Raw genomic sequence first — 72,089 nt, 5'->3', positions numbered from 1 at the left:
TAAATCTAGATTAATCTATAAACGTAATGAGGTACTTACAGCTGCGATTTGACCCTCTCCAACTCATGGTAACATCCTGTGAAAAAAAAAAAAATGTTAATTGCTATCATGACAACATTACAAAGAAAAAGTAATACCACTAAAAAATAGTATTTATTTGCGGCATTTCTTAAATAGTATTTCTTTTTTTGTCGGAGTTTTTTTTAACTAACTTAAGGCAAATTCGGTATTGACATCTAGCTAGACGCTGTAGATATTTATCTTTGTCTTTTCATCTGTTGCTATTAGAAAAAGACAAAACGCACCCAGAGCTAGGTACATGTTAATACCGAATCTGTTTTTAATTTTGCCTACTTTGAAATCTCATAATGTGAAGTATACACGGTTGGTCATCCTGGCAATGTGTATTGGGATCTCGGAAACTATAAGAAATAATAAAAAGGTTAAATAGGAAAAGATTTACAGATTTACTGCGAACAATATTACTGGACTACCAAGTACACGGGGCAAAAGGTGGACGAATTAGAAATATTTTACAAATTTCCCGAAAAATCGTTTGATTGTTTATTACAAATGCATCCAAACTTTTGAAATTGAACAACGAACTTAACATTTTGTACAGAGACGAACGATTTCGTAAAATAGAAGTTCAAAAAAATTAAGTAAAAAAAATATTTTAAAACTAAGCTTTTATTAAAAGGCACTAAAAAGGAAAAAATAAACCAAGAGTTCAAAAAACCCATAATTTTGTGTAAACCCCAAACCCACAAAAGGGTTGAATATGGTTGCTTTATAGAAGTATCATCATATAATCAGTATGTTCATGTTCTTATGCGATTTAAAAGTTTGACGCGAGGTTTATTCCTAATTAGAATTTTTATTTTAATTACAGCGTAAGTTAAGGAAATTATTATTTTTTTTAAGATGTAAAGCTTGTTGAAGTTGTGCTTTGTGATGGAAAATGAGCGTGATCCCACAAAATCCAAGGCATTACGTCCGTTTTTAGGAGTAAAATTCTAATATTTCATATTAGGGATTTTTTGAGAAAAAATATATATCCGCCACTGGATTTACGACCCCCCAAAACGGGCCATTACCTAATTTTAACAAAAATTTTTAAATAATAACGATTTTGTAGCCAAATCAAAAATTCAAAAGTAAGTTGGAGTAGTGTACAGTATATTAATAAAGTTTTCAATGAAACAAAAAATTGTGTTTCAAAAAATTTACTTAAAACTAGACATAACGGCCGTTGTAGAATTTTGGGAAATAATAACCAAATTTTACAATATGTATTTTTATAATAATCCCTGGATTAGTATTAGAGTGGCTAGTTTAAATCTAAATATCCCTATAGAAAGTTTCAGAAGGTGGCTGGCAAAAAATAAAATAAAAGCTATTATACCAGAATTTGTCCATACTTTGGAATTGGGTGTAGTTTTGTTATTTATTGACTACAGGGAGAATATTTAAATAATCCTAAATTTGTAAGTGAAATTTTATTTAGTGATGAGGCTACATTTACTGCAAAAGTAATTATGAACGTACGTAAAAGAATTAAGAAGCGCATAGAAGTAAATGATAGAAGTGAAAAAAATATAATTATTTAACTTTTGTTGGTTTTAGTTTCATTTTTTTTATATTTAAATTTACCGAAACTAAGATTATTAATAATTATTATAATACCACATTACTTGAGTTTAATTAATTTAATATTTGTTTGTTTTTCTTTTGCTTCATGAACAACTTGATATCAACAATAAATTAATGAAAAAAAAGTAGACTTGTGAATTTTTGATTTGGCTACAAAATCGTTATGTTTAAAAAATTTTGATAAAATTTGGTATTGGCCCATTTTGGGGGGCGTGAATCCAGTGACTGAAATATATTTTTTCTCAAAAAATCCCTTGCTTTGGATTTTGTGGGATCACGCTCATTTTCCTTCACAAAGCACTCTTCATCAAGCTCTATATTAAAAAAAAATCGCAATCGCAAAGATTTTAGGTTGCTTAAAAACAACTGTATATACCTACTTTGTTCTTTAAATAAATAGAGAGGTTTTTTTTACACATATAGCTTTGTATATATTTTTTATTTTTCTTTTTACACAGTGCAAAATTACATGCTTAATGTAACTTTACTTATATAGGGTGATTCACAAATGGTGACCAAAAATGAAACAGCGTATTTTTTGGTGTATTTTAAGGGGTCTTTCCTATAAAGTTTTTATTTACGACGCTTCTTTAAAAAGATACAGGGTTTTAAACTCCAAAAAATATTTTTAATTTTGTTAAATAATTTAAAAACTAGTACTTAAGTGAAATAATTTGAAATTGAGCACATGTATTTATGTAAACATTGTTCAACTTCTGAGGGCTTTTCCTAAAATTTGCATGCTCCAGTGGCGGAGATACAGGGTATCGATGGCATATTTTTCTAAATAAAATTGTATGCCACTGCTGTATGGTGACAACCATGATATTTTCGGATTCGTCTTTCAATTTTCTACAAATGATTACTCTTATGTTTTTCTAAAAAAGCCTGATTTTCGAGTAAAACTGAAAACACTTCGATATTCGAATATAATGCTTTTTAAAATTACATAGTGGGCTGCGATAGCAACTTTGACATTCTGAGCAGTTAGAAGAAAGAATAAATAATGCTTTTCATCAGATTCAAGCAACAATAAATTTCGAATAAATTACATTTTGTTACTAAAAAGATGTGTTCGTGGAAATTGAGGTATTTTTGATCATTTACTCAAATAAAATCATTAAAATGATGAGTAATGTTATTAATTTCTATATTCGAATAAATAACCGAATGATTAATGCTCGTCATGTCACTTAAGTAGGTAAAAGTGTTTTCAGTTGGTTTTTTAAGTTTTACTCGAAAATCAGTCTTTTTTCGAAAAACATAAAAGAGTAGTAATTTGTAGAAAATTGAAAGATGAATCCGAAATTATCATGGTAGTTACCGTAAAACAGTGGCGTACTATTTTATTTAGAAAAATATGCCACCGATACCCTATATCTCCGCCACTGGAGTATGTAAATTTTAGGAAAAGCCCTCAGATTTTGGACAATGTATACATAAATACATGTGCCCAATTTTAAATTATTTCACTCACTAGTTTTTGAATTACTTAAAAAATTTAAAATATTTTTTAAAGCTTAACACCCTGAATCTTTTTAACGAAGCGTCCTAGATAAAAACTTTATAGGAAAGACTCCCCTTAAAGTTCACCAAAGAATACGAGGTTTAATTTTTTATTATCATTTGTGAATCACTCTGTATGATGTAATTTTACCCACTGTCAAAATAACCATTGATTTAGTCTAGTGTGTAATTTTACATATAATTTTTATGATTGAACATTAATTACGTGGATATCTGGCAAAAACGGGGCACTCCACCGCATTACATAACAGCGCCGCTAATAACCCATTAAGGTTAATTGGACGTATTGTTAAAAAAAATGAAGAGTAGGTAGGCAGAAAATGTTATTAAATTGTTGACCTCGCGTGGCCGACTATCCCGCGCGAGTCGGCTTACAATGCGGCCTATTACAAAACGGCGATTTTTGTTATGTGCTACTCTATTTATTCCGATAACGCAAAATCTGGGTCCGAGTGAATGGATCTCGCGGCGGCAAAAGGTTTCTTTGTGATATCCGTGCCGGTAGAAAGTCGACGCGCGCCGTTAACTAGTTTATGAAAATTAGAAAAAAATAAGCTAGGCGCTCGCTAAAAGGTCGCGGAAATGTTACTAGCCCAGTCGGGTTGTCATTTGACCGGAAAAAAATTAGGGACCACAATTTTATTATTCTAACCTGTAGGGGGGGTCAATAGTAGTGTAAATTCAGAATGGCGACTGAATTCCAGCCCTGCGTCAGCCGTCATCTTGAATTTAAGAAAAAATCGTTTTTGCTCAATATCTCGGCCATTTTCAACTTTACAACAAAAATGGTATGGACTTAAGTTGTTGCAAATGCGATTTTCTACAACTTCGTTCGTTACAAATTTTATCGTGCGATCGATATTTTTCAAGTTAAGGGGGAAAATAGTGACAAAGTATAATTATTGAATTATCTCGTTTGTTATTGACTTTACGACATAAATGTACATAAACAAAGTTGGAAAGAATTATATTTTCTACAATTTTGATCTCTTTGATTTTTTCGCTATAACCAATATTTAAGGTCCTACGCTTGCGGTAAAAACGCGAGCGTAGGACCTTGCGGGAGTTGGTTTCAAAGGAATTGTTTTTGCTCAATATCTCGTCCATTTTCAACTTTACAACAAAAATGGTAAGGACTTAAGTTGTTGCAAAATCGATTTTCTACAACTTCTTTTATTACAAATTTTATCGTGCGATCGATATTTTTCAAGTTAGGGGGGAAAATAGTGACAAAGTATAATTATTGAATTTTCTCGTTTGTTACTGACTTTACGACATAAATGTACATAAACAAAGTTGGAAAGAATTATATTTTCTACAATTTTGATCTCTTTGATTTTTTCGCTACTACCAACATTTAAGGTCCTACGCCTATGGCAAGCCTAACTAAACTTAAGGGATCAACATTCCATAGGCCTGACGTCTCCGCAAGCGTAGGATCTTAAATGTTGGTAGTAGCGAAAAAATCGAAGGGATCAAAATTGTAGAAAATATAATTCTTTCCAACTTTGTTTATGTATATTTATGTCGTAAAGTCAATAACAAACGAGATAATTCAATAATTATACTTTGTCACTATTTTCCCCCTTAACGTAAAAAATATATCGATCGCACGATAAAATTTGTAAAAAAAGAAGTTATAGAAAATCGATTTTGCAACAACTAAAGTCCTTACCATTTTTGTTGTAAAGTTGAAAATGAACGAGATATTGAGCAAAAACAATTCCTTTGAAACCAACTCCCGCAAGGTCCTACGCTCGCGTCTTTACCGCAAGCGTAGGACCTTAAATATTGGTTATAGCGAAAAAATCAGAGATCAAAATTGTAGAAAATATAATTCTTTCCAACTTTGTTTATGTACATTTACGTCGTTAAGTCAATAACAAACGAGATAATTCAATAATTATACTTTGTCACTATTTTCCCCCTTAACTTGAAAAATATCGATCGCACGATAAAATTTGTAAGGAACGAAGTTGTAGAAAATCGCATTTGCAACAACTTAAGTCCATACCATTTTTGTTGTAAAGTTGAAAATGGCCGAGATATTGAGCAAAAATGATTTTTCCTTAAATTCAAGATGGCGGTTGACGCAGGGATGGAATTCAGTTGCGATTCTGAATTTTCACTACTATTGACCCCCCCCCCCCTAAAGGTTAGAACAATAAAATTGTGGTCCCTAATTTTTTCGCGGTTAAGCCCTTTTTTTGTCTAACCCGACTGAAGTATACGGGGTTCTTGTTGGCCGATGAAAGTGGGCGAGATTCGGTGGCACCGGGACTGAATCCGGCCGGGAAAAAGCCAACTCACGAGGGTAGAGACAGATCTCGAAAATGTAATCACGTTTTATGTAGGATTTCGTCTGTGTCTCGGAAAGTAAATGAGATGAGGAAAAAACCGAGATCATTAGCGACTTTTTGTACTCGACTTACTACTTTTTATGGATGAGACTACGGGGTGGGGGAGGGGGGTGGTGGTAAATAATGACACTTTGTCATACAAACTTATTTCGAAATATTAACCGTTTTCGAGATACAGGGTGTTAATAATTAAAAAAAAACATTGACTGTAAATATTTTCTGAAATAATAGAGGTATTTGAACTAAATTTGGTATACGTTATATTGGGTTAAGTTTCCTTAAAATACTGTAATATCAAGATTTTTGCGCAACCAGCAACTGATACAGGAAACTCATTCGGCTATTTCTTAAAAAAAAAATAGTACGGTCCTGTGCAAAATAATAATTGATAATATTTTCTGAAAAAGCATGCCAATGGGAACCAAAAACACCTCTTACATTTTGACGATATCTGTCTCTGTCTTACTGGACCAGGCGGGATCCGTTTCAAAATACCNAATAAAAGTTTGTAGTTACTTACGTAAAAAACTAAAGGTTATTTTTAATAATAATTTAATTACATTCAGGTGGCTACATTAAATTTTTATAATTAAAAAAATATTCCCTCATTTTTAATTTTTTTCGTTATTTAACATTTCTTGATGAAAAAGATTAGATTTTTACGAAAAAAAAACATTTTCAATTTAAAACAATCAGTAAAACACAACATTTATCATGTAATCAATTAGCAGAAGTGACCACTTCAGTAGTTCAGTAGTTTTAATAAATTATGTATTTTATTTTATTGCATCCAATAGAAAAACAAGAAATAAATCGAAAACGGTTAAATTTATCGACATAAAACAAGTATCCCTTATTTGTGAAAAATAGATAGGAGAACAATATTTTTCTTTTTAAACTTTCGTACACACACTGATAAAAAAGTTATAACCAGTTTTTATCAACCAAGAGTACATTTCGTAGCGCCCTCTAGCGTCTACAGCAAAATTAAGTACGGATTCGTTTTTCTCGTCCCAGAAAACCCTCTAATCCAAATTTTCAAAAGAATCCTTTGAAAACTTTCTAAGAATTTTAAGAATTTCGAATTGAAAATTTCAACTTTAACGCCCTGTAACTTTTTATTAGCCACAAATGGACCAAGGTAAGTTTGCCTTAATCGCATTATTTTGATGTAAGGAATCTACTCTTGCTCTGTGTCCCATTAATTTCGGGACACCCTGTATAGTATCGCTAATTTTTGCTTTAATGGCTCCAAAATGTAATAACAAAATATAATTTCACTATGCGCGCGCTTTAAAACGTATGCTAAACTTATTATTAAACAAATAGTGAAAAAATTGGAAAAATTTCAATTTTTTTTCTTCTTTTTTCAACACAGTTCAAAAATTATTCATTTTAGAGAAAAATTGAGGAGGAAAAAAAGATTCATAATTAAATTTTACACATGATATAAGTACCTATTTTCAAATTAAAAAATACAACATAATTATTGCAAATATAGCAAAAACAACAAAAAAAAAAGTTAAAAAAATACAATTTGCCATTTTTTAAAAATACATACATACTTATATTATAGGTAGGATCTTCATACTTGGCCAAAAAAATCTTTTTGATATAATAAAACATCACACCAGTATTCGTTAAAATGGATCCGATGGTTTTCGAGTAATAATTTTGCAATCCAGATTTTTGAAAAAAAATTGAAATTTTTGCAAATTTAACTGAGCCTAAATTAACACTTCTAGATACTTGAAAATTTTATCATTTAAAAAAGGGCACTAAAACTTTAAAATGCATCTAGAAAAATTGAAATCGGTTAATTAGGAGAGCCGTGGTAATTGTTTAAATATATGCGTAATTATTACTCGAAAACCATCGGACCGATTTTAACGAAAACTGGTGTGATGTTTTATTATATCAAAAATATTTTTTTGGCCAAGTATGAAGATCCTACTCACAATATAAGTACTTTTAAAAATATTGTAATTTTTTTCACATTTTTTGTTGTTTTTGCTATATTTGGAATAATTATGTTGTATTTATTTTTTTATTTGAAAATAGATATGTATATCATGATTAAAATTTAATTACGAATCTTTTTTTCCTCTTCAATTTTTCTCTAAAGTGAATAGTTTTTGAACTGTGTTGAAAAAAATAGAAAAAAAAAATGGAATTTCTTCCAATTTTTTCACTATTTGTTTAATAATAAGTTTAGCACACGTTTTGAAGCGCGCATAGTGAAATTATGTTTTGTTATATCATTTTGGAGTATTTTGGAAATCTTTTATTTTCAAGTCTTTCGAACTCTCTAAGCATTTTTGTAAGTATCCATATTTAAATATCTTCAAGATCTACCGGGTCAAATAATAACACACGCAATTTTGTAACTTGAAGAGGAAAATCGCTTGACCTATCGGCGACTGATAACAGTCGAACAGAAAATTTATTATTAAAACAAATATTGTATTTCCTCCGTTGCCATTGTCTCCTAGGTTACGTACTTGAACTAACGCTATTGTTGTACGAGCCATTATTTTTATTATAGATAAATGCATGATGCATGTCCTTACTGATACTTAACATTTAACCGCATCGTAGAATTTCGTTCAATTTATGAATAATTTAAAAAATATATCACTTTTTCTCAGATACGTTTGTCATAAACAATACGTTTTCATAAAAATGTGAGGTAGTGGATTAAAAATTGACACAACTGGCTAAAATCCTTGTGTTCTAAAGATATTTACATATGCAACTGCAAAGAATTGCAAAAAAACAGCAGAACCTAAATCAAATATGTAGATAGTCAGTAGGCAGGCCACCATAAACAATTTTATATCTAGATGGTTTTGAAAAACAAAGAAATTATCAAATTTCAAGGCAATCGCGTTATTTAAATTTTATGAAGCTCGGACCGCTGCTACAGCACAAAAATAGTAAGCGACTCGCCAGTGAAAAAAATTATTTTTCAGCAAACAGTGAAGGGACGTATGACATAGACATGCTATTCAAAAAAACACACAATTATAACAAGAATTTGAATAATGTTAACGGATAAGTTAAACAATACTCCTGAAAATTATGGTGCAGATAAAAATCGAAGACGCCTACATCGCCCAATGCCAAAATAATTATATCACAACTAACTATAAATTCTCAATTATAAAAGTCTGAAAACCTTGAAATAAAATTGTAGAGAAGTATTTTTATATTCCTGCGAAGGATTGTTTCACTTTTTAATAGCGTTCTGTGCTTCGTGCTGTGGCATCATTGGTGCAATTTAAACACAAAGAGATTTTTTACTGCAGTATTAGTAAACATTAAATTATTCAAATTTGTATTAATATGTATTAGACGTACCTTGGTATATTAGGAAACTGTAGGAAGATTGGATCATAACTCAAATAAAAATATAAAATGTTTTTAATTGACAGCCACCAATGCTATTTTATTATCTAATAAAAAAAGTAATTAACAATAACAAAGTTGGCCAAATCGAGCGTCGTGCATTTCCATAGCCGCCTATGCGGATTCAACCGATTATGATAATACCAATAATATTTCCAGGTAATGTTTCAGTTATTTATTACCTGTTTAATTCTATCATTATCATTGACGCCTGTCACATTCAAAAGTAATTATACCACACAAAAATTATCACTCTGCGAGAGGTGCAAACATCGCATGATAAATGAGTGTATTTACTGGGATAAAGGCGACAAAATCGAGTGGCGAATTTGATACCCCGCAATTTAAACACCCACTTTGAATTCGACTACGTCGATGTAGCAGTCTCGGTAAAATTTGACATTGTCAATGTTAAAGCGACCATTTCTCATTAATTTTTGCTTGTTTTGACGCCAACGGCAAAGACATGAGTAAGATCAACACCACAAAAATGAGAAACGAACGAAAATGATTGCAGGTATTACGGAAATGAGGAAATTAAAGCAGAATGCAAATTATCCATGCGTTCGCAATAATATTTACATTTTTTTAAATGTATGAGGGAAAGGTCGTGGTTTAAAGCGTACGAGAAAAAGCGACGAGCAATTTGAATAATTCAAATCAAATTGGATTCCTGTCACGTCTCATTTAAATTGCATTAGCTAAGAATTAGGAAATCTACATATTTATAAAAGCTACAAGTTACTTCGGACTACCTACTTATCATTTCTTATAAGGAAACTAGTGCTAAATCGCGGAGAAATCGCATACATTTTAAGGCTTAGATGCTGAAATTATCTGGTAAAGGCGCCCTAAAAATCGCTATCGCAAATTTCACTTTTAATATGGGCCCTAAAGAATTGAGACTTCCAAAAACGTCCTTGCTGAAAAGCATGTCTGCTAAATTGTATGTCAATATAATATGAATTAAGGTAGCCCTTGGCCTGACCCGGATCGCTTGAATTACTTAACGATAAATAAAGCGTATGTTTATAAAATTGTTAATTTGGCATTAATAATCGCCAAGAGAGATCACGCAAACGCCCTCAAATCAAAATATTAATGTGCAAGTATATATATGCCCATATAGCTTCACGGGGAGCAAACCAACTGAGGAGTCCCGAAGATCTGCTAGTTTCTAAACTGGCCAAACTGTCAACCACAATTTAAAAATAACTGGGCAATTAATAGAAGGCAAGGAATATGAACGGGAAATAAAGAGCTATACTATGTAAATCTAATCCAGACTTAACCTTCAAAATAGCAATGTACTCACCAAATATTGCATAAGTCAGCCAGTCCCTGTCATATCAAAGACCACTGTTTAGCACTGCTCGAAAGTTTTTCACTAAATACAACACTAAATTATCAATTAAAAACTATTCAATAACCAATTTTAGCAACTTTTCACTACGGATAATAACATTAACCCGAACTAGAGAACAAAATCTGGGGCCCACACATTCAATGATGTACTCTGTTGTTCACGAAATTCATTTTTATGACACGAGATGGCAGCACTTGCCGAAGAAACAATTTTAAAAAATTCGTGTTCGCACAAATAGCTTCCCTTTTGTACAAACAAGTTAATTCATTTTTTCAAAACTACACTATTTGCAGTGTGAAATAATTATGAGTAGAATTTAGAAATAAACTAAAGTAGACAAATAGATCAGACCCAATTCGCTTACTGGAACAAGAAATAAATAAACTGAACCAGTCATATATTTGTTACGAACGAATGCGCTTATAGAAATGTCATACACTTTTTGACAGTCTAAGGTTATGTGATATATAACTTCAAAATAATATAATAAATTCCTTTATTTTCATTAAAATCCTACTTTTGAATAGTGTTTAAAGAAAATGGGTGGCAAGCATAAAGTCGCGAATAGGACAAAGAATAATGCACGAGTACGTATTCGTCATATTTAATATCTGTAAACAATATGGTTATTTTTAATTTTCTTTCAGCCTTCTAGTAGTGGAAGAAGTGCTGAGCTTCTGGGTTCTTCCATCCCACAATTTGTAGGATTTTCCGGTATTAAAGATGCTGGATTTGGGCTTGCAGGGTTTTCCCTTTCTACGACTGAAGAATTTGACTCGTCTATCGATCCCAACATTCAACTGGTTTTGAAAAAAATATCAAAGAAAGATTCTACAACAAAGTTGAAAGTAAATATATCTAATTATGTTAATGTTGACTGTATCAAATGTATATTTTAGGGTTTGCAAGAATTCGCTGACTTGGTAAAAAATTCCGAAGCCGATTCTATAAAAGCTCTGTTACCAGTGTGGCCTAGATTTTACAATGTTTTATCCACTGATATCGATAACCGTGTCCGCGAAGCAACTCATAATGTTCACCATGAAATTGTATTAAAAGCTAAAAGAAATATTGCTCCATATTTGAAGCAGTTAATGGCGCCTTGGTTCACTTCACAATATGATACATATCCACCAGCTGCCAGTGCTGCTGCACAAGCATTCAAGGTAATACCTAAGTTAATGTAGATTTTAAATAAATTTTAGTTTTTGTTCGTAGGATGCTTTTCCAGTAAATAAATTTCAAGAAGCCGTGGTATATTGTCAAGAAGAGATACTGTCGTACATAAATGACAATTTGTTAGTTCAAACCGCACAGACTCTGAGTAACACCAAAAATACGTCGGCAGAAGACGCAGAAGCTAAATATGAAAGGGTATTAATTTCTTGCTTGCAAGGATATTGTCTGTATTTGGAAAAAGTATCTTCAGATCAAATTCAAAACGTGGTGACTTTGAATAATGATATTGTTTCTAATGGGAAATTTTGGAAGTTGGCTAAACATAAAGTTTCTCCCGTCAGAGCGGCCTGGTTCAAGGCCTTGACCGTTCTCTGCCAGAAAGCCGCCTTTTTACTTGAAGGGAAAGGGGCCCAACTTGTCAGCACTGTGTTCAATAATTTGGAGGAAAATGAGCCTACAGTCTTGCCTTACGTTTGGGAGGCAGCTTTGCTGACCATGGCGAATATAAAGGTAAGAAATTTCAATTAAAGTATACAGGGTGTCTGGTAAATAAGTGCAACGAAAATATGTCTTAATTTTTTCTTTTCCAACCAACTGTTACAAAGTTATAGCAATAAATAAATTTGGATTATGTAAAATAGAAAAACATACAGAATAGCCCAAAGTCAACGCGCATTAGTATTAATTTTTCTATCAGTCTCTGTATTTGTGGCACTTTTTTCAAAATTTTTAGGAATGGTGGACATTTATCAATATCGAGAAACAATTCTTCCCTAAACTGTGGAAGATCCTTAAACAAGGTGGTCAAGGAAATGCTTCTGTCATCTATCCAAACCTGCTTCCGTTAATATCGCACCTTCCGGCTACAGTGGACGAGAACGCACAGCAGTTTTATAATACCTTTTTTGAAAATTTGCGTTTGGGGTAAGTCTCGAGTATTATTAAATGTACAAAATACAGCTTTCTTTTGCTTTATTTATAGACTGAAACAGAAGACTGTGATAGCGAGTAGATCGGAGTCGGTGGCTGTAGCGACAGCCTTCACCGAATGTCTCCAATATGTCGTATTGAAGAAGCAGTTGGAAGTGCCGTTATGTAAAACCCTTATCAAAAACCATCTTTTAAGTACAATCGAATGGTGCCTTATCGAAGACCAAGCCAGTTACAAGTCCGTTTTTAACCAAGTTGCCGCGTTAGTACAATACTGGAGTAGGAACGCTCGGACTGAAGGGTTTGACGATTATTTACACTTTTTCTTTGAGAGCGTATCTGACTTGCTCCGAGACACCTTATTTAACTCGAGAGAGAACAAGAACTGTGATGTTTCCAGCGTATGCCTGAAGGAGATAGAATTTTTACAGTCCCTAAAGCATATTAACAAACCCAAGAAACAGTTCAAAGTTAAATTTAATCAAGATGAAACAGAGATAGGTGAAAGTGTACAGAGTTCCAATATTTCCACCGTAGAGACTAATCAAATATATTTCGAAAAATTAAACTTGTTAGTTTACAAGGTGTGCGAAGATTATGTGGAATATATAGAGGAAACCCAGTCCAAAGTGATACTAGAATACCTCTGCTCTCTTATAGTTGACTTTGACACGAAAAACTTTTTCGTCAATCTGAACGAAAAAATGAAAAAGAAAAATTCCGGCTCTCAACTGATCGATATTTTCAACGACAAACTTTATAAATGGCTAAACTCCGGTGAGTTGTGTTGCAAGCAAGTCGTCGATTTGATATTCTTGCTTTTTTCCTACGTCACTGATGATGACAAACAACTGATATTGCGGAAGTTGTCGGAGGTAAGTATAAAGTAGTTCAAACGTACCACTCGAAAATTTGCCATCGTTTCTGTGCTACAGATTTCAACTGAAGACTGTCTTGGTTGGTGCGTATCTGAAGGACTGTCGCATCCCCATAATAAGGATCCGTTGGTTAAAGACTGGCTTCGCAACACAAAAGTCAGCGAATTTATAGTTTCCATCGCGGAGAAGGAAATAAAGGACGAATCCTCTTCCGAATGTAGCGTTCTCTTTAGACTCGCGCTGACGGAAAATGAGGATGGAGGTAAAGTTAATTTTTTCGCTAGTCTTTTGAAAAATATACCTCCCCTCTCACACACAAATCTGAGGGGTAGGTACTTATATTATTACTTGTTGAAACATTTTTCATTCTTTTAGAGTTACTCATCCACAGTGAAGCTGTATCACAAATTATAAGCAAACTAATCGCCACTCTAGAACACTACAATGATTATACCGTAACCTTAGACACCTGCTCGAGCCTTGCCGCTTACATTTCTGCCATTATATACACCGAAAACTTACTCCTGACCTATGGCAGCAAACTACTATTGTCCCTGTTCAAGTTATCATGTAACTCCAACTTAGATCACGAAGTTATTTCTGCTGAAACGATTTATGAGGTTAACACTGCGTGGCAAGACGCCGTCACGCTCTTAACGAAGAGCTTAAGCCTAGACGCGAGCAAGGACCTGACGGGAAAGTTTGCCGATATTTTGGAAAACGAATTTTTGTGTAACGATATGGGGGAGAGTCATGTTGACCACTTAGCGAGCGTCGCTGTTAGTTTTATAAAAGCAGTGCACAGGAGTAGGCCGCTGGGGGTAAGCGATTTCTTGTGTTTGTTTTTGGAGCGGTCTTTTGTACCGGCTTGGAGGACTGATTTGAATAGCCTTTGCAAAGTAGCCGAGTACGTTAAAGGGAATTTAAGCAGCCCGTTTGACGAGATTCGTAAACCGTCCGAGGATGTTCAGGAGTGGGATATTCTAAGGTATTTCGTTTGGACTTACTTAAAACTTAGGATAGTGGGAATGGAATTGGATGGCGATGAAGAGGAAGAAGAAGAAGAAGAGGAAGACGAGGGAATAAAGCCGGATAAGAAATCTGTTTATATTCTAAATGTTATAGATGAGAGTGAAACGTTTATTTCCGAAATTTTGTACGACTTAAGTTATAGCCAGTCGTATCTGCAGAACTTTAAAAATGTGAGTACAAATCTTAATTTTAAATATTTTATTAAAAGAGAATTTGTTTGCAGACTAAATATTACGAATCTATCTTAAATTATTACGTTCTAACAGAAATGAAACTAAAAACCGTTCTGGAAAATGTCGATCATACATTTAAATTGAAATTAAAAAGTATTTTGAAAGGAAAATCCATAGGCGAGGCTTGGTTTTGGTGTAAAACGGCCTACATCTTATACTCGGATATAACTCCCGAACCTCCGTCAGACATTTACAAGGAATTTGTCGGTGACGTTTCTACCGCAAACAGTTTAGGTGTGCTACACTTAACGCAGGTGTTTGGCAGGCACCTCGACTTCGATTACGTTCAGAATAAATTTGAGGCCGTCGGTAATGTTGTGATTCTCAGAAGTTTGATACTTTGCGATGAAATCGACGTACAGATCGCGGAAGTGTTTGGACAAATCGAAAAAATAAGAAGCGAAAACGTTCCACAATTTTTGTACAACACGTAAGAATGAAATATTTGTATTGAAAAATTTTCACGTCGCTGTTTTTTAGCAGTAACATCGGTTGGGTAAAAGCGCAGGAAATCGTCGAAGTTGTCAGGTTATGTTCCGGGCTGATGAAACACAAATTCAGTTCGTTGAGTCGCAGGCATTGGGACTTTGGGGTGCTTTCGTTGGTATCATGGGCTTCGAACTGTTTAAAATCCAGAGCTTCCTTCGAAAAATACGAGGTAAGTTTAAGTAAGTGCACTTTCCGGGCGTATTTTAACAAATATCGTGTTGTAGTTTCAAGCGCTTTTAATCGCCGTAGCAAATCACTACATCAGCACCGACAACCAGATAAAATTGATGAAAGAACAAGAATTAAAAAGTAGTTACATTGACGAGTGGCGCGACGTCCTCGTCGAAAGTATTCATAGTGACCTCGCACAGCTTTGGTTATACCTAGCAGGTAATTTTAGATAAAATAATTGAAATTAGTAACTAAAACGATTGCTTTTAGAACAAATGGAAGTTAAACAGTTCAACGTCACGTACTTACCGCTGATACAAGAGTTCGGTGCTGTAATAAACAATATAAACTACGACTTTATCTTCAAGTTCAACGACACCTCTCTGCCGAAATGGACCAAGTTCTTGAAACGGGGTTGTTCGTTACTGGTCTGTCCTCAGCCTAACTTACAACTCTGGGGGTACAAAATGTTGCACGTTCTTGTGCCGGGACTTGTGAAGATCGACACGGAAGCCGTTAATACAAACACGCCTCACAGGAAGGGGCTTATATTCGAGCAGTTCAAGGAAAAGCTTGTAGAGACTCACGGTATCGTGAACAGCATGCTCATGGGATTTAAGTGAGTACCCTTTGGTTTTCAATATAATTTTTACTAAAACCACTGCAAATAAATAAGTCAATACGCAATTTTTACTGTTTTGCAATAATTTGTGTTTATCACATGGAAATTTTAATGTTTCATTTGTTTTGCATAGTGTTCCAATATTTTTAACCTGTTTACCAAAAAAGAGATGATCAACGGTACATGGATTCATTACTTGATTTGTCAGTTTCCAACTTAGGTGTTTCCTTTCATGTCATATGCGTGCAAATGAGAAAAACATATGAATGATTTTAGTTAATTCCGATAAGCATAACCTCATAATCATAAGACGGATATAGCAGACCACACATCAATTTTCAGTCTGCCGGTACTCTCCACAATTCACCAGCTGTGTGTAATAGAGACCTATCTAAAACTTTTACAGTTTGGAAATCGTGAAATGAGAAGGTGTACAGCTTCTAAATGAACAAATATTACTTACAGTAGTTTCTATGGATTCTCTAAAAACAGATAAATACTTAATCTATATATTTATGTTTAAAAAAATAATATATAAGATATAATAAAAATGTATTACCGATGTGTACATATTTGCAATACATTTTAAAAATAAAATGTTTCCTAATGACTCGGACAATAAATAGATAATTTCTTAAGTTTATAATTCTTATTACGGCCCTGATCAGTACTTCCCTTCTCAAGGTCACCAAAAGAGCTGAAAAAGATCAAAGTGCTGACAAACTGTACTGACACTGCTAGTATACATTATGCTGTGTTTATAATATAAATAGAGGTGACATGAACTTTATGGAGAGCTTTTTTAATTGTCAGTGTTGCGAGAAACAACTACTCCGAGAGGTATATGCCCCTAGCGGCATTGAATTATACTCGCAATTATACTTTATGGAGAGCTGCCATCTAGTACTTTTGTTCCCAAGTTAAACTATAAATATACAGGCTGTCTCCTAAATAACGCCGCAAGCGTTATTTTTAGTCTGATTTTAAAAAACAAAAAATTATATGAAATGGCTCTAAATACACCATAGAGTGAACCTATTGGGGCATATTTATTATTTCTTTTTTCAAATGGCAATGTATGTTTTTTTTTATTTATTGAATTCTATTCTGAGTTCAACGATGTATAATAAAATATACTTTTGTGAAACATGTAACATGTATTACAGAAATAGCATGAAAATATTAGTCAGTACTGCATTATTAGCGCCCGGTCGCTTAATTGACAACAAACATGTTTCGACTAATCATGTATGCCTGGAAAACAAAAAATAATACAACAAAGCAAGTAAATGTCATTTTAGCGTTTGTGTCCCAGTTTTTTTGCGCGTTATACCCTTTCTGTGCCATTTACAGTGGGTTATTTATTGAAATAAGATCAACAGTGCAAAATATGAGTAATAATCAATTGACAGACATGATTCAGGCACTGCAAATAAATTTATTTGCTATTTATTTGATTCAGGTATATATACACTTCAGTGTAATAAAAGTCGTGGTGCAGGAGTCCGCCTTTACAGAGTACTATTTCCTCACAGAGAAGTTCTAGAACCACGTAGATTTGTAAGACTTGAAGAAAATTTGATAAACTATGGTGCTTTTAAGAAAAAAAAAGCATAAATTCAAGCCATACATTCCTCAAAAAGTACAGGCAATAGAGGACGGCTACAATTTGTTTCTTTAGTTGTTTTGTGTTACGTTGTTCTTCGTTTAATGTGTTTTGTGTTTAATTAATGTTATTTCCTTTTGAACTTTGTATAATGGTTAATGTATTTAATTAAATTATTTTTCTTTCAATTGATATTCATTGTATTGTTTCTTTTCTGTTAACTACAAAATTCTCTTTTGAGTTTTATTTGCTTTGCTGTATTATTTTTTGTTTTCCATGGCACAGATGATTAGTTAAAATACATTTGTCATGAATCAATGGCCAGGTGCCGAATGCGGTATCGACTAATATTTTGTCGTCTTTTCGGTAGTAAATGCTTTAAAAAAGTAAAGTTCATATACATCGTTGGATTCAGAAAATAAATTTGGTAAAAAAAAAGTTGACTGTCGCTTTTCAAAAAAAAAAAATAGTAAATGAGCTCTAATAGGCTCGCTTTATAGTGTATTTAGAGCCATTTCATTTAATTTTTTGTTTTTTAAAATCAGACTATAAATAACGGAGTTATGGCCTGCGGCGTTTTTTAGGAGACAGCCTGTATAAACAGACTTAAAATGAAACATTTTCAGGTTAGGCGAAGATAGCTGTAGGGTGGAACCGTCCACTGATTCGTTCACTTACACGTTTGCTTACCTGCTCCTTTGGGACGTCCTGCTGACGTTATGCGACCAGGCTTCGACCGAATTAAGATACCAGTATGCCGATTGGTTGAGGAACGAGGATCTGTTAAAAAATTTCTTGAACAACCTCTTCCGATTGATGCCCACTGAAGTGCTGCACTTTAACGAGGGCAAGTCTAAGTCTCTTCTTGAGGTATTTTTAGAAAAACCTCCTATGGATGTTCGAGGTAGGATAGGAATTTTATTGTATTTGGTTTCGGTTAATGTTGTACGTTTCAGACACTTGTAATAGCCAGAAAATAGAACGTTTGGTTTGTTGGTTGTATGCTTCGACTTTAGCTCAGCTTCCCGCATTGGTGAGACAGTGGTGGACGAGCCTCGAGACAAAGATAGCGCAAGTAGTAGAAAAAGTCACGTCGGTGTATGTGTCGCCCCATCTTTGCACGCAAGAACTGAACGATGTGATGGCGCATCAAACGAAATTTAAGAACATGACGGTAAGTTGAAAAGAAAAAATACAAATTTAAGCATTTTATGTAATCAAATCTTTTTTATGTATGCAGTATGAGTAATTTAATGTGCTATCTAACATGGAACTTAATGTATTCCAAATTTTCTACCGGGAAGAACCTTTAAAAACCACCCCTTTGGATGAAAATAATATAAAAAAATTTTTTCAACTTGAAACATTTTAATCATGCATTTTTAGCAAATTAAAGTTGATATCTTGATTAAAAAGTCTTTTTTATCGATTGCAACTTTTCAACCTTTGAAAAATACCCCTTCTTTCGAAAATAAAATGAAAAAATATTATTGAAAGAGTAGAAACATTTTAAATGTGCATTCGTATTAAATAAACATTTATTCCCTTCTTATAAACTAATTTTGGATTGATTGCAACTTTTCAACCCTTATTAATTAATACTTTAAATAACTAGATAGATCTCACAGGGTCAAACGACACTTAGAGTGTACGATAATTTAATAAACAAAGAAATCTAAATAAAAAAATTAGATAAATTTGGAACAAATACACTGAAGATGAATTTTTTGAGACAAAACGTCTGAATCTGGTTAGGGCTGAGGCAGTACAGTATTGGGGGTCATGAAGGCTTGCAACAAATGCAATAAAATTTGCAGGGTTGTATTTAAGAAAATGAAGTTGATGATGGTCCTGGAGAGACGAAACGTTACATATAAAAATTGATTATGCCATTCGATAGAGGGCAAAAAGTTGCCACGAGAAAGTGTTCTTCTTTTTTCAATATCACCTCAAACAAAGCTGAAATGAAACAAAAACGGATTTCCAAAATTTCAGAGGCATAATGTTGATCCCCTGATTACGCAACTTTGCCCCCATTTAAGCTAGTTCGTATCTCTTACCGTTTTCGAGATCCCTGTAGTGAGAAGCGAATTTGTAACAGCCTGTATATGTGTGTGTGTAAATGTGTGCGCGTGTGTGTGTAGTATAGTGTGTATTATAATATAGTACTGGTTTATTTGAATATACACATACTAAATACGTATATACCTATATACAAAAAAGATCTAAATGCTTCAAAATTCTTGTTTGACCTAAATTTTCCTAAAATTATCACCTATANTTTTTTGCGCTTTCGACGTGAACGAACGCTTCATCATAATTATAATAATATTAAATTTTTTGTGTTTTCAAATATACTTCTATTCAAATTGAAGTTATATTAAATTACTACGAATATCATGGAGATGTCTAGTCTCCCTGACGAATATAATGACATTTACAAAACAAACTTCAAAATCAAATCAAGTGACTAAACATCAGGGTCGCCAATAATGGCACTGAAATATTGAAGAAAACTCTGCCCGCTGATTGGTCAGTTGCAAATATATCCTCGACATACGGCATAAATTAAATTCTCTAGAGAATTGGATTCCTTCAACGTTCAAAAATAAGTGTTTATGTTTTTAAGAGAAATTTGTCAGGTGAATTTTTTCTCTGGAGAATCAGTTCTCCTGTTTTCAAAAATCAAGCCCCTGATTTGTTTATTAATTTTTTCTTAAAAAAAATGAGACTATCATGTTATTTCGATCATATTTCTGTTAATTTTGATTCTAAACACTTTTAAAATAGCTCATTTTAAAGGTTTTTAAGAGTACACTTTAAAAAAGGTTCAAATAGTTTTTTTCCTAATATTTATGGTTTTGGCGTTGTTTAACGTTAACTGATTCCAATTTATTTTTTAACTAACATATAATAAAGTTTAAAAATCCATAACTCGGTTTATATTGCAATTAGAGAAAAACAAAATAATGCCATTAGATTTGTTTTTTTATTACCTTTCTTTTTGTTCATTACAACTTTTTCGTTAAATCCAATGGTTTCAGAGTTATTTGCAAAAAACTGTTTACTCGGAAAGTATTGGATTATCCAAAAAACTTTATATAACATTTGTTATTTAAAATTTACTCCTCTATCGATTCCTGTGGTTATTTTGGGCGTAAAAATTTCCACCCCCAAGAAGCAGTGAGAACCACCCCCAAGGCAAAAGCACACTTCGTCACTATATAACTTTTGTTCCTTGAGGCATTCCCCACATTCAGTCAAAATTTCACGTCAATCGGTTCAGTTATAAAGAATTCGGAGGTAAAAACCCTGAGTAACTGGACTATATTGTGGGAAACAATTACTCTGCTGACTACGTTTCCTCGCTCTGTGTGACATTAGTTTTACTAGGCTTGCCAACATTGAACTGATGTTGACCCGAAGAAATATCGTTTCGAATAATTTTCGCGTTACCCCGAAACCTGCTTGCTCGCCCTGTAAAGCAGCACTTTCCGAACTTGGCACCTAAATAACTATTTTAGTGAACCTGAATAATTTTGTCGGAACTAGAAGAATAATTGAAAAATCCAAATTCTTCGGGTTAAAATCAGGTCAATCTGGCAGTAGGTACAAAGCAATGCATTGTGTTAGTAGGCATTGAGTAGCAATGACATTTAAGATATGACTTTGTAGGTTATATCTCACCTATACACGTTTTAACGTTTTTTTTTACAGGTTAGAGTCATCCCCACTGTTCGAGAAGTAATCGCGATCTACACCGTCGACGAGGCCCAAATGGAACTGGTGATTACCTTGCCTGCGAATTATCCTCTGGGTGGCTTGGACGTCCAATGCAATCGTCAAATCGGGGGCACGACCCACAAACAGTGGCTGCTGCAATTGAAGAAATGCGTGCTACATCAGGTAATGTTATGTTCAGAGTAAATCGGGTCTTTGTAGTAGTCATTTTGTAGAACGGTCGTATATGGGACGGGTTATCTCTGTGGAATAACAATTTGGACAAGAAATTCGATGGCGTCGAGGAATGTTACATTTGCTTCTCCGTTCTGCATCCCGGAACGTATCAGTTGCCAAAATTGTCCTGCCAGACGTGTAAGAAAAAGTTCCATTCGGCATGTCTGGTAAGTGTACCGTTTTTATCCGTGGTGAAATTTTGAAATACGTTATATTTTTTTTCAGTACAAGTGGTTCAGTACTAGCAACAAGAGTTCGTGTCCAATATGTAGGAATTTGTTTTAAGTTATTTAAAACTTAATAAAATATTATATAGTTAGAAAATATTTAATTGAAATTGATATAAATATATTAATATGTACAAAATTATCGTTTTATTATGAAAATTAGATTTTTTGTTATACCTATTTTTGTTATATGCAAGGAAAATAATAAATTATTATAAACGTGCTTGTACGTTTTCTTTTGAAAGTTTAAAACAAAAATTTAGTTGCGTTTGCAAAAAAACTGATGAATGCCTCGGAAAATTTTTCGGCGATTGCAACGATAAATTACAATTTAGTTCCCAGAAAAATAGCGCGATACACCAACTTTTATAAATTCGATGAGTGGAAGATTATTTTTGGGACAGAAATTATTTTAATTTTTTACTTTTTAACACATTTTCTCATCACTGTCCTGTTTAAGAAATTTTTAAAATTGTCTGTGTGTCCTCTGGAAGCTCACTTGGTAAGGATATATTATGTCCATGATGTTTTCTATCTTAATGGCTACACAGGGTGTATATCATATTTTGACCATAAAATTCCCAAGTTCCAAGATAATTTTGAGAATCTTTTCAGGTTGCATACTTGTAAACAGTATATCAGTTCCTATTTCTAAGTGATGATTTTTTTCTTTTATATCTAAAGATAGCATACAGGGTGCCCATTTATAACTCAAAATAAAAAAAAAAGGGCGAATTCTTAGGAAAATAGTGGAGTTAATTCATATAACGTTTTTCTACCGTAACCTATAAACTCAGTGTTTCGATACATGCATATAACGATTATTTAATCCATTCATTGACTTCGTCCACATCGTCGTTTGTCAAAATCAATCGAAAATACGGCTGTTAATATTTTAAAAATAACTTCCACCTTCCCTTGTTGACAAATGAAACTTTCACTGTGAAACAAATTGCTTGTCTCGTATATTGGTAGATTTTTCATATATTGCGTTCATGCACGGCAGCTTGACTCATCCATCATCAATACAGGGTGTCCCCCCACGAACTCCATCGATGGATATCTGGGAAGCCGCTAGAAGGATTTTTTTGAAATTGTGATGGTGTTATAAGGACCGTGGGGCCCACCAAGTTAAAATATGTTAAAGGTTTTTACACCGGAAATCGATACTAACTTTCTTATTTTAAATGGAACCCCCTGTATATTATTGTATTTTTGGAAAGAGCACCTATTTTTAAGTTGAAAACGTATAGCACACTCCATACTTAGGATTGATCGTTTCCGAGATATTTTGATTTTTAAGCAAAAATTGACAGCTGCAGTCTGTCAGCAAAATTTAGTTTTCCCGGAAACATAGGTTTATTTTTTTGTGCAAATTGGACATTTTGTAGAGGAAGACCTAATTTATCGAATTTGATATGAAAATTTTCCAGTTTTTATACAGGGTGGTCAAAAAAAAAATTGAATATGAAGTTCAGAAAATGTGGAAAATTCGAAAATTTTAAATCGAAACCCCTAATTGTTTTAACATATTCGCATTATGTAAAAAAGTTAAGTGTATCTTTATTAAAGTTTCCCTATATCTAAACCTAGCGGTTTTCATTTTATTTACGAATAAACATTTCCCTTTTCTTAAAATGATGTTTCCATTTGTTTCGCACATTTTAGGTTGGCCGTGACAGGTAAGTAACAATCAACATGACATTTCGAATTTTCCACATTTTCTGAACTTCACATTCGATAATTTTTTTTTGATCACCCTGTATAAAAACTGGAAAATTTTCATGTCAAATTCGATAAATTAGGTCTTCCTCTACAAAATGTCCAATTTTCACAAAAAAATAAACCTATGTTTCCGGGAATATCTCGGAAATGGTCAATTCTAAGTATGGAGTGCGGATATGTTTTCAACTTAAAAATAGATGCTCCTTCCAAAAATGCAATAATATACAGGGGGTTCCATTTAAAATAAGAAAGTTAGTATTGACTTCCGGTATAAACGGAAGTACGATGACCTTGAAAATATTTTAGCTTGGTAGGCCCCACGGTCCGCATTACACCATTACAATTTCAAAAAAATCCTTCTAGCGGCTTCCCAGATATCCATCGATGGAGTTCCTGGTGGGACACCCTATACCGACACTGTTTAAAATTGGATTAAGTTTTGATGGGCAATCGAAGAAAATCCTACAAATTGGTTGTCTTGTGGCTTATTTTATTTCCGCTCAAGATGAAAACATTACCAAAAAAATTGTGAAAAGCTTCTAACGGGAATAACGTTCACACAAGGTCGTTGTAACTGTTATAATTCACAGGTATTATTAGGAGAAGGCATTTAAATAATACTCGTTGTGATTAAAAATAAGTGACTGATTTATTCAGTTAATGGTAAAAGTTACAAACATAGAATTAGCACAGAGAAAAGCAAAAGCAGTAAAAATTTAGGAATGGATTAAATCACATTAACGAAGAGATACAGTATTTTCATAAATTCTCGAACACATAAAAAGGCAGAATATTGCATAAATAGAAAGAGTTTTGGAAGGATTGTGGAGATGACATATTTCGATTTTTATAAATTTAAATAGCGTACACAAAATAAGTCTTCTTCAATCCAGATACAGGTATCGCTAAAAAAATATTGAATGTCTTAAATATCTAATTAAAAATAAAAAGTTAATTTAAAAAAAATCTCCATAAATCTATTATCTTCACAACTAAAAGGGTATACATAATGTTCTGATTTATAGATGTACAAGCCAGTATAATCAGTAAAAAACAATTTTTTTTTTTTGATTGATCCTAAAATGGTGTAATATTTAAAAACTATAACTTTTCCAAAATTAAAGTCTTACACAAATACAATTTTTTTTGGGGGTCAATTGTATTTGCAATTTTTATATCCGAAATCTAATAAGACCACCCATGTATAGGGGGCGTATAATCCAAGAAATGGATATGCACATACGCCTCTATGTGATAATAGGGACGAAGTGGTTGACAAATTGCCTAGCAGTGCAGTGCAGCAATGCAGAATTTGGTGTGATTCAGGTTATTTTAATTTATTATAGGCACCATGTACTAATCATTCATATTACAATTGCGAAAGGGAGAAATAAGAGGGAAATTTTGTTTAATATTATTACAATACGGCATTTTGGGGACCTTTTGAAACGGAACAAAACGAAATAATATTGAATTAGAAGAACCGGTTGTTGATGAAACAGAGTTAGAATTTAAAAATAAGGATTTACATGTTCAATGTCAGCGTTTCATTTTAAATATTTACGATTGTTTAAAAAAGGAAGAAAATGAAGAATCAGCTAATGCAATTATAAAGACAATTCACATATTAACTAAAGTTTCAGCGTCATAATTTTTTATGTTATTAATCACTGCATAAAGAGGAAGCGAAAACAAAAATTTAAAAATATCGTTGACATGGCGAGAGACGTAATTCGGCGGACAATTCATAATTTATATAAAGAAAACTGAGGACACAAATAATTAAAATATATTGTTGGCCAAATGAACATATAATAGAAATTTTCTGCACATTATAATATACAAATTATTTTTTACCTTTAGCAAAAAAAATTTTTAGGGACGCTCATTCAGTTTTATTGCTAGGCGTTTTTATACATATTGAACTGACTTCGGAAAGACTATAACAATGCCTTGAATGTTTTCAATTATTTCATTATTCTTTTTCATTCAATAAATTTTTTTCAGTCATTCGAAAAAAGGCACTTTTCCACAAATGATTTACACTATTTCTTGCAAAATTTTTAATAATTGAAAAAAGAAAGTCACAATAGGCCATTCCAAGAGGTTAAATAACAAAGCGTAATTAGATTTTGGATAAAAAAAATTGCTAAAATATGATTATACAAAAATTCGCCACTAAAAAAAATCGTCTTCATCTTCATTTGTTTTTTACTTAATATGATACTGGCTTGTATATCTACAGGGTGTCCCAGAATGTGCGCATAATCTCTGGGATTTATACAGAGGATGTTAAAATAACATGACAAGTTCCTATAAAAAATTTCCTTACAGAGCCCCCCTACGGAGATACAGGCCCCTAAAGGACGCCCCTGGAGATCGATTTTTTTTTAATAACTTTTAAAATACTTTGTGTAATTTAATTATTTTTAGGAAAAATCAAATGTAAATAAAAACGGCATTTTTTTAGATAGGTAAAAAAGAATGCAAATTTCATCGGTTTATTTCTCTTTGCGGATGTAATAAAAATCATATTTAGTTCAATTCATTTTATCGATATCAANTCGACTTTTATGTAACTTTTAAAATATTTTGTGTAATTTAATTTTTAGGAAAAAATTTTATTAAAAAAAAAAATTTTAGAGGCCTATATCCCTCTAGAGAAAATTTTTATAGGGACTTGCCATTGGGTTATTTTAACGTCCCCTGTATAAATCCGAGCGATTGCCCACATACTCTGGGACACTCTGTATAAATCGAAATCTCTGTAAGAGAAAATAACTCAAAAGTTTTGATAATTGTATCCACGTTTGTTCTCAACATTTCATCCCTGCAACCAAATATTAGTACAAGTCGACAAATTTCGTCCTAACATTTCCGTCCTTACGCCCTTTATTAAAACAAGGTTTTTTACTCGAGCCCAGGGATCTGTCAACCTATACTTCTTGAAAAAATAATGGAAACAACATATTATTGTCAATTTTGAGTATAAGATTATGTATTTATGTACAAATAAACAGAATCTGGCAATGTACACGTTATAGGAAGGTAGAGAGACTTAAATGGAAAATATAGTTAAGCTTAAGTATAGAAAAAATATTTATCGAAGTAAGGGATAACTCAGTTAAATGCTTAGAGGTTCACAGTTACGTCCGAGTTATTTAAAATATGCACTTTTTAATCCGAAATTACGAAGAAAATACACAAAAATACTGAAAAAAAAGGTTTTTTCAAAAAATAAAACACTTAATTCCGTATTTCCGTTATATTTACACGTTGCAAAGTGGTGATGTTATGTACGGGGTGATTCATAAGTAACGTTACAAATCTTTACTGCGGGTAGTAGGAGCCAAGTTAAGTTAATATTTCGCTAAACATGCCTGAAAATAGGCAAAAAGATTCAGGGTGTCAGTCAAAATTTAATTTACCTTTATAATTATTTCAACACAATTACCGTCAGTCAATTACCCTCCAGATATCATGTCAATTCAAAACGTCTAATCAATTTTTAACGGTTGTTCTTAAAATTACACTGACCAACAAAATTTAACTTTTTTTTGGAAGCAGAAACTTGAATATATATTTCTGATTGATTTAGGTGCGCTGAATCCGAATCTGGCAGCAGAATTGCTCTATCACATCAGGTTTTTGAGATATCCTAACCTAAAAGTGCAAAAAACACTGTTTTTGTCATATTTGAGGTTATGTAGTAATGCCATCTATTCTTTTATCCTTAGTAGATTTTCGGAAATTAAGAAAGTGATAAACTTAGAAATTTCAACATGTGATATCTCAACGAAAAAAAAAAAAGATATTTGACCAAACTCAACGGCATTGGGACCCTTGTACTTTTAAATTATATGTATTTTTTATTTTTTAAAAGGATGGCGTTACTACATAACCTCAAATATGACGAAAAACAGTGTTTTTTGCACTTTTAGGTTAGGATATCTCAAAAACCTGACATGATAGGGCAAAGGAAATAAGAAAACTGTGTGTTAAATAATATGATTCTTTTTCAATCTACTCTAAAAAATATAAACTTTCTTTTCTGAGAAATAAATATTTTTATTTTTTAATTGTCAATTTTAATGATTTAACAACATTAAAACAATTTTTTTATACCATTCGATTCATTTTATTTAAAATAGTGAAAAACCGCTTTCGAAATTTTATTTTACTTTATAACCTTAAACTCATTAAAATGTGAAGGGCAATAAAAATTTAATTTTAATTTTTGACCCGCCCTGTATCTTCTCACCATCAACATTTCATTACGACATGATTAGTTAAACATTAAAATTTTTACTACCGTCGACAGACAAATGTTGTACCATCACCCTGTATATCTTTGTTTTTGCTACGAGATGCTTGATACGATTAAATTTGCTGCGAAATTAATAAACTTCGGGAAATGCACGTTCCAAACAACTGGACAAATAGGCCCTTGCTTTGATATTACATCCTTAACAGTACTAACACTGATATGCACGATTTACATAAATATTAAATAATAATTTAACACTTTCAAGGAACGTACATACAGTTATGGCAACAATTTCTTTTTTTATATATATAAAATTGACATTTCACCGCCTCAGCAGTGGGTAAGGGTATTACCTAGATATACACTACGTCACGTGCTCAAAAAGGGGCGAAAATATACATAAATAAAAGCTATATACAAAAATATTTAAAAAACTAGTATGATTAGGTATATACATTGGGTGTCTATAAAATAAAAAGGGTATAGATTCGTAAGACACAAAGGAGGATCGGGAAAAGACGTGATATGCTATTTTGTGCTCGTCTTCAACGATGCGATTGTATTTCTTAAGGAGTTATATCCAATCGGGTTAGTTGGAAAAAAAAATCAATTTTTTTTTGCATATTCTTTGAGTAGATCATAATTTCAGAAGGGTTGTAGTATTCATTCAAAAGTTATAGCTCGAAGGCACCGTCAACTCGATATTTTGGTAATCATAGTGGATGCAAACCCTGTTATCGTCCTGGAATCGATGATTCGATGTAAGTTAAAAAAAAATCCTAAATACAAAATTCAGACTTGAAACTTTAAGGCCGGCATTTTATAGACAAGAAATTGCGCTAGTGGTAAAGATTTCTTTAATCGGTAACTTCATATTCCTACGACATTTGCCTAAAGCGATTTGTAAATGCCACTTTTATTATTACAATTACACAGGCTGACAAAACTGACGATAGTCCAGAACCAGAGACCGGATCTAGTGTACCCGAAGGATTTTGATGGGCGGATTATGAATCCGAGCTCAGAATTGGCCCATCACCCTAGGTTCTCGAGATATTCTAACCTCAAAGTGGAAAAAATTGCGTGTAACGAAATCGCTGAAGTACTAAACTTCAATGTATCATATCTCTATGGAAAAAGATTAAAAAAAAAATCTAAGTGCACTTAGAAGGGCAAGAGTGGTACTTTGAGATAGTCTAACGCGCATTAAGAAAAAAAATTTATTCACGTTGTAATCTGACTCCGGATATAGCAAAAAACCGCCATTTTTGCACTTTTAGGTTAGAATATTTCGAGAACCTAGGGTGATGGGCCAATTCTGAACTGGGATTCATAATCAGCACACGAAAATCCTTCGGGTATACTAGGTCCGGTTTCTGGTTCTGAAAATTGTCGGCCTGTGTTATTAAAAGTTTTCCATAAATATTTATCGACCAAATCGACCAAAAATATTAATGAAGTCAAGTAATTTTTCCATCCCGACTAGGTACAACCCCTTAAGAGTATATAAAAAAAATCATCTACGTTTTGTGCGAAAATGTAAAACTTCGATGATAAATCCATTTTACTTTATAAACACCGAACAAGTGAATTAATACAATAAAATTTAATATGAATTGTACTATTTGTTGCGAAAGTAAGAAATCTAACAGATTTATTTACTATTTCAAGGTACAAAAGGGGGTTTCCTTCACAAAAACTTGAACACTGGGTATGTTCTCGTAGTTTTTCACATAAGGTTTTTAATCGATAAAAAAAGTGTGTGACTTGTTTAGAATTTGGGATATTAAGGATTCATATAGTTGACGTTTTCAAAAGAGTAGTTTTTCTGTTTTCAAAACTGAACTGAAAAAAAAGCAATTCTCAACGTTTCTATCTCATTGCTTTTACTCTATAAATATAACTTTAGATAGATTCAAACCGATGAAATGGTTTTTTTTTTTCAAAAATTGACAACAATAAACGATTCAATAGAAATTTAGAGGTAAACGAGTATTACCAAACAAGTCGTCACAATTTTTATACGAAACATATCTAAATATGACTTTCTATTTTAACGCTACTGTGATTGTTTGACAACAAAGTAAAAAAAATAAATTGATGGTGAAAGTTGACTGAATATGTGGAACACAACAATTTATCAAATAAGAAGTTCATTCCTTGTTCAAATTTAAGAACATTTTCTTCCATAAATGATTACAAGCCACGTGACCAGTAATTTTGTTGGATACAATAATTTTATTTGCTTCGCTTTGGCAATTAAATTGCGGTAAAATTAAAAATTATGGAAACAATAAGATCAAGGTTACGTTGAAATACAACATTCTTTTTCACGGGCAAATGTATTATCTCAAGCGTAGATGCAACAGCTTGCAATTTTTTATTGTAAACGAATCATTAATACTGGTGATTTTTAGTTGACAGTGCCAATAACGCAATGTTGGTTGCCTAAGCTCAGCGGTTATGTGGCTCATAATCATTTATTTGTCTTCCTCCTTTAACACCCTGCGGCTCAAAATTGAGAGCTTCAAGAATAAAAGTAGGACAGTAGAAAGTATTAAATTTAAACGAGGAAAACGTTCCTTTATTTGAGACACGTTATGTTCCGTTCTAATTTTGTAGCAACGTTTTGCCTTCACGTTATTTCATACACATTTAAATTAGATTACTTCAAAAACTTAAATCTTTGGTAGACATTCAGTAGATTATAAAAAAATTTATGCAATTTTTGGACACAATAAAAATAATTTGATATGTATTAGAGGTCTTTTGAAAAAGAAAAAAGTTCAGTATTTTTTTATTTACAAGTAATTTTTTTTATTTTTAAAATTTTTTTTCTTTAATTGCACATCGATATTTTTGCATACATCGCTTTTATGATTTCAGTAATTCTGCAAAATATTTACATTTAATTTTTCTTCAGACCTGATGGCAAATCTTAAAATTGTTATTTCAGATAAATAATAACGACCTTGTAGGTCTGATTTTTTAACTATTTCCTCCTAATTGCCCTTAAAGTTTTTATTAATCTTATTTCTTTGATTATTTTAATGACTCACCAGCGCCAGTTATAGTATAGTTGTTACGATTTCAATTGGAATCTGTGAAACTTAAAGCACAGGACCGTCTGCACTTCTTCTGAATCTTGTATTGGTCCATTAGGTCGTAAATAACTTTTTGTATAGTATGTTGTGGTTTGGTGTCGAGTGGGTTCACTTGGCTTTGCCAGTTCAGTGGGAAAATTCCCAAATAGTCAAACCGGTTTTTGTCGAAAGCATCGAAACAAACTCAGAGTTTAAAAACAAAGATTTACACATACAAAGTCAACGTATTACTTTAAATATATATGAATGTTTGAAAATAGAAAATAGTGAACAACGTGAAAAAGAAATTAGGAAACGTATTACCGAATTAACCAAGATACCAAAAATGACAATTTATCGCGCTAATTAAAGAAAGAGACGTTATTGATCACTGTACAAAGAGGAAACGGGAAAATATAAAAAGAATATTGACGATTTTACCAGAGATGTATAAAGAAAATAAAGTTCCTACTCTTTAGATATTTTACGACATGTTTTATTACAATGCGGTTTTAAACATAAGAAACTTGACAGTCGTATGGTAATTATGGAATCACGACGTATAGTTGCACTTCGGGAAGATTACTTCCAAAAAATTAGAGAATATCGACAACGAAAAAGGAATATAACTTGGAATATAGTATATCTAGACGAGACAAGGCAAAATTTTTCTGGACGCCTATGGATTCCGTAGAATTTATGAGTTAAGTGTTTTTATGCGGTTTCAATTGAAATATCCCATTTCTTGGATGTAAGAGGGAGCAAGCTAATTTTTGCTGGAATACCTTCAGTGCAACTCATATAATAAAAATGTAGATCCCTAGATCTGGGCGAGGTCCAGAATATTTTCAAAATTGCAAAAATGTTTAAAAATTTAAAAAAAAATAACTATTTTATCTAAGTTTTTTACTTATATCTTGGAACCTATGTATTTTGGAAGAATATTGGAGACGAAAAAAGTGTTAAAATTGAATTTTGCATAATATACTGTAAGTTAAAAATGTTTAAATTTATTACCAATGTTGCAAAATAGCAATAATTGATGAAAATGAGGCAAAATCATCAAGTTTTTTTGGATAATTTTTTTTAAATATTTTAATTGCTCCGAGGGCATTCTAATTTTGGTAAAAAAAACTTTAGAGTATAATAAAACAACACCAAATTTCATTAAAATCGGTCTGATAGTTTTCCCAAAATAATTTTTCGAATTTTCAAAATGTTGCACAGCCTCAAATAAAGCATCTAGATACTGGAAAAATTTGTCACATAGAAAAGACCGCTCAACCTTTCAAATGGTTTTTGAAAAATTGAAATCGGTTCATTAGGACGTCCACAGTAAATTTTTAAAGTTAACACTCTTTTTTTGTTTTTAAACAATTAGATTACATTTATCAAATTGCAATTTAGTTTTTTTCAAAAATTATAACAAAACCACTGGATCAAAGATTATTGCTAAATTGTTTATAAATTAACGGTAAATGTCGATAAACTTTGACCGCTTATATCACGAGAACCAATCAGCGGAATTTAACTTTTTTTTAAAAAAGAAGCAAGTACTTTAAAATTATAATTTTTGAAGAAAACTCAATTGCAAATTGATAAATGCAATCTAATTGTTTAAAAACTTTAAAAATTTACTGTGGCCGTCCTAATTAACCGATCTCAATTTTTCAAAAACCATTCGAAAGGTTGAGCGGTCTTTTCTATGTGAAAAATTTTTCAAATATCTAGATGCTTTATTTGAGACTGTACAACATTTTGAAAATTCGAAAATTTTTTTGTGAAAACTATCAAACCGATTTTAATGAAATTTGGTGTATTGTGTTGTTTTATTATATACTAAAGTTTTTTTTACCAAAATTAGAATGCCCTCGGAGTAATCAAAAAAATTATCCAAAAAAATTAGATTATTTTGCCTTTTTTCATCAATTTTGCAACATCGGTAATAAATTTAAACATCTTTAATTTACAGTATATTGTGCAAAATTCAATTCTAAAACTTTTTTCCTCTTCGGTATTCTTCCAGAATGCATAGGTTCCAAGAAAAAACTCATAAAATATGTACTTTTTAAAATTTTTTAAACATTTTTGCAATTTTGAAAATGTTCCGAACCTCGCCCAGGTCTAGGGATCTACACTTTTATTATGTGAGTTGTACTGAAGGTAAGCCAGAAAAAAATTGCTTGCCCCCTCTCACATCCACCTCAAAACAGATCCCCTCTGGCCTAAACACAGAATTTCTTAGTCTGATTTTTAAGTTCTCAAAAAGATGGAAAGCAAAATAAATATGATGTTTAGCATTATAAACAATTATTTTATATTTTGCTTTAAGTGCAAAACAAAACACACGTTATTTATAATTCGTATGGGGTGGACCAAATTCAACAGTTTTGAGAAAAGGTAGAAAAAAAAGTAGTTAGATATCACGAGTGCTATTTTTGAAGTTTTCTTAATTTTATCGACTATTCTTGAAAATCGAGCCCATGACATCTAAACGGAGTATTTTTTTCTATTTTTTCAGGAAACAGTGTCGAATTTGGTCAGCTCAGTACAGCTGCGGACAATAAAAAGTTTCCCAACTATTTACATTGGAAATCTTTTTTGTCCAGAGCTGTACACCACATTTACAACACAAAGTACTCCATTCAAGACAGCATAAAAATTTGATGTTATTCTACTGAGGTCGTCATTTAGCTACATACCGCAGGATAAAGTAATCAACCCATCAATTTATTTTCTTACCGCATACATAGAGACTAATTTACTCGATTGATCAGCAATATTAAATTAAACTTTAACTTGTTTCGCTAACCGCTACACTGAATACGCTACATATAAACTTTTAAACATTTTTGCTTTAAATATATAATATATAATATCCTTGACACAATTTGAAGCCTTTCGTACCTCTGTGTAATTATCACATTTAGAATACCACTTCGCTTAATGAACAATTTCAATAAAACTCCTGTTCTTCTATATCCTCGATAATAAATAATGTGATTAACCTTATGCAACAATATATCAACAACTTTACACACACACGTTACCTGCCGCAGGTGAACCCGTCGTCGTAACCTCTACCCCTTCGAATATCTCTTTATGAAACCAGTATTCGCGCGTTCAACAAACATTATGAGGTTTGCTGGACGCGGGTCAGCGCCTTGTCACGGAACCTCCGCCTCGCCAGCTCTGACATCGCCACGGGTCCTAGGTGGGCCACTTGGGGCGAGGTGGCGATGGCCCTAAAAGTGGCGGCTACCGTTTCCTTCAAGTGAACCCCGGTCGGAGCGGCTTGTGCCTGTTTCTGGTTGATATAGTTGCTGTTGGCTAGGTGCGACGACGGAAAAGCGCGTAACTGGTACAGCGTGTTGGTCTGGGAAACCACCCACGGGTGTTTCACCAGTTGCGCGGCAGTGGGCCTTCTTTGAGGGACGATGTGGAGCATTTCGGTAACCAACATTTTCGCTTCGTTCGACACCTCCGACCAACGTCCTCCCTGCCAAAGGGATGATAATTTTTGCAAATCAAATAATAAAATAGCATTTCCTCCTAATACCAGTAAATTCAAACATTTTTTTAAAGTCAATGATACAGAAAGTCAAATGCGTGAACAATATCGACTCCTACAGCTACCGTACTGGGTATTTTTATTACAGGACCTGGTTTTTACGTTCAGTGTATGTAGTACTCCAAGGTCATGTCATTTAACCATGTTTTTATCCGCATTTTTAAAAAAATGAAACAAGTTTAATATACATTAAAAATTTTTCAAAAAGATTCTTTTGGTTCAAGTCAATAAAATACCGTTAGCAATTTTCAAGGATAAAAAAGAAAAGAAAACAAATACAAACACATAATCAATTTTCTTGTAAATAAGGATCAATTAACCTGATTAGACTTTTTTGTCGTTTGAGGTTATGACAACTTTGGTGGTGATGACGCTGAAAGATACGACGAAAATGCTGTAAGTTTTTGAAAAAGTATCAAAAAGTGTCACAGGAAGTTGTACAGTTGCGGACAATAAAAAGCATCCAACCTAAACTGCGGATAGTGCCTTAAAAACAAGATTTTATTAATTCTAATACTTGCAACATTTTAGGCCGAAAATTTTTTTTCTCCACAGCTCCTACCAATAATTTTGTGAGTAAAATCACCTCAATTTTTTCCAGACACCATGTATTTAAAAAAAATGTCCAACTTTACCTGTAAGTCAAGTTTCCCCGAACTGATTCTCTGCAGGATCCGCTGCGGGCTGTCGTTGGGCGCAGTACTGAAGGGACACCTTCCCGAGAGCATTATGTACAGGATGACCCCCAAGGACCATATATCGCAAGCGGCGTCATAGCCCTGTCTTTTTAAAACCTCCGGCGCCACGTAGTTTGCGGTGTAGCAGGGCGTCATCAGGAGTCCGTTGTCTGCTCTCAACTTAAACATTAAAAAAAAGTTATAAATTAAGAGAGAAGTAGATATTTAATATACAGGGTGGACCATTTTAATCTATGTACCAAAATACCTCCGAACCTAAACGATATACGGAAAAATGGTTCAGACAAAAGTTGTTCAGGACATTGGGAGGTCACCTACCTATGCAACTAGCTTTGACCTTGCGGTTCATTTTCAAGGTCATTTAGGAAGCCCTATTTTTGACACCGGATTCGAAAAGAGCGGGAAAAATTATGTCCAAAATGATATTTTTAAGTTTGTTTTTGTGACCTCGGGAAGGTCAATTCAAGGTCAAATGTCAAGGAGCTTCCTGGTAGCTGTTTATTTGAGTTTTATGGCGGAATTAATGTTGTGAAGGTACCTTTATAGGAAATATCACTCATATGTGACAACGACCTTAATAATGTTGACCTAAAGGTTATTTTTAAGGTCATTTGAATGTCAGTGTTTTTTCTTAATGGAAAACATAGCTTTTGACACAGAATTAAAAGAGTCAGAGTCGATTTTTTAATTGTCGTTCTGACCTTATGAAACCCTAAATGTCCTTTTTAATGACTGAACAACAGACAAAAATAACATTTCTGACGTAAAATTTTCCGCTCTTTTCGATTCCAGTGTCGAAAATATTTGTTCTCATAAAAAAACACCGGGACCCTCAAATGGCCTGGAATATTGACCTTACGGTCAAGGTCATTGTCAAAAATTAGTTTGAACTACCTTTTAAAGGTATCTTCATAATGTTAAATCTGCCAAACAAATTAAATAAACTGTTAGCAAGCAAGTTTCCAACATTTGACCTTTTCCAGGTCAGAACAAGAACAACATTTAAAATATCAATTCTGACGTAAAATTTTTCACTTTTTTGAATCCGGTGTCAAAAACAAAGTTTTCAAAAAAAAACATTCAAATGACCTTGATAATGACCTCAAGGTCAACATTGTTAAGGCCATTGTCACATTTGAGTTCAATATTTCCTATAAACAATTTTTAGTCCGCCATAAAACTAAAAAAAAAAAAAACAGCTACCATGCACCTTTTTGGCATTTGACTTTGTATTGACCTTCTCGAGGTCATGAAAACAAACTTGAAAATATGATTTCGGACGTAAAATTTCCCGCTCTTTTCGATTATGGTACCAAAAATAGGGGTTTCTATTTGAAAAATACTCCAGCATTCAAATGACCCTGAAAATGATCTAAAGGTCAACATTGTTACATTTGAGTTCGATATTTCCTATAAAGGTAGCTTCACAATGTTTATTCCGCCATAAAACTAAAAAAAACCAGTACCATACAGCTCTTTGACATTTGACCTTGATTTGACCTTCTCGAAGTCATGAAAACAAACTTGAAAATGATTTCGGACGTAAAATTTCCGTTATTTTCGATTATGGTATCAAAAATAAGGGTTTCAATTTAAAAAAACACTCCGACATTCAAATGACCTTGAAAATGATCTCAAGGTCAACATTGTTAAGGTCGTTGTCACATTTGAGTTCGATATTTCCTATAAAGGTAGCTTCACAACTTTTATTGTGCCATGAAACTAAAAAAAAATAGCTACCATGCAGCTTTTTGACATTTGACCTTGAATTGACCTTCTCAAGGTCACGAAAACAATATTGTTAATATGATTTGGGCCGTAAAATTTCTGATCTTTTCGAATCCGGTGTCAAAAATAAGGGTTTCTATTTAAAAAAACACTGACTTAAAAATGACCTTGAAAATGAATATCAAGTATTTCGCTTAGGTACTGAGAAATTTGGGTGCATAGATTAAAATGGTTCACTCTGTATGTCACACGTTTTGACATACTTGTTTGGCAAAACCCATATCACAGATTGTTACGCTCTCGGGAGTGCAGTCTTCCGAAGCGAAGAGGATATTGGCCGGTTTTAGGTCCCTGTGCGCCACTCCGTTCTCGTGCAGATATGCCACGGTCGCCGCGACGGTTTTTAATACAGCCGCTGCTTCTTGTTCCGAAAGACTACCCTGCAAAGTAAACTGTGTCATTGTAACATATTACATTTCGAAAAAGTTACCTTTGACATCATGTAATCCAGTAAATCGCCCCCTTTTAGCAACTGTAGAACTAAATAGATTTTGTCAGACTCTTCATATACCGTTTTTAGTGAAACTATGCCCGGGTGCTGTCCATACCGCAACAGGATTTCTACCTCTTCCCTGCAGTCTGAACACAAGGATTTGTTTATTACCTAAAATGAATTTTATAGAGATAAGATTAGCTCTAACGATCGGGATATGAGAAATACCTTCACAGCGTACTGTTGCCCGGTTGCTTTGTGCCTAGCTAACTTGCACACGCTGTAGCTTCCGGCTCCGATAATATCCATCAGAATGTAATCGTCGAAGAAGTTACGTTCACACGTCTTAACAGATTTTATGGGAGTTTCCGTTTTCTTTGGAACGTTGCCGTTTTCTAGCAAGCAGGGAGCGATAAAACTAAACCCTCTGAAGAGTTCGTGGGCGTTTGCGCTGGCAGGTACCCCAGGGGAATCCTTCGGCGTTTTGCTGGTAAACTCGGAATCAAAGTAGGCGTCCTCGGGTCCGCAAACGACCGGCTGAAACGGAGGTCTAATCTTTTTGGCAAGAAGCGCATCGAAATCTATGGTAGCGAAAAACTCGTGCTTTTTCAAATCCTCCACGCCGCCAGGGCCCGCACCTAGTCGGTTGGCCGGGTTTCTCTTGAACAACACCCTGAGTAGGCTCTGAGCTTCCGGGCTTAGGTTCGGAGGCATGCCCAATTTGGCTTTGAGGATTTGAGTCATGGTGTCTTTCCGGTTGGAGCCCTGGAAGGGCAACGCTCCTGTTAGCATCTCAAACATGAGCACGCCGAACGACCACCAGTCCGCGGCGAAGGTGTGGCCCTTCCTGTTGACCACTTCGGGGGCCATATACTCGACCTAAAATTATAAAATCACATAAAAGTGAAAAAATGTTAAATTAAATATTTTTAAAAGATATTTTTCTCTTTCAATGGTTCATCAAATGCAGTAATTGAATTTGGGACAGTTGTTGGAAAAGAAAACTACATTAAAGTTTTCAACATTCAACAATTTCCTTAATGGGGACGTAATTTTCAGTGAATTTATAACAGTTTTTGTCAAGAGTTTTAGAAAATCTAAGCATGTTAGAAACTATACCTCTTCCCTGTACTAGTAACAAAAGTTTTCTACAGGGTATAAAACAGTTTTCAAGCTGACAAAACTTTCGGCATAAGAAAAATTGCATATTTTCACGTCTTATGTTCATCATTACATTTTATGAACTTTACACGTCCATTAGATATACAGATAATCGCATACTGTACTATAAATATAATCACACCCCACAAAATGGTTTCAAGAAACTACTAACCCGTGAATTAATCACAATTATTAAGAACTTTTTGTATAATTCTTAACAAAACAGTAAAATTGCATTTTTCGACGTCAACATGCGTGATCACTTTTTTTGTTATCTTTTAGTACGAAAAATTAAAGGAATCCTTTAATTACAATGGCAGAAAAGGAAATGTTTTTTGCATCGTAAAAATTTTACTCGCGAATTATTGTAAATTTTCGTTAATTTTGTCAATAACAAGTGGAAACTATTGTACGTCCAGTGAGATATTTATTGCTCTTGTTATTTTGTATACCATAAAGTTACCAATTAAAATACTTATCATTTCTATACAGGGTGATTCAAGTTTAATCTGGATAACTTCAGGAATCGATAGAACAAGTTAAAATAATGTTCATTCATATAAATTTATTCAGTAAATCACATCGTTTCGGAGATAGAGAGCGTTGAAGTAGGAATTATTTCCCCTTTTCTTAGCACTAAAAATACTTTTCAAATAATACTTTAAACGACGATATTCACAAACGTCAGTTTATACCAATCATTGAGTTTTGTTTTTCATGGGTTTCTATAACGTTAAATGAAATTTATTCAGCTGGAGCGCTATAATGTCACAGATTTCACTGTATATCTCAGAAACAAGACCAAATATCGAAAAAAAAACAAGAGATGAAAAAGTTTCAAAATTAATGAGACAAAAGCTGTTTTATTGAAATTAAAGAATTTTTTTGAAGTTTTGAAATAATATACGAGGGGGGTAGCTCACAAAATACACTTCTAAGAGGGGTACGTGGTTCAAACTTATGAAGCTTATACATATAAGATCACAAGGAGTGTTTGTGTTTCAAATTTCACCTCAATCAGATAAGTGGTTCAAAACTTATAATGGAAAAGCGGGGAAAAAAAATTCTATTTCAACACCCTCTATCAACTAAATGTTGACATCTTGTTAGTGTTGGGGTTTTGTAAGGGTAATTGTCGATGAAGTGTACAGGAGTACTGAAGATTTCCTGATCGTTTGATTTCATACCGGGACATCTTTGCTAATGTTAAGAGGAGGGTTCGAGAGACTGGATCATTTCTAGTCAGCAACGAAGGAAGATATGTAAATCATGTAGTAAATGCACGAAACGAGGTGCGACTCTTAAGAAGTATTGAAAATGATCCTCATATCAGCACTAGGTGATTATTTAGACAATTTAATATACCACATATCACAGTCCATCGAACGTAATCTGCTTCATCCAAAATATTCAACAATTGTTACCCCAAGACTTAGGCCAAAGACTACTTTTTGTAATTTCATTTTGCGTCAGGATATTAGGTTTCATGAGAAGATTCTTTTTACGGACAAGGCCTGTTTCATTCGAAGAGTGATCACAAATTTGATATAATTTCCATGAATATTAGGATTAAAATGCTCATGCTATAATTCCTCGACATTTTCAAAATTAATTTAAAATAAACGTGTGGGCTGGTATTGTCGGACATTATTTGGTTGGACCAGTTATTCTACCAAATCGGCCGAATGGCGAAAATTATTTATTTTTTTTTAGAAAATACCCTCCCTGGGTTGCTCGAGAATTTACCTTTGCAATTAAGACGTCGAATGTGGTTCATGAACGATGGATAGGACGAGGAAATAATTGTCCAGAAAATTGGCCACCAAGATCACCAGATCTGAATACATGTGATTTCTTTCTCTAGGGGGCTTCCATCGGTTGTATATCAAGCAGATTTATGGAATCATATAAATAATAAATGCAACGCCATAAAAAATGATCCAGTTATTGTGTAGAGTAGACTTTAATTTTCTGCGGAGGGTAAATTTATGGATCAGAGAAAGTGGTGGCCATTTTCAGCGGTTACTGTAGTGCTATTTACGATTTCAGTAGTTCAAGTGGTTAAAATTGAATTTGGTAATGTTTTGTTTGTAAGGTTCTTTTTTTAATATGTTAAAAACAAAATAAAGAATCTAATTTAATGAAATTGCTTTTTCTTGATACTTTTTGTAAACGTCAAAAATGACAGATGAAATCATAGCCTACTAGTCGTCAAACTACATACTTTACTTTCCGATTCAATTAGTAATGACGCTGTTTCACAAAATCCCGATTTCCTCAAAAACCGTTATTTCTTCGAAAAATTTGTAAAAGTAAAAGAATTTTTTAAATTAAATTTCCTGTAATCCTGGCAAAAACTATCTAATTATTGGCATACTGATAAAAAAATTGATTATCATTTTAAAGGTACCTTGTCTTCTTTTGAATTCTGTGTTAATGGATCTCATGTAACATTTGTATTGTTGAACATTATCTCATATTGTTGACATAATATCTTATTATACTCTTATCTTAAGTATTAAAACTGAAATCATTCAGCATAAATATTGTCAATGACAAGTTATTTTATTTTTAAATATTTCATATTTCACCAAACTTTATGAATGGCAGCGAACTATTCATTGAAAAAATTAACATTTTTCTAATTAATTCAATTTTGCAAATACAAATCATTCTAACGACAACGATTAGCCCAAAAGTTAGACTCATGCGAGGGAGGGGGTGGTATATTATTATTAAACATTACTTACTGTGCCACAAAAACTGTATGCCTTTCCTTCCTCCAGAGGCAACTTCGATAGGCCAAAATCGGTCAGAGCTATATGTCCGTCGGCATCCAACAGAACATTCTCTGGTTTTAAATCTCTGTAGATAATACCTAAGGTGTGTAAATGATGTAAAGCTAATGCTAGTTCGGCTAAATAAAACTTAACATCTTCTTCAGTGAACATTACCTAAACAAAAACATCATTTATTGAGAAACGTGCAAAAGTTTTTGCCTACTACACTACAACCAAAAGTACTCTTACCTCTTTGCTTAATCGCGAAAACAAATCTCCTCCCCTCAAAAAATCTAAAATAAGGTACAACTTTCCGGCCGTTTGAAAAGCGTAATGCAATTTAACGATGAAGGAATGTTCCACCTCCACCAAAATGTTTCTTTCCATTTTCGTGCGATGGCGGTCTCTCACTTTGAGGGTGGCTTTTTTCAATACCTTCATGGCGTATAAAGTGCCAGCATCGTTTCCCACCACCTTACGAACAAGGAACACTTTCCCGAATGACCCCTCCCCCAGCACTTTGAGCAGCTCGAACTGAGAGGGATCTGCTTTGTCGTGGCCATTTCTAACAACCTGTGGAAGGTAGAAAGACAAACAATTGAAAGCTTCGGTAATCTGACATAGGCGTTTTAATTGATGTTTGACCGTCACTTACTTCTCCCAGTTCAATTTCATGTTCGCCTTCTGTAGGCCCAGATTCTTCCGAAACCACCTCGTCGGCATCTCCAGACTGCGACTACAAGTATAAAACTGTTATTTCTTTCGTGTCGGGAAAAGTGATAAAAGTTATTCGCACCCTCAACCCGTATTGTTAGGAATGGCAGCAAAATTGAAACAAGGAAAATTATCCACCATAAATATCACTTCTATATTAAGGAAACATTTGAAATTTCTAGATGGCCATGTTGCAGAACAAGTGAACATCACAGTACTCATTGACAGCTGGTAAAAATAAATAGTGCTCTGTAACTTGATGTGCAATTGTTTTAACAACACAAATATAGAGAATTTCCTACAATTTTTTTCTTTATGGTTTTTTCTATTTGAAAGATGAGCGAAAAAGTAGTGAGTGATACTTAAGGCAGAACACCCCATACATAATAAAAATTGAAACAGTTTGTGAATATCTTTTAAATTTTAGATTACATATCCACCACAAAAACTCTTTTTACAAGCGAGGGGTTATGTTCATGAAAAATAATGGAAGGAATTCTGTTCTTCGGTTAACACTGGAAAGATGGATATGCTTCTAAGTTCTACATGGTTAGTAATGTTATCGTAATTCTACAAAAGCAGTGTAAATGTAAATCGTTTAATTTCTGAAACATAGGGTTTTTAAAATGATTAAATGGTAAAGTTAATTTTTAAAAATAAAAATAGTAAGTTTCAGATCCAGAAGGTAGTGAATTTAAAGCTTACAGTTTATATGAGCTTTATAGGAAGATTCTGTTAAAAATATATTAGTCACTTTCAACATACACATAAGCCTTAAAATATAAATGTTTTTATAGAACGGGATTTAAATTATATTTTTTATTAAGCCACTGTCTAAAACAAAATATTTTAAATATTTTTGTGCTTACAAAAAAAGCTATATTTAGTCAGTAGCTTACCAACACACTTGGTCTTTTTTGTTTTATAGAACATCTCGTTTTAATTACTAGTTAATTTTTATATTTAAAATTACTTCCACATCACTCCTCCAAGTCTTTCCTGATTACCAGATTTCAGAAAGTTTGGACGATAGTTAAAGAAATTTTGCAGGGGTAAATTATCAAGGCTCTGTGTTACAATGTCAATTTGAAAAGTGCAAAACGGGAGGTGTTAACTGTCGTGGACGGAGGAAATACAGAAAATCTTGCTAGGTATAATATTAAGAATCAATGTCCATTCAATAAATGTATAAAAAAGTAATTGTTTGAAGAAATAACTATGTAGATACTTTTGAGAGTATAAACACATGCAAACATTTCTGACTGTCTATATTGTAGTTTTTTTTATGTATATAATAAACTATTCAATTTTTATAACATGCTACAAACAGGTAAAACTGAATAATGAATTTTTTAAAGTCAGACGATTTCCCTTTTTTAAAATATGTTTAATTCTTAATTATTACAATAGAATATATTTTTCCTTACTATACTTCTAGTAAAATGGCCCTCAAATACAATGAAATAGTAAATCTAATTTGCTTGTAATTTCAATGTTCTAAATTAATAGATATTCATACAATTCTGGACTGTAAATGGTTTTTACACTCTACACCGTAATTTGGGTTCGCAAGACAAAGGTTACCTCACTGCTTTATTCAGACACAATACGGTCTAAATGAAACGATATTGATTATTCATTTACAATTGATGGTAGGTACTAATATAGTAACCAATGACCATTGAGTTACTAAAGACATATGGAATATAGGACAGAATATAAGTGGTCTATTATTTCTCAAGGGTGAACCCTTTTATGGTAAATTTATGTAAGCATAGTGTAACAGGTGGTAACATTCATTCAAAGCATATTGTACTTAAAAGGCCACATAAATATTAGCGTGGTTATTTATTAGATAATATAGACAGATTCATCTAAAAGTTCATGCAGTATAGATAGAAATTTATAGTGCTTTCGTGCCACGACAGTGAGTTGCTAATAACGTAAACATTTTACGTACAGACACTATTCTTAGGGAACTGGATACTCCAAAAGCTGCAAAATGAATAAACTCGTTATAAATCATAAAAACTTGGCTACGCGTGCTACAAAAATAAGGTGGAAGACAAAAGATTTTTAAAATTAAAATAAAAAACAAGGCGGTTTTAATAAAAATCGTTATTCTTGATAGAAATTTTACCTCTGTATCGGCGTGCTGAATTTGCCATGGTTCTACTGAATTTGCTAAAGGCATAGTAACTTTAGTGACGCCCAATATTTAACATCAGTTTTATAATTGAATCTACATAAACTAATTTTCAATTAAACAATAAATATGGCCGATTATTAACAAATTACCAACAGCTGACAACGAGCCGTCACCGACACAGTTCTGCCAATACGCAGCACGCATCGCAAAACGCAAAACTAAATCTAGGGTTTTCTGGATTTCCCTTTCCCGTCTAGGGATTTTAATTTTGGATTATCTAGCTGCACCTGCGCATAAGTAGAAAAGAGTGGGTATTTCCGGAAAGCATAAAACAGTGTTGCCAGATTTCTGCTAATTCAGAATTAAAACTTTTTTCAAAAAATGACCATGTATAAGTCCAAATATGGAACATAATAGTAAAATCTATAACAATTTGTATACTGATCTATAAACAAATACAAATAAGTATATTTAACTTGCACACACTTTATAATAAAGTTTGTTAGATGCTAAAATTTGAAGATAGTTTACATTTTGGTATGAGAATTTCAAGTCGTTTAGTATGAGAAATGCTTCTGCACCATCTGACAACCCTGGAAACAAATACGTTGTTGATTTCGTGGAAAAAAGTACACAAGTCTGTGCGCGTTTGTGTATCGCATCGTATTCCCATTTCTATTTTCTAGTCATAACAATGTCGGCTACAACTGCTACAGTAACCGTAGAAACAAGTACAGGTAAGTCTGTAAAACTAATTTTTCTGTATTATCCCTTCTGTGTTAGTTTTTTTCGAGTAGAATCTGGAATTTCCTGGGAACGTTTGCTCCAGCACGTATCCAATCACACCCCTTTAAACGCTTGCTTATCTAATAAGCAGTAGATCGTTAACGGGCTTTAATTTGTAAGGTTATAAAGTCGGTGTGCATCTGTCTCTTTAATTACTTATAAATTACTAACTAAAACGCAAACACTAATTTAGATATCTGTATAAACAACCATCAACTATTTTAATTTTGTGCTACAGCTTCTTGGAGAAAGAGATCTCGAGAAGACGACTCGACAACTCAAATGGATTTGAAGAGGCCTCGTTGTTATTATTTTAGATTAGAGAGTGAAAGTTCGAAGGCCTCCGAAGAAGATACCGAAAGTGTTTATAGTTTACAGGATAGAGAAACCGGTAGGCTTCTGCACACTTTGAGATGTGCTGCAGATCAATAATAAATTGTTTTTAGACGTCGTAAGAGATACCTCTGACACGGATTCAAAATCGGGGTGCAGCGATGCAGAGGAATACGAAGTGCATTATGAAGAGTACGATGTCGCCAGCTTGTCGGGAAGTGAAAATGGATTCAGCCAGTCGAATTCTTCCAGTGATTCAGAGGTAAATAAATATTCATTCGTACTTTTATTTTTAGGAAATTTGGGATTGTCCTTTCCATTTTTTTTAACAATTATTTTTGGAGGGAAAATTGTTTCTTATTGCCAGAGTTGGTTTAATTAATAACACAATATATGATGTATATTTAGAATAATATTCTGTTTAGGACATTTTTTGAAACGTGCTGGGCATTTGAAATTGTTATTGATAAGTGTCACACTTATATAAACATGCATGTTTATTGTTAGTAAAAACTGCCAGTCAGATTTTAATATTGGGTCCTTATCCTTTACCTATTCCTATAAGTATATTAAAGTTAAAATTCAGTTGCCAGTCTATTTAATAATTCAGAAATCAAATTTGGTTTTTTCCATTTCTATGTTTTTCAGGATTACCTGAATTTTTGCAAAAAAGTTTTAATTTTACGGATAAAATTTTATTTTATTTTCTGGCCTTGATAAATTCTTAAATAGATGGCCAAAATGCCAGATTTAAACTGCAAACATAGCTTTATTTCGTGTACATTTTTCATACCCTGTACATTTTTTGCATATTTTACTTGGTATTTTGTATATTTTTGTACATAGATACTTTTTTTTTTTTGAATAGACAATGTAGGATGAAAATAGAAACTACTAAAATATGGTCATTAGAAACATATTTTTTTTTATAAAACTAATTTTAAAAACAAACGTTTTAAATGCCAATAACGGAAGTTTTTAAATATTTCTTTTTAAATAAATATTTATTACGTTAATTAATGGTAAACAATACACTGTAATCAAGGAAATGAGTAATTTGCATCGCATTGTTAACCAGAACATTCTACCTTGTACCTTTTTGAGGTGTGCAGATACACAAGTTGGCACAAGTTAAATGCTTGACATAGATATGATGCGTTTTGTGTCATGTGAAAGGCAAATTGAGGTTACTTTTCGATGTTAGACTGGAGTTTGATTTTTATTGGTAACAAAAAATTATGGATTTCAAAAATAATATATGCGGAATGTTCTACATTTAGGCGTAAAGGCAATTAACATAAGTAAAAAAAAATAGTGTTTTTGAAAAAGTACAAAAATATTTTTTTTTCGGCATTCATTAAAAAATTAAAAGAATAAGTACATTTTAAACATTAGCACCAAAAAATATTTGCAGGTGTATAATCTGGAATTTTGAGGATGTTATAGTTTCCAAATATAAGAAAATATTTGCACTTCATTTGTGTTTTTATGTATAATTCATTTAATAATTTCTATGCCTATAAATTGGAATACCCTGTAAAATGACCCAAAATTCTTCAAATATGTATAGATTTCGAAAATTAAGTAATTTTAATTTTAATTTGATACTTGCATTTTATTTTTCATGCTTTTTAAAGATGTTATGGAAAATGAAACTTTTGAGAAACGAGTTAAAAAAATCGTTCCTTAAAAAAAAGCAAGATGTGTCTCACAATGAACACTTTAATTTTCACTGGTAATTACGGTACATAAAGAGCAGGTTAATAGTTTTGACATACTTGTTTAAGCAAGGTCAAAACTTGTAACACTGTATTTTGTTTTCTTAGCAGAAACAAATTTTTTATCTTTAATATCTTATATCTTTAAATTTTGGGAAAAATATGAGGCAAAATTGCACAAATTGAATCAGCAATTAGTTTTATATGGTGATCTCACATGTCCTTGATAATATTTAAAATTTTCCATTCCAAGAAAAATTTAAATGCTAATGCTTCATCTTCAAAATTCCGAGAAAAATCTTTTTTTCTATGTTACTCATAAAATGACTAGTACATACTCGTTCATATTTCTGAAGTGTGCAACACGCATACCACATGATGCAAATACACTGCACATCAAAATTAATGCACCACTAAAAGTAGACCTCAATTTCAAAGTTAATGGTGAATATTTTTTTTAATTGCAAGTTTATTTCTCAGTAAAGACACTTTGATAGAAATTTCATTGAAATTCAGTTTTCTAATATTTAGGATGCAAGAGAAAATAAATTTTTTCCCTGAAATTTAAAACAGACAGGGCGTCAGCTAAAATAGCAATGCCTACTTAAATCAAATTGTCATAACTTTTCTGAACAACCCGTTATTAATTTAGGAACATAGTTGAATTAATGCACATTAGGTTGTTCTAAAAATTTAAAAATAGGCAAAACAATAATAATGTTTGTAAGAAGAAAGAACAACACCAAAAACAAAGAAAATTATTCAATAATTGTAATATATTTTACATCGTTCCTACTGTTATCTTTTTTTATTAATGTTTCATTTTTCATCAAGTTTTCAATCTCGTTAAATCGGCAGTAAGGGTTAATTATTTTATTATTAAGTTGTCTACTCGTATTTTTATTTTTTTATTGTTATTTTAAATTATTTATAATAAACTGTTATTCATTAATTTCACTTTGTATCTCAATTAGTAACAAAGATAATGTGAATAAAGAAAGAAATTTTTCGCTATTTTTGCTCTCACACCGTTTAGGCTGTTTCCAGTTACTTTTTTGCATCCTGTATTTGCTGAAAACTGAAATTTCTATAAAAATTCCTACCTTAGTATCGTAACTTAGGAATAAATCTATAATTCATGAATGAGCTTGTTAAAATTCGATTAACTCTTTGCAAGAAAATTAGCTTTGGAATTGGGGCGCTCCGTTAGCGTCAGTTTTGAGAACTGTTTCCTTGTAGACTGTTTTTTTTTGGTTTGAACGGGGAAATAAACTTTATTTCCACTTCATTGCAGGCCAGCATGATGCTAGCAGCGGCGGCGGCCGTCATTTGCGACACCTCCCTGGAGAACTGGATAACGGACTGCGAGGACTCGGACAACAGTTCCCTGGAGGAGTTATCGTTCAAGGAAGTGGATTTCTCGACTTGCATACAGTGCAAGTCGGACAACAATAATCCGCTCTACAGATATTGCGAAAAATGCTTCCAGGTAGATATCGGTTCAGAGAACGCTTCGGATTTGCATGATGACTGGCTGGCAGGTCTCGATTCTCTTTGTTCTGCCTTTTAATGTAGCAGAACTGATGCCCCTGTTCGTGGTAATCGTTGTCTGCAGCTTTTGTCATGTTAATTCTCCTAATTCAAAGGGGCTGCTTTCCATTTCACCACTGCCTGACAAGTTTGGACTTGTCCGAGATTTGTTTATTGATTCCTTATCAAGCCATTATGAATGGAATGCAAGTTTAATCTGTTTATTATTGCTATTACTTGATACCCAAGTGGTCCTTTTATTATGCACAATGGACTTTGCTATCTCGAGTTTATTGTCTGTGGGGTTTGTTGCCTTACATTTTTCCAAACAAAGAGAACAATGAGGCCTGAATTTACATTTGGGTCATTCACTTCATTTGATTATCCTCAAACTAGACTGTAATCACCGTTTCATTCGGTGTTCTCGAGTGCCCTGCACTCTTTCAAAAGTTTTATGAATGATGAAATGGTTATTTGTTGTCAAGAGCTCTAAACTTGATTAAAAAAAAAAAATTAATTTGCCCCGTTTGTAGCTAAAAATTAGTTTTCATCGTTTTTGATCTATTTTTTCTTTATTGCTATTTTTTATTTTTTTTTATTTATTTACGTTGCTATCATGTTTACAGTTTTTTATTTTACATTTTTTGAACTAAAAATCTAATGTCACAAGTTTTCGATGATACAGGGTGTTGAGGTTTAAAAAAAGTCCATTTATACTATCGAGTATTTTGGAAACTTAAATTTTATTTTTTTATAAAAAAAGATATTTTGCATTTTTTTTAGAAAAACGAACCATTTTCCACATTTTTAGAAAATCATGCATTTTTAAAAATGCCTACAGTTGAACATATTTGTTTTTGTTTTACAAAAAAAAAAATCGAAAGAATTTTTTTATTACAGTACAGAGTAACTATCGAAAAAAGTTTAGAATTTTTCGGAAACTGCTCCACTTCATTATTCGCCGATGAATAAGAATTACGATATAAATTTTTTGGAATTTTGGGTCAGAATTTTGCGTGGGTCAGATTTAACATTGGTCACGAAAGAGTATGACAGTGCTTTTTGAAAATAGAGTTCTTCATATGAATAGTTTTGTAAAAATGCTACTTTGAGATACACAGTGATCAAATAAAAAAAAACAGAAACTTTTTATACAGGGTGTCCCAAAACTCTACGCCGACCAGCGAAAGATAATGTGTCACATTTACTAAATTTGACCTTCATAAAAGTTCCTTATTTTTGAGATATAGGCAATTTTTTTAATTTTTAGAGAAATTTTTTTGTTGGGTATTTTGTGTTTATATTTTCAGCTAAAATGTTGCTATTAGAACCAATTGAAAAAATTTCTGTTACTAACCACTATTACATTAGATATGTTCAGACAAAAAAAATTCCTTGTTTTTTTTTAAAGATTGCACACCCCAAAAAAAACAGTGGAAAGACAAAACCCATGTATCTATATGTTTTTGGGGTCGCTGAATCCAAATCCAGTGTCCGCTTGACTCGATTAACTCCGGGGGTCGGTAAATCTGAATCCAATGTCCATTTGATCCCATCAGGTCTGCGTTAAGGTCATTCAAAGTCAAATGTAGAGGATCAATTGCCCACAAATTAAACCTGCATATCTATACGTTTTTGGGATCGGTGAATCCAAATCCAATGTCCGTTTGATCCAATTAGGTCTGTGTTAAGGTCAGTTCAAGGTCAAATGTAGAGAATCATTTGCCAACAAAGTAAACCTCCATATCTATATGTTTTTGGCGTTGGTGAATCCAAATTCAGTGCGTGTTTGATCCGATAAGGTCTGCATTAAGGTCAATTCAAGGTCAAATGTAGAGAGTCAGGTCAAACGGACCACGGATTCGGCTTCAGCAACCCCAGAAACATATAGACATATTAGTTTACATTAGTGGCAATTGATTCCCTACATTTGATCTTGAACTGACCTTAAACCAGATCTGATTTTGTCAAACAGACACCAGATTCGGAGTCAGCAACCCCAAAAACATACAGATATATGGGCTTACTTTGTTAGCAATTTATTCTCTACATTTGACTTTGAACTGACCTTAACCCAGAGCTAATCAGGTCAAACGAACACCGGATTCGGATTCAGGGAACTTAGAAACGTATAGATATATTGGTTTACTTTGTTGGCAATTGATTCTCTATATTTGACCTTGAACTGACCTTAACCCAGAGCTAATCGGGTCAAACGGACACCGGATTCGGATTCAGTGACCCCAAAAACATGGAAATACCAGTCTTGTCTTTCGGATATTCCATTTTTTTTTTTGTGGAGCTGGCAACTGGCATTTTCTCTACAAATCGTAAAATGCTTATTGTTTAACACTTGCGAAAAAAGATCAGGTTTTTTGCTGCAGAAGGTATTTATATTTGACTTCATTTCACAAATATTAAATTTCAATGAATCTGTGTGTGGCGTTTTTGTTTGGGTTATGCTGTAACCTATATATGTGGTCCCGCCAGCAACATTAGGGCTCGCTCCCACAGAGCCTAACCCAAGAACAGCAAGGACAGGTCAAAGATGTGTAATATAAGTCTGTAACTGGAGGCGACCGGTATATAGGCCACATCATTAAAACCCAAAAAACCATCGTATTTTTAATAGCATGGGCCATGAAAGCCTTAAACTATGTTTTCTGTTGTTACTTTTGCCACATAAATCCTACCTTACCGGTTTTTCACTTCAATTTACAGCATTTCTAATAATAAAGTGTTAACAAATTCGTCAAATCAACTTATTGTCAAAGTAGGGTGATAATCATTTGATAAAAACCTTAGAACTTCAAACATAAACTAAAAAATTTACTACACTCGACAAAAAAAAAATATTAATAAAATACCTAATTTTGTAGCTGTAACGCTCGAAATATTTACCTTATTTACAAGCATGATGTAGATTTTTGGGCCACCCTGTATTTTTCAACTCCCGAAAATTTGAAAATAACAATTTTTCTATAGTTACCGCATTTTCAAAAAATTTGCTCCAATAAGACATTAGTTTGATATATTCCACAAAAGTTGTCTTACTAAGTCTTTTACTAAGATGCAAAATTAAAAAAAATCAAATTTACCACGAAACTGTGGCAGATATCGGGAAATATTAAGACATTTTTCTTTTAAAGTTGAAAGGATGTGAATCTTGTTTTTTTTTTCAAAGCGTGTAATTTTTTTTATTGTTTTCTTATTTATTTTTAAAACTACTATATCCATCATTAAATCTGACACCCTGTATATAGAAATTGCATTTCACTAAAAAAATTAGGTTTTTTTTGTTTTTGAAATGGGAAATATTGTAGTTGTTTTTATATAACTATGACATAAACGTATTTTAAATTAAAAAAAATGATAACTTGGAAAACAACAAACATCTTCAAACCCTGATAGGGATAAAAAAAACACCATGTATACCAAAAGTTTTTACACTTATTTTTCTTTTTTTTTTTGTAATTTAATGAAAATTGTATGATTAATCTATCAAAGTTTGAGTAATTCATATTATCAAACTTGCAGTGCTAATAGACAGCAAAAGCCATTACATCACCATTTTATATTTCACAGACTCGATGAAAATTTAACATGTCTAAACGAGAGCCACAAGGCTAACCTTTTCTCAAGTACTATCGGAACTTGTCACTTTTCCCAGTCGTTTCCGAAGATCGCGCCAGCCAGTCGCAATATATTAACACCTTTGAACTACCCAGTTAATATATTGCGCTCCGAAGCCATGCAAGTCCCTTAGTGTTAGTAGAGACTAGCTTTAAAGAGTATAATATAAGTGTTCAAAAGTTTTGTGTTGTGTGCAATAAGACTGCGTAAAGAACTGATCAAGTGCTCTAATCAGTTAAAAAATATTCATATAAAATGGTCCAAATCCAATGTCAGATATGGGGAGGAATGTCAGTTAAATGTAGGACTTAGTTTTTTGTCGGTTAGTTAAATTGTGGGTAATGAAGATTGTTAAAGGGCAGTGTTCAGCAGGTAACCACTTTTTTTTTATTATTCTCATATACTTAAATTTTGGGATATTTTTGTTTTATTCTAGGGTCAGTTGGTAAGCAATTTTTTATATATTACTTTTTTTTATATTGTTCGTTGTTTTGATGCAAATATTTTGTGGTTTGGTTTTTGAATTGTGTCTCAGAATGACAATATTCGAGGTTTATTGGTTTTACAAAATATTCACTGCATTTTTTTAATGCAAAATATTTAAATTTAATACACAATTCGTCTGAAGAGAATGCAATGTGTATGTAGTGAATGAAAATTTGATAATTAGGTGGAAGTAAGTTGGTAGTAACGTTTGAACTATTCTGTCTTGAATTCTGCATTTGTGGAAATTTCAAAAAAGAAAGCAAGCCCATTATGGAAAATTATGTGGAAGAGAACAGGAATCAAAACGTGAACAAGTCTAAAAAGAAGAATCTAAACTAGAATTATCATATTTAGAAAAAATATCAAGAAAAACGTGACTTGAGATGAAGAGGAGAAGATTATTCTAATCATCACAATTATCACAAATTGGTACCAATGCAAAATGCCGGTTTTTTCAAGATTTGATGTCTTGATCTTGATTATCTTAAGAGATTCAAGGTTGACCTACAAATACGACGAAAGATCTAAAAATAACCGGAGGGAACTCGCTGCAAGCGGCGCTCTTGTAGTTTGGGCTTTTCCCACTAGATGAGTGTTACGTAACCCCTCCTGACTCAGTCTGCCAAGTGGCATCGCTTGAGACGGTTATAGTGAGCGCCTGAGATAGTTTTCATGCTACAACTATTTCGACCTCTTCAATTTTTTAAAATGGTTACATCTATCAGGACGAGGAAAGAGAAACGACATTCAACTTTTTTTCTTATAAGCGCCATTTTGAATTTTCATGCTTATTTTTCTGATTACAATAATGTGCTGTAAAATATGATTTTTTTGATCCACTTTTATTGCAGTTGAATTTTCTTTGACAGCATCAACATGTAGAAAATTAAAAACACAACATTTATATGAAGTCAGCAAATTCGTTAATCAATATCTCCTGCTTCTTTGTATGAATATAGTATTCCATTTCTCTAAACTTTATCAATGAAAATATAACTGAACTGTCAAAATTTTGTTACAAATGACAGTCAGATGTTTTGTTTCCATAGCATTCTTCATAATTGTGGATATTTTCATATTTTGATGAAGACAAAAAGTAAACTAAAATAAAAGTTTTCATTTTTTTCTCCTTTATTTCAAAATGAAAATAGGCAAATTAATCTTGTCTTTGGTATATTTATTCGTATATTTATTCATTATCAATTTCCGCATCTTTACCAACCAACTATAAGATCTGAGATTTCCACTTTAAAGTATTTCCCATCATCATCTAAAAATATTAAGTTTTTCATCAATATGTACCACTTTTACAAAGAGTGCTTTGAAATCGAGATATTCCAAATAAAATTTGACAGTTCATTTGACAATGACAATGTCAATGTTCAGAGAATTAAAAATGCGACTTTTACATTTTTCGGATTAATAAATCAATAAGTCTGAAGCATATCCCACACTTCATATGAAAACAGTATTTAAATTTCTATTAACCTTGACATAGATGGAAAAATAGCTGAATGTCAAAATTTCATTTGAATTGATAGTCAGATGTTTTGTTTTCAAAGCACTCTTCCTACGAGTGGATAAATTGATATTTTGACGAAAACAAAAAAGTAAAGCTTACCATATAGCACGTTATCGTGATCATAAAAATAAGCTGGATAAAAAAAAAGCGAAAATCCAATATGGCGCTTATAAAAAAAAACAAAATTAAACGTATCTTGTCATGGCTAATACAGCATTTTTACACGTTACTCAAAAAGTGATGTAATAATGTTTGAGTTTAAAAGGTTTAGGTTTTTCATAAAAAAAAAATCGAATATAAATTTTCAGTTTTTCTTCATTCGTTCCAAAACGAAAAAGATAGGCAATATTTTAAAATGCGAGTGAGACAAATTGTTTTAAATTAAATATAGGAGTGTTAATTGAAAAATTTTCTTAATGGTAATGTAATTTGTTTAAATTTGTTATTTAGTTATGCAATAATTATGTTTATTTAGATATATTACTTTTTTTACTTACAAATTCTATTAGAGGTCCAACATATTTTAAATTATCTACTTTTACAAAGAGTGCTTTGCAAACTAAATTTTGACAGTTAAGTTCAATTTTTGTCGACAGTGTCAAAGTTTAGGGAATAAAAATACAATTTTCATGTGAAAATTTAAAAAATTTTCAATTAATTTCAAATTTATTTTGATGTAAATGAAAATATAATTGGACTTAAAATTTTGTTTGACAGTTGATTCATTGATTTCTAGTCTCTTCCAATGCCCTGTTGCAGTGAGTTTTCACGCGTGTGAGCACATTACAGAATTTTTTATAATTCCTAAGATTTGTGTTTCCGGAAAATGGAATTACACTAGGCCTGTCATAGTAACGAAGCTAACAATTACAGAATCCTTTGTTGAAAATTTGTAGATTCGATAGACTAGCATTGCAAAGCCAACATGATCTAGCTGATTACGATTGAATGCTTGTTTTCAAAGCACTCTTCATTAAAGTGGATAATTTTGTACTTTAACGAAACACGAAAATAAACCATAAAGTATTATACAATTAAAAAAATAGGAAATGAGATAAAAATTTTCAGTTGTTTGGCATTCACTTCAAAACATAAAATATAGGTTGAATTTTTCTTCAACAAAATCTGTCTGCTCTAATTTGACCAACTTCATATCGTTTTAAGATATCCTAAATTTCCATGGTGCGATTTGAAAAAAGGGTGCATAATATGGTTCTGTAGTCTCATATATTTTTTAATTTGTTAAATTTGAGCTATATTTCAATCATTCATATATTTTTTTCAATTTTTACCTTAGTAACATAAAAATATTACATATTTTAAAATAGTATCGTATAAATATTTATTTTTACTTTATGTTTTTATTACAACAAATTTTTTGAATATTTTTGTAAACCTGTCATTTTACGTGAACATATATTGTAAAATATTACTTTTAAATTATATATCATATCTGAAATATGTTTACCCAATTTAGCAACAACAAATATTGTGTAATGGTAAATTTCCAGATAAAAAAAGTATCCGTAAAACCAATAACCGAGAAACCAATATTGTTAATTCTGAGAAATGTATAACTTTGTCACTATGATGATGAGGACCGAGGCATATAATCATTACTTTTTATTGTTTCTATATTATGTCGTTTGATTTATTACTGTTGCATTTTGTGGGTGGAAGGAAGATTGTACTGTATTTATGAAATAGAAATGTATGTGAAATTGATTAGGTGGTCGGCAACGACGATCCCGTTCGTATTATTAGAGCAGATATTCAGTTCTTTTGTTTTATGGTTAGCAGACCTGCAGGCAATGCAAGATGCGCAAGACGTTCAAATGTTTCCCGTTGTGCGTTTATTGCTATAAGGTGCGTGTTCCAAATTTGAAATAATTGGCAAATACTTTAATTTGTAACTGTCCACGATAATAATTGTTCGTTTCAAATCAAATGGAATTTGCAGTGTGAGCGATAGATTTGCCTGTTGGATCAATTACTTAGATGACTTAAACGATGGGAATATTTGATTTGCAATGAATAATCAGTTTAAGTGTTCTTTTGTTTCATCTCATTATAACTGACACTAATTGAATATGTATTATGAAAAATATGCTAATGTTTTTGCATATCGTCTGCAGTTATTTATTTGCGACTTTGTTATTACTTTTTTATTTATTTCTGCCATACTGAAAACAAAAAAAAATACTAAACAGCCCCTCGTTAGATAAACCTAAATTATAAATCGACTCCTTGACAGATCTTTTTGGCACATGTTATTTATTTAAAATTCTCTTTTCTTTCTGGTGTTGTACAAATTCTCAATTAAATAAAAAAGACTACATCTAATTAATTTTTCATTATAATCGAAAAATTATTTTATTTTTATTAGGTCTAAGGATACTTTTACCGTTTTCATCGATAAATAATTACCCGTTCACAAAAATTTTGATTTTAAGTTTAAATTGTATGATTTCCGTTTCAAACTTTAAAATTAATTTTCTAGCAAATGCAATAAAAGTGACTTTCATCGTTTTTGCCATACGGTCTTCATATATTAATCTGATGATTACCTAACAGACATTTTAGATATTTTGGTAATATAAATATTACTTCAAAAATGTGCTCTTCGTTCAAGTTTAAGAATATTCGAGTGGGAAACTGCTGTGCAAAATTTGTGCGCTAAAATACTCGTCTTTGTAATTAATTCGTCAAGTATTACTTAGAAATTGTTATTAAATATTATGCTGGCCTACTGTATTCAATAACAAAATAGTATAATTTTAAAAAAATTTTTTTTATTTTGAAGGCTGTTTTTTTGGGTGTTTTTTAGGATTTTTTTTTTTTATGAAACTGGAAAAACACTGTTGAGACTAATATTATACAGGATGTGCCACCAGTAACGCCTCGGTCGCTAGGGACCAAACGGCAAATGTTATAGAAACCTGTTTAGGCGGGTATGTGTAGGTTGATTACGGCTACATTTTAAAAATATTTTGAAATATACAGAGTGTCCAGGAAAAGTGTACCATATCAAAGTTACGTATTTTTAAATGGCACACCCTGAAATTTTACTGCATTTTTGAGAGCACCGTAAAAAAATATGTGAAATTTATTAAAGGTTCTGCATACCTAGGACTTATTGTTTGTGAGATATTTCGATTTTAGTGAAAATGTAGGCTTAGCGTAGAAATTCAATATTAGCAATAAAAAAAAAATTTTAAAGAAGCAGCTTTGGAGAGTGTATTTTAGATCGTTGAAGTTATAAATTATTATATTTGTCGCCATTTAGTATTGTACAGGGTGTTCAAAAAACTGCCGAATACTTTTCTCAACTTTAAACATAAATAATTTGGTTATATTAAATGGGACACCCAGTATATCTTTACTTTGGGAGTTAGGAAATTTAAAACACTTTCAAACTTCCTTAAAATTATTTTTTTATTGCAAATATTAAATTTCTCCGCTAAGCCTCCATTTTCATAAAATTGAAATATCTCAAACAATAAGTCCTAGGTATAAAGAACCTTTATTAAAATTCACCTATTTTTTATGGTGCTTTCAAAAAAATGCAATAAAATTCAAGGTGTTCCATTTAAAAATACATAACTTTGACAGGAATCCGCTGTCAGCGCTCTGATGACATCAATGTACAAAAAAAAATTGTCGGAAGGTACCCACTATTCCAAATTTCCAGTTCATCAAATAAAAAATGGAAATGGCATTTTAATCTGTGGATGTGTGGCTATCGTGTGAACTAGAATCTAATGAAAGTATTGAAATTTGCATTTTTGCCCAAGTTTTGAAAAAAAAGTAATTTTTTTTCGACATTTAAGTTTAGAAAAAACTATTAAGATATCTTAATTATTCTAGTTCAGTTAAAAACTGTACATATACAGTATGTGTGTGGAATTACAGCAAAATCGGTTAAAAAAATTTCGAGATATGATGGGTGCCTTTTTGAAAAATGCTGTTTTGACTGAAACACTTTTTAAAGTTCGAGAACATATTACACGAAAATAATTGTACCCACGATTATTCGGCAGTGCCCCGCTGGAACACTGTTCTGTGCCTGTAATTTTATAATGACATTGTATTTCAAAAAATCTTTTTGGCCATGTGTTCTACATGACCGTTAGAGATGATTTATGAAAAAAAAAAAACATTTTTTGACCTAACAAAGCAGAAGACCTTAACATTTCATATCGTCGCTTAAATGCAAGAACTAGGTACTTCAAATCTTTTGATTCTTCAGTTATTTATTACATAAAGAAAAATATTAGCCCTTTTCTTTTATTCATGATTTCAGAATCATAACGCGTTACGATCCAATGGAAACCAATCAGGTTGCTAGATTTCGTATCGCCACACGTTATAATTCCGAAATCATGAATAAAAGAAAAGAGCTATTTTACATTTGACAGTAGGTTCGAGTGGCGATATAAAGTGATACTGGAAAAAATTTTTTTTTTTTAAGTTTTTGTCTTCGTAAAATTACAAAAAGAAATTTTTTTCATTTCATTTTATCCATACATTGTTTTTAGACCTTAACATTATGTATCTTGAAAAAGAGGGCTTTAATGGTAAATGTTTACATAACAAAATATCCTTAAATTCGAATATGGAAAATGCTCCTTCATTTTTCATACATTATTATGTTTAAAACACACCTATTTAAAAATATGGGATACAAATTAATTTATTGTCAGTTGGATGTAATTTTTGTTGTAATGAGATGAAACATTGTGTAAAATTTCATTGTCATACAATTTGTCCCAGTAGTTGCATTCACATGAATGTATTATCAAATAAATACTTAATTGGGATATAAAAAATTGAAAAAGATTAAACATGCAACTAATAGGACCTTAAAAAAACTTTATAATAACAATTATTTTCTGTAAAAATTCATTGATTTTTGTGGAAGAAGGTACACGGAAATATCACTAACTACTCTGCACTGATTGAGGGACACGCGTCATCTTAGGAAAAACTAAAATTATCGTTAATATTTAATCGTTTTTGTAATTAATTCGCAGGATCGAAAGAAATTTTATCCGCCGAGGCCCAAAAGGAACAAGAAATCGAGAAAGGACAAGCAGAAGGAACCGCCGGTCAAATTGGACGTTCTAAGGACGTGTTTGAATAATCTGTCGCAGGATTCCGGAATAGGTTCTAGTCAGGAGTGGCAGGTTTTCGGCATGGCGCAAATCGTTTTACCGGACAGCCTACCATCAGGTACGTCGCAAATTTCAACTATAACCGAATTGAGCGAAAACGCTGAGGATGATATCGAGAAAAAGTCATCCGAAGATGTTACGTCTTCTAGTCTTGAGCAAATAGGTGGTAATAATAACGAAAGTCAAACGAGGGTTCAAGAAACGAAAGTCTCGGAAAGTAGCAGTAGTTTTTCTAGCACGAATACGAATCGTAATGTTGGGAAAGGGCGCAAGCGTTACTTATCGGAGAGTAGTTTGTCTGATTTCGACGTAAAGCCGCATGCGAGCAAAGTTTGTAAAATCGCACTACCCGAAAACGACCAGCCTCTGTCGCAAAGTCAGACGTCGGATTTGGGGTCTGAAATCGGCAGCACGTCGTTTATTTCTTCGATCACAGAGAAATCGAACACGACCGATGGCGAAGGTTTGAAAGGGAACGGTTCCGAAAACACGGAACTGTGCATCTTTTGTAACGACGCACCCAAAGACGCCATATTCCTGCACTCGAAGGTGGCGCATCAATGTTGTTGTTATAGGTGTGCGAAGCGTACGATAAAGACTAGAAAGAGGTGTCCGATTTGTAACGTCGCTGTCAGCAAAGTATTCAGGGTGATAAAGTCGTAGTGATTTGGAATTTGTATATATTTTTCTAGTAGGTGTACAGAAGAAAATGTAATAATTTATTAAAAATAGTTCAAATTATTTTCGAATTTTTATGTATTACATAAAAAAAAATGGTAACGGCACTCAACACGTGCACGGCAGACAGTTAGTCTGTAATATCACGCATCTCAGAAATTTAAGAGTGTTAAGACTGACCCAAAGATTAATATATACTTTTTTTTTAAGTTTATTTTAGCGTTTTAGCATATTGTGTTTTAGAAAACTGTTTTTGAATATATAGTTATTTTTTCCACAGAGGTTTATTTAAAAAAAACAACACGCTCTTAAATTTTTGAAATGCTTTGTAAACTTATATTATTAACAGATAAAATGTATAGTTTGGGGCTTGTATTTGTATAACAAAAAAAAATAATAAGTTAAATAATGTTCGTATATGAATATACGGGGTGTTTCGTAATGGTGTGCAAATATTTTAAGGAGGCGTTTAGAAAGTAATTTTAGGAGAGTACTTCCAATGTATTTTTTTGATTTGAGCCCCTCCGTAGAAAATATTCAAATCTCAAAATGGCCGAAAAAATTAGCTTTTATTTTTTTTTCACGAAAACGGTTAAACTTAAAAATTTAAATTAGCACCCCTTGGTTTTATTTCTCTCACAACTTTTTTCTGCGTTGGCCAATTCTAACAAGAAAAATAGCTTGTAATACTACATTTTATTTAGAAATTTTTTTTGCTTTCCATTTTTTTTGTATACTTAATGGTTTACGAGCAAAAAAATTAATTATTTTTCCTTGCTGATTACCTAGGTACAAATAATTAGTTAACAGTTACCAAAACCGATCATCATTTTTGACATGCTTTTTGCAAAAATTCTTTTTTATCAATAGGAAAAGCTAAGCAAATATGAAATAAAAATTTAATAAAAAATTTTTTTTTGGTCATTTTGAGATTTAAATATTTTCTCAAAGGGGAAGGCTCAAATCGAAAAAATGCGTTGGAAGTACCCCTGCCCCATAAAATTACTATTTAAACACCTTAAAATATTTGCGCATCATTATGAAACACCCTGTATATGGCTTTTAGATACCCGATAGAAAGGTAACTTTTATGCGATATTTTATCCAACTGGGTGAAACACAAAAATCTATTCTAAATATTGTTTTGTTTAACATTAGTACAGGGTGATTCACTATATTTTAACCTTCCGCCCCATAAATTTTTTTGTTTTTAGAGTAATAAAACAATGTGATAACAAAAGTTGCACAATTTTTTATGAAGTTTTCGAAAACGGTAGAAGAACAAATGAAATCCAAACAAAATGGCCGCGGATGTTAATTTAAATCGAACACCCTGTATATTTTTACATATTCGGATAGATGTTCCCTGTCGAGCATAGTCGCTGGGTTTGTGGGGTCCAAGATGTTTTTTTTTTATTGAGAAAATATGACATCTTGCGATTGTTCAACCTCTTTCAGGCATTTCCGCCTTTTTTCCAATTACGTAAGGATTTACAGATTTTGTTGTAATGGATCCTGACATTGATACGGTCCAAAATGAGTATAGGTATAACTAAATCTCACTAATTAGGCCGTGAGAGGCCTAATTACTCATGTACAATGTTATATGGTAGGCTGTGACAGTGACAGGTAATGTCATGACGTTGTTATTGTTTGACAGTTTATATTATTATTTACTTAAAATGGGTTACACAGCAGTGTAAAATTGAAATATTATTATAGGAATTAAAACAGAGCGTAGAGAAGAACTTTACTCTATTTTAATTCCTAATAATATTTTAATTTTCTACTTTTGTGTAACGCATTTCAATTAAATAATAATACAAACTGTCAAACAATAACAATATTGTAATGACATTACCTGTCACTGTCACAGCCTACCATAACATTGTCCATGAGTAAGTAGGCCTCTCACGGCCTAATTAGTGAGATTTAGTGAAAAATTCCTATACTTATTACTGTAAATCTGTAAATCCTTACGTAATTGGAAAAAAGGCAGAAATGCTTGGAAGAGGTCTAACAATTGCAAGATGTCTTATTTTCATAATAAAAAACCTTTTTTTAAATTTTTTACTAGAATCTCACTTATTGTTAGAGATAAAATCAACAAACCTATATGACTATGCTCGACAGGGTACGTTCTATCCAAATTTGTAAAAATATACAGGATGTTCGATTTAAATTAACAAAGTTAACATCTACGGCCATTTTGTTTGGACTTCATTTGTTTTTCTACCATCATTTTCAAGAACTTCATAAAAAATCACGCAACTTTTGTACTTCAAATTTTTTTTATCTCTAAAAACAAAAAAAGTTAATGGGGGAGTCAAACTGTAGTGAACCACCCTGTACCATTCGTTGTTTTTTTTTGTGATTAGGTCGTTTTAAATCTTCTGTTCTGTCACAAAATTGGGAGTTCCTTTAAAAAATGTTTAATTTTTATTTTCATGATTTTTGTGTGGGCTTTATTAGAGATCTTACCTAATTAGGTTTAGGGCACGATACTCTTCGCTTTGTTAGCTAGAATATTTTCTTATGTTCGAAGCCATAAAAAAATGATTCAGCTAGGGTATTTTAAAACATATTGTAAAGCGTTTCAAAATTTTTGGTTTTTTGTTTTTTTTTTAACCTCTCTAACAATGTGCAATCAGATCCTGTTTTTAAAACTAATAAAAGGAGTTTGTAAGAGTACTTAGGGAAATTTTATTTCCTTTCATTTTTAGGTTCTGGGAAATTAGGTTTTCTTTTTTTTTTGAAATTGTATCAATAGTAGATAACTGTGAGATGATAGTTTTGAAAAAAATTCAAATGAAATTTTGAAATAAATTCTGATTAAAATTGTTTTTAATCTGTTTTATTTTTGTGGTGCGTTTGAGAGGACTGGCAAGACAAGTTAGGGTTATCCACAGGGTATAAATAATTACAAGCCATGTGACCGCCGGATATAGGCAATCAACATTACACGACGTACTATCTACTAAAAATTTGCACCACCAATAATTTACAATGAACAGTGACAAAACTGCTATGCTAGGTCCTTTAAAAGTCCCATAGCACTGCGGCCTAATTAGGCCTATTGTATGCTACATTCGAGATTGCTGCAGATTGAATAAAATCTTGTGAAAAATGACACCGGTTGCCAGCCGGTGAAGCGGAATGTTGTTTTTTAATGTAATATTGATCTTATTGATCTAATAATTTCTAATTTAACCATTTAATTCAAAAGAAATAAAAATAAATGTATTTTGATGGAATAGTTTGCAATTGATCAGTGTTGGACAAAATCAGAGTTTTTAAAGCACATAGTTGATTGTGAAAGTAGAGCAAATTTCTTGATTCATCTAATGATATGTACTAAATCTAATTATCAGAATGGTGCCGCAAAAAAGTTTATTTCACTAGATATAAAATTGTTCTGCAACACGTAAAACACATTGGTGTATACATGGTTGCCTATCCACGACGGCTAAACGTACTCATTTATTTTACTTACGTTATCTACGTTCATTTTTATGCAATGGATGTGTAGAGCCAATCACAAATTGGGATTGTTTAAACGGACCAATAATAATACATTGGTGATATCCGTGGCACCAAAGCGATGAATATAAGAATACGGTCACTACACCAACCTAACGTGTCGAGAATGCGATTCCATGGGCGTATCATTTGAGAGGGATACAAAAATTGTTAAGTATAGAACAGTAAATAGATACATATATCGATAAAAACTACATTATTCTTAGAAGGTTATATTCTTGTTTTGACATATCCAACAGATAGATATCTGCAATTTTGGTAATAATGATACCTTATTTCCTTTTTTTTTGTTATTTATTTGTTCATTTAAAAGTTCACCTGCTCGACACTGAACAGCGAATTCTAAAAATATACAGGGTGTGCCATTTACCACTCCCGCTGCCAATATCTCCGAAATGAAGAAAATTATTTTAGATTCAGAAATTGAGGTTGTTAGGTCCCTCGAGTAGCTTCAAATTGTAGTTAGAATTGTTAGTTCAAATCTTTCTGTATAGATGGCGTGGCGATACTAAAAAATTTTTTAATACAGTCCATCTGAAAGATTGTTAAATTTTGAGTAATTTTGGTAATATAGTTTTTTCCTATATTTATTTACTTGTTTTCGAGATATGTCTACTTCAATATGCAATGTATGATATAACATGAAAATCTATCCATATTTTATATAAATCACACTGAGACAAAATATTTTTTTTAAATATTATTATAATGGCTTTATTCATATCACATACTTACAAACAATAAATTATATAAAAAACGAATGATCAACTACAGAAAAAAATTGTATAATAGTAAATCTTATAAGGGGCAGAGACGATCCGTATATTATCAAATGTTATTAAAAAATGCAGTCATAGGTGGCTCATGTCATTTGTTTAAAATAAAACAATGATAGATGACACATATTAGTGTTCCAATAATTAAAGATTTATCAGTTTGCGTATTTAAATAAAAGTAGATATATGCACATTGAAATCTACATTATGTACCAATTCTGGACCGTCGAACGTTGCATGGATTAAATTAAACAAAATAATTATAGAGCATAGCCAACGCTTTCGCTAAACGCGACAAGTGGCCCCTGCGAAAAGTCTATATTAGGAACGAACGATCGGTAAAAGTATTAGCAAAATCATTATAATTAGTGTTGTATTGTAATACCGCAAGTTTTAGCAATTGTCAACTTTTCTATTATTCGACGACTATGGTAAGGCGCGTTTGTGTTGGAAAAAATAAATGCAAATTATTTTTCCTTTTCTGTCAAAACTGTTGCATGCTCATGGCAGTCTCCTGTCTGTCGCGATTGGAACTCATGCGCATATAGCAAAGTTATCCCCATGACATTATAGAGCGAATTCAAAATTCATATTTTTTTTCAGATGAAGAAAGTGATAATTGTGGCTAGATTTATTTATGACCCTGCGGCCTACTATTTTGTCACTGGGGTCAGGGCCGGATTAACCTATGGTGAGGCCCGGGGCTACAAACTCTACGCATGCCCTCTTTCTAAAAAAAACTATTAAATTTCAAAACCTTAAACGGGATTTTCTTTGATTCTAAAAAAAAGTTTACGCAATCAGCAACTTGTCGATATAAAATTTCAAAACCTAAGCACTTTTTTGGTTTGATTCTAAAATAAAAATGTTGCCAGATCTCGTGAGCCTCCCCCCCCCCCCTCTTAATCTAGCTCTAACGGGTATAACTATTAGCTGTTTGTGGTTATCTACAAACTGTACGTTTGAATTTTATATAAAACGACAAGATATGAGAAAAATATTGTGCCTACGACAAATTTCAAATGATGGGAAATAATAAAAATTAACTTCCGAATTTTAAATAAAAGAAATCCATAGGTTTGAACACATTTTGTAAAATATAATTTAAATATGTTCTGAATTTATCTAATGATAAAAGCTATGCAAATATTTATTTAAAAAAATGATTTTTTTTTCTAGTAAGTTTTTGAAGGAAAATGTAACGAGCATACCCCATATCTACACCACTGGTTTGAGTTAACACATTTTTTTCACGTTTAATGCCATTTTGTTCATGACATACTCAAAATTTCGTTTCAATGTCGCAATTTGTTCAGAAAGTATTTAAAAATCTCTTAAAAAAACCTCTATCTCAAAAAAAACAATAGGGTTTAAAAAACAAATTTACAACTGTCATTATTTTTAATATTTTTGCTTGCTTTATGGAATCTTGAATTTTTGCGGTTACAATTCAGGATACCCTGTCACTTATTGTTAATGAAATCTAAAAAATAGGGATAGTTTTGGAAAATTTAATAAAACAAATGAAAAACGCCTTCGGCAAAGCGACATTTGGCTGGTCGAGCTGCATTATTCCAAATTTGTATCTTTCCCGAGGCCAAAGGGTGTTATTTTTTCATACAAGCGGTGTTTACGTAGGGTAGGGTTTCCCCAAAAAGGGCGTAGCGCCTCAGCCACTTACACATTTCGGTAATTCGCCGTATGAGTCACGCTGCGCTCTCCATTTCCCCCCACCCCCTCGTAAACCGTAGCGGGCTCCGGCAGACGACGCCATTGCGTTGCGCTGCGCATCATTTTCATTCCTGCTGTTGCCGCAGTCGCATTCGCATTTCAGTTGTTGAGTTTAAGTTGCGCTAGTCAGCTGTAAACGCCGGTTTACATATACCATCCTGTACAGTTAATCCAACAGTTTTTATTTTTCCCTTTCTACGCCCTAGGCTACCATATCAAAGGTAAGGATTGTTTTGTTTCCCCATTTTCTATGTCTGTTTGGTGCCGAAATGTGTCGGTTTTGCGGAGTTCTTGCAGATCTCAGTTTTAGGGTGGGGTTACTAAAAGAAATTATGTTATTTTTATTTATTATAAGGTACCTTATTTATTTTATACTTAAGTTTTTAAAAATTTAAGGTACCCTTCCATTTTAAACATTTCTTTACTGTGATCGAAAAACGTTGTACAAAAATTGTTTCATTTAATTGACTGACGGGAACACTGAAAATGATAAATATTTTGACTGAATACCTATTTGTCTAGTGCCAATGCGTCACCTTTTTTATTTGGTATGTAGCTTATTTACCGAGAATGACTCATTTGATTTCTTTATTATCGCCTTGGATATAGGTACACAAACGACAAATACAGTCATACGTTTAAAAATGTATTAATCAAGCAGTTTTGAAATCTCGATTCTTTTGTTAATGGTTAAGCTATTTTTGTTTGAAAAAGATATTTTGACATTTATGAACTTGTCTCGGTACCATGTAAAAGTGCCGCACTTTCGCATAGAAAATCGATACCTGGCATTAAAAATCGGTAAAGCTTGCCGTATTGTGGCAGCTTTCCGCTTTTTGGTCGAAGAAAGGGGTACTTTATCGTTTTTATCTAAAGTGATGTGACGTGGTGCATAAGTAGCGGATATCGCTGACCGGATATTGCGGAGGAAGCAGGTGCCTTTAATATTAAATGATTCTTATAAATATATAGAAATAAAAGGAGCGTTTTTATTAACAATGCATTGGGTATAAATTTTATCTTCTTTTGGAAATGAATGGTTGCAAGTACAATTTTATGGGTTTTATCTACGGCTTTTGAGATACAGCCCATAAAATTATCAATATTTCATTAATCTTTGCTTAAGTTCTATTATAAATTTAATATTTTGCTGTAAATAGTATGGTACCATAGATCGTTTTTGTATTGTGCAACAATTTAGATGCAAATATGTTTTAATCTCTCTCCTTTTGGTTATTTTGCATTAAATTTGTCTGGCACATTTACAAGTAACATTTTCAAATTGTGTTAAAAATATTTTCCATAGCTACCTGCTTATTAGTTAAAAAAAAAACATAATTCTGTTTGTGTAATTTTATTTTCTTGGATATAGAACATTCCATACCTTCAATTAAATTACCCTCATTAGGTTCAACGAACTTTCCTTGATACCAGACAGGATACAATATATCGCCACGATATTTTTAATTCTTTACATTTTCATGAGGCCTGCTACCGCTCATTTATCTGAACAAATAAAATATTTCAATAATTAACAGCTTTATTCCAAGTTCAAGGTCACTGCCCATTGAAAATATTAATCTGGCTCACCCTGCCGTAACCAACATATTTTTTAATTTAAATCGTATTTGGCCGCACATGCATACGGTTTTTCTGGATTATTACATGAACATTAATTCGTTTTGTTGTGTGCTCGACCGACTGCCTTGTTATTTCGTGAATTATGCGGGTTTATAAATTTAAATTCACACCTACACGCTTATAATCCTTCACGTTGTCAGGAGAATGTTCAAGATTAGTGTCAGGCGCTGTCACTGCGGTAGAAAGATAAATCCCAAAAATGTAAATCGGTAAAAACGCATTCCTTTATGCCTTTGTGTCAAAAATTGCCGATGTTTCGAAAACTGTTTCCCGCTTCCAAAGACATCAAAATGTTGCTTCTACTCGTAATTATTTTAAATACATTTTTAATTATGTCGACTGTCGACAATGTGGATAGATTAACTCGTGTAGCTGTGGTTGCGGTTTTAGATTTCGACATGCTTTCCAATACTGAAAAAAAACTTCTCCCAGTCTTTTCTAAATGGTTCTTCCGAAATACGTGTTTCCTACCGCCATCGGCTTCTTAATAACGACCATCTGGGCGACGTGGAAGCAGTATTTTTTGTGTTGGTATTAATGTGGGAGAAGACCGATACAAAAAGTCCCAGCATGATTTAAATACAATCCCATTGCATAGCGGGGCATTCTCTCGCATATCCGTAATGGAATTCTTATGGCTTCTGCTGTAACTTGACCATCGTATTGTCAGAGAAACTTGCAAGACATGTAGATGTCGTGCGGAGATTTCAAAAACCCATTGCGGTTTTCCTTCGTTATCCAGAAAACAATTGAACGCAAGTTATTATATGAAGGCGCTTTAATAATCATATGTACGAGGAACAGTCAAAATAGTATGTTTGTTTGAAATTGTACGGGAAAAGTCTATATCGTCTTTCATGCGGTTCAATAAAATGTGTCTAGACATTTTTCCCTGAACATGATGTCACTATAAAGAAGAAATGTTACAATAGGAAGTTTACGTTGTTGCCTAATAAATCTATATTTCCGTTAACTGATTATTGTTTTTGCCCATTTCGAGGAAGTAACGTCTTCTGGAAAAGATGTCGATGTTTATTTGATATAGTATTCAAGCGTTAGTCCCAGCGAATTAGGTTTTTTTCAAAAATCGGGTCGAATTTTATCACTTTTTTCAAAGAAATAATTGACTTTTTTGTTTTTAAATACGTAAAAGCTTACTTGTCACATGCAATATCGAAGGCATAATGAATTTACAAGAGAAAACGTAAACAGTCAATAAAAATGTATTTTTTGGGGTCTGGCGATGGCTTGCACAGACTTTTGTTTATATTATTCAAAAGAGCGGAAAAAATTAGTCGATTTTGAAAAAAGTTTCCCGGTAGCTGCTTTGTAAGTGCCACAATCCATTTGTTAAGAATTTTGAGAAGCTGAGCGCAGCATGGGCACTATGACGTCAGAGCGCTCCCCTCTACTGGCTACCGCTTAGCCGCGCGGATCACGCTGTTTTTAACGAACGTTTACTTGGTCATTTCTTGGTCAAATCGATTAAAAAAAATTCAGTGTATAAAGGAAGTCTTTAACTTTACAACGAGTGCGAGTTTATTACAAAATATTAAATAGAACAGTTAGAATACCTATTATTATATTAAATATTAAAAAAAATGTATCTTTGCTCTTATTGGTCGGATCGAGACACTTTTTTTTTAGGCATGTGTTTGGTCTAATTCGTCGGGACTACATTGACTTCAGCAAAATGAAGATCGTTTCTATTTTCAGGGCTAATCTGACATAAGTTTTCCTTATTTTTGTAGAAATACTTTTGTTAATAGAACTACTTTGTTATAATATGAACAAAAATAATAGGCTGTTTTCTATATACAAAACTTTGCCTAGAACTGTATTTTAATACATAATATAACATGTACATAAACACCTAAAAGAGTTTACGTTACCTATTTCATGAGAATTTACTAAATATTTAATAATAAAAACCTATATAAAATTCTAATTTCAAAACGATTTGTAAAACATCATCTCATTGGTTGTGACATTGATGACATCACTACTCATATAAATGGCGGATGGTCTATGTCAAGTCATATGACAGGTATATACTTGCCTTGTATTAAGTTTTGATTTGAGAATTATTATTATTACAATTATTCTTAAAAGCTTATCAGGTGTTTTGTGATTAACAGTGATTGTGTTGAACATTCGCAAAACGAGAAATGGCTTCTCAGAGTTTTGCCATGTGTTCATATTTTTATGGTTACCCAATTTATAAAGAATGACAGAACATGTGGTTTCGCCTGTATACCCACACTTTTAGCCTTCCCAATTGCTTTTGTATTTTCCACAATATATTCATCCCTTTCTAACCTGGCTTGACCTGAGCTTGTACTGGGCCCATCAAAATCCATTACTGTTGGTAAAAATTCTTGTTCAACATTTGTTTCTCTTATTCTCTAGGTTATAGCTTCTTCTACTAACTGTTTTCTTTGTCATTTTAAAACAACAGTTCGCTGTGGTGCAGATTGCAGCTCTTTTTCTGTCTTGTTGGCAATCAAATATATGTGGAACCACGTCCTGTTTTAATAAAACTTTTCCTCCGATAAGTTTATAGCGAACAAAATTTTCCATATCTTCTTGAAGCTAAAAAAGAAACAATAATAAGTAAACCATGCATAAAATAATATATAAGATTATACATATTTAAATAATATATCATTAAAATATTTACTTTTAAATTTTAAAGCAATAAAAAAAGTGTTAATACAAATTAACCTCAAAATTTAGAGCATTGTCCTTAAGGTACATAATTGATATTTACTTACGTTAAAATGATCCTCGCAACAAAAAAATGTTGATTTTGATTTAGGAACATCTCGCCTGGCTGCTTTAAACCATTTAACTTTGCGTGAAGAATTCTGCGGTACACTTATAAATGTTTTATTAGGGGCACTTATTGAAATATTTTTACATCCGGGCACAAAACACCACTTATTTTGTGATTTGTACATGTCTTACTTTTGTATTATATATTTATTATTTAAAAAAAAAGTAAATAAACTTGGCAAAATCTCAATAAAAACAGGAGTAAATAAAATAACCTCAACAGGTACTTGTACTTTGCTTTGTTGATATGAGTTCCTACGTCACAATAGTCTAGGCAACCAGTTGTACTCGATTAGGCATTTTTCGCGCCAAATATTTTACTTAAATTTATATTTGTTTTAAAACTATTATAGCGATTTTTTTTAAACAAAAAAAGTTTTCATTAGTTGTATATGGCTTAAGTACTTCCTATTTTCCAAGTAAAAAAAAAATGTGAAAATACCCTATTGTCAATTCAAATAGTCAGTAAAATGATTAAAACTGAACGATTTATGATTTTATTGGTTTTGGACTCTATTCTCCATCATAAATAGATTACTTACCTGTCAATTACTATGTTTACTTACAATAAAAAAATAAGATTAGATTACCGTTGAATGTGTATTCTCTGAAATGTACCCTTTTGGTTTTTCCTGAATTCGTCAATTACATAAAATTATAAAATCTGTGTAACGGAATCTAGTAGTCACCTAAATCATTTAGATAAAATTAACATGTTACTGTGTATAAAGTTCTCTTCAGCTTTAAGCGGAAGTGGCATATGGTTCCGAGAATACCCTTTTGTTTAGTTTTATGCACAATCGGTTCTAGAAAATTGATTATCATTTAATACAATACGTCTATTACACTGTAAATGGTGTAGCCTATTTTATTCTGGTGTAGAAAAAAAGATGCATCATTTAAAGACAAAAATCCGTACTGTATATAAATATTCGTTGAATTCCAATCGATTATCAGATACAGGGTGTTTTATTTGATACGATAAACTCTTAATTTCATTTTCAGACAAGTTTTATTTAGTTAAAACTTTGTTGTTTCTTCAGCTTGTACAGATTTATTATTATATCGCTTCAATACATCTAACGAATACTAACCTTCCGCATTATCGATCCTGGCTACCCCGACAGTAGCCCGACATCTCCCCCACATGGAATTGAGGGGGGTTGATCAAATTGCAGACACATTAAATCGACCCTTTCTCTATCGTCTCCTATTGTAGACAGCATTTCCCCTATTGTAGACAGCATTTCCCTTTTTATACCAAATATTCCCTATCTGCCACAATGCCAGTCGTATACTCCGGCTAGACTAGGGTCTCATAAAACTCCGTACGGGGCGTTTCAAAGAGTCTATACAAACTTGTAAATTATTTCAAGATAACTCTTAGTTTGTTTTATTAATCCATACGACACAAAAAAATAAGTACTGACGTTACTGCGAAGCAGAACATAATTCACTTATATTTTTTCTGCGGGCACAGCATTTTGTCTATGTTCACCGTATCAATATTAAAAATTAATGCCCATTGTTGATTGGTGATCAATAATATGATGTAATCTTCATTAAAACAATGTCCGAAGTAATAATAATGCTTATTGTTATTACTCTAAAAGAAATAGGTGGCTGAATTTATTCCTAGGACTGGAAAACGGTTGATTACCGAATAACCGTATGGCTGAGTCCGGCCCTGTGTAGTAGT

The 72,089-nt window shown here is 32.5% G+C and overlaps 3 protein-coding genes across 7 annotated transcripts; 2 read left to right on the top strand and 1 right to left on the bottom strand.

Moving 5' to 3' along the window:
• Positions 1 to 10,769: 10,769 nt before the first annotated feature.
• LOC108911023 (E3 ubiquitin-protein ligase listerin) lies at positions 10,770 to 21,766 on the top strand. 2 transcript variants are annotated; one of them, XM_018715838.1, is made up of 17 exons: positions 10,770 to 10,901; positions 10,962 to 11,162; positions 11,214 to 11,480; positions 11,533 to 12,003; positions 12,227 to 12,417; positions 12,476 to 13,298; positions 13,359 to 13,563; positions 13,677 to 14,503; positions 14,557 to 14,996; positions 15,050 to 15,224; positions 15,280 to 15,445; positions 15,497 to 15,845; positions 18,081 to 18,358; positions 18,411 to 18,628; positions 21,172 to 21,360; positions 21,411 to 21,578; positions 21,637 to 21,766. In XM_018715838.1, exons 1-17 carry the CDS (start codon positions 10,854 to 10,856, stop codon positions 21,694 to 21,696), a joined length of 5,076 nt encoding a protein of 1,691 aa, XP_018571354.1. In that variant the 5' UTR covers positions 10,770 to 10,853; the 3' UTR covers positions 21,697 to 21,766. The 2 variants fall into 2 exon arrangements, with proteins under 2 accessions (XP_018571354.1, XP_018571353.1); XM_018715837.1 differs by having other exon boundaries at positions 15,047 to 15,224.
• An 11,362-nt stretch (positions 21,767 to 33,128) lies between these two features.
• Positions 33,129 to 44,187, bottom strand: LOC108911026 (ribosomal protein S6 kinase 2 beta). 2 transcript variants are annotated; one of them, XM_018715843.1, is made up of 10 exons: positions 43,999 to 44,187; positions 43,819 to 43,853; positions 41,800 to 41,880; positions 41,394 to 41,717; positions 41,115 to 41,318; positions 37,432 to 38,082; positions 37,201 to 37,374; positions 36,974 to 37,150; positions 34,920 to 35,141; positions 33,129 to 34,212 (listed from the first exon to the last, which is right to left on the bottom strand). In XM_018715843.1, the coding sequence occupies exons 1-10, from the start codon at positions 44,024 to 44,026 to the stop codon at positions 33,847 to 33,849; spliced, it is 2,262 nt and encodes a 753-aa protein (XP_018571359.1). In that variant the 5' UTR covers positions 44,027 to 44,187; the 3' UTR covers positions 33,129 to 33,846. The 2 variants fall into 2 exon arrangements, with proteins under 2 accessions (XP_018571359.1, XP_018571360.1); XM_018715844.1 differs by lacking the exon at positions 43,819 to 43,853.
• A 454-nt stretch (positions 44,188 to 44,641) lies between these two features.
• LOC108911025 (E3 ubiquitin-protein ligase Mdm2) lies at positions 44,642 to 60,320 on the top strand. Of its 3 annotated transcripts, none has more exons than XM_018715841.1 (6): positions 44,642 to 44,744; positions 45,032 to 45,184; positions 45,240 to 45,388; positions 48,139 to 48,333; positions 55,816 to 55,881; positions 59,049 to 60,320. In XM_018715841.1, the coding sequence occupies exons 1-6, from the start codon at positions 44,702 to 44,704 to the stop codon at positions 59,850 to 59,852; spliced, it is 1,410 nt and encodes a 469-aa protein (XP_018571357.1). In that variant the 5' UTR covers positions 44,642 to 44,701; the 3' UTR covers positions 59,853 to 60,320. The 3 variants fall into 3 exon arrangements, with proteins under 3 accessions (XP_018571357.1, XP_018571356.1, XP_018571358.1); XM_018715840.1 differs by having other exon boundaries at positions 55,813 to 55,881; XM_018715842.1 differs by lacking the exon at positions 55,816 to 55,881.
• Positions 60,321 to 72,089: the final 11,769 nt, after the last annotated feature.

This window comes from Anoplophora glabripennis, unplaced genomic scaffold (genome assembly GCF_000390285.2).
Source record: "Anoplophora glabripennis isolate ALB-LARVAE unplaced genomic scaffold, Agla_2.0 scaffold552, whole genome shotgun sequence".
Classification (NCBI taxonomy): Eukaryota; Metazoa; Arthropoda; class Insecta; order Coleoptera; family Cerambycidae; genus Anoplophora; species Anoplophora glabripennis.
This window is presented reverse-complemented; position numbering and strand designations above follow the sequence as displayed.

Coding starts and splice junctions, on each gene's coding strand:
- LOC108911023 (XM_018715837.1), top strand. CDS start 10,854: ATGGGTGGCAAGCATAAAGTCGCGAATAGGACAAAGAATAATGCACGA. Junction 14,504..14,556: donor ATCTGCAGAACTTTAAAAAT/GTGAGTACAAAT, acceptor ATTTGTTTGCAG/ACTAAATATTACGAATCTAT. Junction 18,359..18,410: donor ACCTCCTATGGATGTTCGAG/GTAGGATAGGAA, acceptor TGTACGTTTCAG/ACACTTGTAATAGCCAGAAA.
- LOC108911026 (XM_018715843.1), bottom strand. CDS start 44,026: ATGGCAAATTCAGCACGCCGATACAGAG. Junction 41,319..41,393: donor TTTCGCGATTAAGCAAAGAG/GTAAGAGTACTT, acceptor GTTTTTGTTTAG/GTAATGTTCACTGAAGAAGA. Junction 37,375..37,431: donor GGCAACAGTACGCTGTGAAG/GTATTTCTCATA, acceptor AATTCATTTTAG/GTAATAAACAAATCCTTGTG.
- LOC108911025 (XM_018715840.1), top strand. CDS start 44,702: ATGTCGGCTACAACTGCTACAGTAACCGTAGAAACAAGTACAG. Junction 45,185..45,239: donor TTTACAGGATAGAGAAACCG/GTAGGCTTCTGC, acceptor AATTGTTTTTAG/ACGTCGTAAGAGATACCTCT. Junction 48,334..55,812: donor ATTGCGAAAAATGCTTCCAG/GTAGATATCGGT, acceptor TTTTATGGTTAG/CAGACCTGCAGGCAATGCAA.